At 42.3% G+C, this 72,089-nt stretch overlaps 1 protein-coding gene and 1 long non-coding RNA gene across 2 annotated transcripts; one reads left to right on the top strand and one right to left on the bottom strand.

Moving 5' to 3' along the window:
- Positions 1 to 13,049: 13,049 nt before the first annotated feature.
- Positions 13,050 to 27,366, bottom strand: LOC122226588. Its single transcript, XR_006205688.1, has 3 exons — positions 27,121 to 27,366; positions 13,919 to 14,111; positions 13,050 to 13,215 (listed from the first exon to the last, which is right to left on the bottom strand). It is a non-coding gene; the product is annotated as an uncharacterized LOC122226588 (long non-coding RNA).
- A 370-nt stretch (positions 27,367 to 27,736) lies between these two features.
- SNX18 (sorting nexin 18) lies at positions 27,737 to 57,342 on the top strand. Its single transcript, XM_042949971.1, has 2 exons — positions 27,737 to 29,429; positions 54,618 to 57,342. Exons 1-2 carry the CDS (start codon positions 27,809 to 27,811, stop codon positions 54,869 to 54,871), a joined length of 1,875 nt encoding a protein of 624 aa, XP_042805905.1. The 5' UTR covers positions 27,737 to 27,808; the 3' UTR covers positions 54,872 to 57,342.
- Positions 57,343 to 72,089: the final 14,747 nt, after the last annotated feature.

The following is a 72,089-nucleotide window of genomic DNA, read 5'->3' as shown; positions in this document are numbered from 1 at the left end:
TATTCGGTGTTGCAGATACAACAATGGAAGCACTAGAATTATTGACCTCAAGGCACTTACACAAAGGTTTTTTAAAAGTCACATACATATGAACAAAGAGCTTTAATAAGGGTTACAGATATTAGTGTAGAAGCATATTCAGGTTACAAGGTAGGTACAAAGAAGGGCATGGTCAGTTCTACCTGGGCTGAGGGGTGTGGCTGTGGTCACTTTACGATCTAGTCTACTAGCTCTGGAGGATAAGGATGAGGATTGTTTTATGACCTGTGTATCTCTAATGCCTTGCATATAGTAGGTGCTCAGTAAGTAGTTTTTAAATGAACAACAGATGGTGTTGCCATAGAGCATGGGGGGTGTGAAGCAGTGTAAGCAGTGTAGCCCAAGGGTTCGAGGTCCTACATGATTGGGCTCCTGCCTGCCTCTCCTGCTGTGTCTCCCATGCGCTGCTCCCCTTTTGTCTTGCTGAGGAGTTTGAGCTTTAGCCTGAAGGCAGTGGGGGCCCACAGGGGAGTCTTAAGCAGGGCTGTGACATAATTAGCCTGGTGTTTTAGAAAGAGAACTCTGGCTGCAGTGTGAAGGACGGATAAGAAAAGGATGACTTAAGCTGGGAAGATCATCATCAGTGGTAGTAGTTCACGTGGGACAATAGACAGGATAATCGCCTGGTAAATTTTCAGGGCCAACCCCAAACCATTTGAATCAGAATCTCTGGAGATGGGATCCAGATGTCAGAGGTTTCTAAATTGTCCTGGTGATTCCAATGAGAAACCAAGGTTCAGAATCACTAGCGGAAGTTTAGATAGTTGCAGAATGAAAAAAGGGGGGGCATAGATACACGGCTGTTAGATGTAGAGGAAGCATAATTAGTTAACAGAGCAGAAGCAATGAAGATAGAGAAGGAATTGAATTACTCACAGGTTGTGGTTGGAGTCATGGAAATTAGGAGATAGAGTGACCAAACTTTCCCATTTGCCAAGGAGTATCATGGTTTTATACTGAAACAGGTCCCTTATCCCTGGGGAACTGATCACCCTACAGGGAAACATCACCATCCAAGATAGGCAGTGAAGGATCAGAGTGTGGCTGGGGGGAAAGATGATTAATGTTAAACACGGGTAACAGCTGCTGAGTATTGGTGACTAACACAGACCTAAAGCTCACAGCTGAGGATCAAGTGGACTAAAGACCCCACATTCTAAATTGCTAGGAAGACAGCTGTTGAGCCTTCTATCCCTCAACAGGGCCTAAGAGGAACCAGGAAGCAGAACCAGCACCACCATCTCATACCCTACTATGAGGTCGAAAGGGAGAAGGCTGTTGCCTTTTGTGGAAGTGCACCACTCATGTAGAACTGTTTATTCCCCAAACAAGGGGAGGGGTGGGTCTGGGTTGCTTCTCCTCCTCGAAGTCAAGGGAGGGAGCTATCAACAGGACTGCTCATAGGTTTGGGGGTTTCAGTCCCTGTCTGGATAGTTATGGGGTGCTAGGCTCACTGTCCAGTTCCTGTGCTACCAGGGTAGAGGATAAGAGGATAAGGATATTGGAAGAGATGGCATAGAGGGGGGACTGCAGGGGCAAGACTGTCCCCACTCAAAGCCCAAGAGATTTGGAAGATGGATCATACATAATCCTGAAGACCCAGGGGTTGGCTGGGGTGAGTAGATCATATTTAGAGCTCTGGTTTTATTTGGGAAAGCACAGTATTGGGTGAAAAGGGGTACATATCAGAGGAATAGGACACCGGGCTGCCAGCTCGGGAGCTGGGCCTGAAAGTGAGAATGAATCCCTTTCATAAGGGGCCCCTAGTACCTTGAGATGCTTCTTGGGAGCAAATCACTTGTCAGATGACATTGTCAGTCTCCATCTGTCCACACTGAGCACAAGGACAATGAGCTGGGTCCCACAGGGCACTACTCCCTTTCTTATCCCTCCTCCCTAGCCATTATCTGTAAGGTATGTGATGGAATAACACTGGTAGGTGTGTGTGAGCTGGACCACATCCACACCCCCATTTTGCTGTAGGGATTAGGACAGGAGGTGAGACAGAAGACAGCCATTAACTGCATATGAAAGTAGAGGTTTGAAACAAATCACTGGATCTTGAAGATAGAAAGTCATTGTTTTAACAGCCATCAGTAACTCTTCTAAAAACTGAGAGTGACTGAAAAGTTATAGCATTGGGCTAAAATCATTAAGGAAGTCCACATTCTACGGAAGAGGGGATTTTGACACAGCTGTTATTGCCATGGCATGAACAACCTTATGGAACAGCTTAGGTAGTGAGAAACTGAAGCCTTCTGCCAACAGCGAAGTGGATGCTCCAGGCACCTCAGAGGACCATGGCCCTAGTGGATAGCTTGCCTACGACCTCATGGGAAATCCTGACAGATCCTGGAACTTCCAGTCACCTGATCTGCTATGACCTGGATCTTGCTTCTGCCAAACATGACTTCTGTTGCCTTGAATAAGAAAGGATAAATCTCAGGCCCAAGAGAGAGGCCCAAGGCCTTGGAAAGTTGGGAAACAAAACAGACTATAGTTGGGTCTGTCTCCTGTGCGTGCCTGAGTCTACTTCTTCCACCAATACTGTGATACCCCTGCATGGCAGGCTGTGCTTCTACAGACAGATTTAAAAATCCTTAGATGCTGTCACTCTCTTTCAGAGGCTTTTAGTTAATGGAATTAACTAGCTTATTTATCACTGGAATAGGGGGTAATTTAAAAAACAAACCTACATTAACTCATTTGGGGAGGACAGCTGCTCCAAGATTCCAGAGGAGAAGGGGAATTAAAAATCTGATGCAAGTCTAAGATATTTCTTTGCTGAAAGTTGCCCGATGTCTAACTCAATTGAAATGAGTGTTTGGAATATATGTGAAATTAATATAAAGTTTCCAAGTTTCCTTGTATTTTTTTTTTCTAGATTTTTTTTAGCTCTATGACTTTCCATTGAACAAACTTAATATAGAAAGGCTTGGTAGGCTAAGGTTACAGAACAAACATAAGTCTTAGTCCTGTATCTCACAGATAGATAGTATGTGCTCTTTATTCATATCCTTGAAGATTAAGGTTTAAGTAGTTTCATCTTGGGGATGTGTTTCATACAGGATGAATCTGGATGCCTTTTTCTATATATAATTGGTACCATCAGGACTGAAATTTTCCATTTCCTCATATGAAAATAATAGAAGCTGCTTATTAAACAGATCCTAGACCAGGAAATGTACGGGTATTATAATGAATAATTCTAAGCTCATTATGATCTTAATTAACAGGTGAAGACTCAGGACAATACTGGAACTGATATTAACCCTGATAGCATAGAGTGCAGGCCTGATCGATTTCTATGGAGTCATTATTTAGCATATGGGATAAATTTAATGCAAATCACTGCTAAATATAGCCATGTTTGTGGAAAAATGAATTATAGCACAATTTCATACCAGAAATAATACTATCAAGATCCATCGATGTTACATGTAAAAATGGCCCCTTTCCTAGGCATAAACACTTATGTCAGGATCACCCAAAAAAATTAGTTGATGACAGTCACCCACAGGCCTAAGGTATAAATATAGTTCCTTTATGAACTAAACCATCTTGTTATATCTGGCCCTTAAATTATTACACCACATTTAAGCAAACAGGGTGGGGACTAATCAGATTAAGTGGAATTTAAAAAAAGCAATCTAGCTAGCTGTTTTGTTGGACTCTATTTAGCTGTAAATGACATTCAGAGTTGTTGCTGGTATTTATCCTACACTCCTTATAATGTCCCATCATCAAACTGAACTGCCAAATGCTCTATTAGATGGAATAACTTCTTTGGGCCTCTGGTCAGGATATCAGTTACTGGCATTATGGAAATTTTCTTTATTTTATTTAATCCTAGTCTGGGTTCACAGCTTAAATTAAGTCCTTGTTGTGCAACTGTGTGACCATGGGGAAGGTATATGACTTTCCTGATCTCCAATTACCTCACCTGTGAAATAAGGCTAATGCTGTGTAACTCACAGGTAATATACCTAAAGCACCTGGCACAGAATGGTGCCTGTAGTAGGCACTGAAGGAACAGTGGTCACCATCAAATAAAGCATGTCAGCAGGTTTGATTTGAAATTTATTTCTACTTTAGATGACTTCACGATAATAAACCTGCAACAGAATGTTAGTTCCTTTCACGCCTCGCCTCCTTAAACACACAGGAAACAAAGCAAAACACTTAGGGATACAAGACTAGATAGTGTCCTCTAGTGGTACACAGGCAAAATACATGAAGGCTATTTTCTATCCTTTCTTCCTTTCTTTATTTCTCTTCTTTCTTTCTTTCTTTCTTTCTTTCTTTCTTTCTTTCTTTCTTTCTTTCGATTCAGACTGCAATTGATCATGGAAATACAATGTAAAGCTATAAGGTGAAATATAATTAATATTTGGAAAGGATTTTAACTTTCACATCGTCCTGTACCACAATAAAGAAAAACCTCCTTGTCTATTAAAATACAAATTATAGTTTAATCATATGAGCAATAAAGTCATAGAGCCAGAAACTATTTCTTTTTCAATCAAGTGTGAGCCTCTTTGATTCATTTTTGCACTCCTGATCAAGTATTACATAAGAAATTATGTCAGTAGTTCAGTGGAATGAATTCACAGTGTTCCTTCCAATTTCATGTAGTAGTACATAATTTGGTTATTTCACAGGATTTCTGATAGTTTAGAAAAAAGTAAATGTGCCATAGAACCTTCTCCAGTGATTCTAAGTATTAGATGTCAGTCACCATCCCTTAACTTGCTATTATCAGAGCTGTTCCCAACCAGCTCTGATCTCTCACAATCCCCATTTCTACCAACACTATTGCCCTTGAAATTCAATCACAGCAGTATCAGATAGTGATTAAAAGCATGAATTCTGAAGCCCAACTGGTCTAAATTCCAGATTTACCACTTATTGGCACTGTGAACTCTATGCCTCAGTTTCTTCATCTATGAAACATGAGTGTTAATACCAGCTACTTTGTAGGGTTGTTATAAGGACTGATTAAGCTCATATATGGAAAGTGATTAGAACACAGCCTGAACTTATTATTAGTGAATAGCTGTTATGTGCACATCTTTCTCAGTAGTACAGAGATTGCATGAGAGGCTTAAGATATAGGTCCTGCCCTCAAAGAGTTTAACAGCTTGCATCAAAAGTCCTTGCGGGATTGGTGGTAGGGGGTGTTTTATCCCACTTCTTGGTTTGTAGGAGGAGGACTTTTCCTTAAATATACCCCTGGCATTCACATGCTTGTTGTCTATGGTAGAGGTGGGCTGATTTCCCTGGAGTGGAGTAGCTTTGGGGGCAACTACATGAGGAAAAGATACATTTCCCTATGCAGTCAGAGGCCCACTGGACCATCACTCAATAGTATATCCTACAATTCAGCTCAGCCAAAAATAAAGGTGATAATGTGGGCTCTACCTGCAAACTTCTTGGTATAGTTCTTCATTTATTGAGAACTCAGTTTGAAAAGCAGAGACCTATTTATTGAGGGAACCCCTGGAAACCCCAACAGAACACACTGACTCACAAAAACAATTCACTGCTAATTTGTATGGTGTGGACCTACCATACAAATGTTTTCAGAAAGGAGAGTTTGGAGTAGGCTGGAGCAATGGGAGAGACTTTCACAGAAGTGGGACTCAGGCTGGTTCTCAGAGTATGGGACTGAATTTGGATGAGGGGAGGGAGGTAAAGGAATCCTGTAAACAGAGCAGTTCTTTTCTCAGACTTAACAGGAGTCTGTACTTCTGTGCAATTGGAATAAGACATAAAATATTGGGTAAAATCGGAAAGTCGTATTTCTGCTTGATAACTACATGGTGACACAGCCAAGCTATGGCAAAGAATAGGTGGCAAAGAAGTTCCTCGCCACCTAGTTTTCCAATCACATGTGACCAGTCAGGAATGTTCTAAGTACACGTGTTAGGACGCTTACTCTTTACAACAACCCTATGATAGAGATAGTATTATTTCTCCCAGCTGAGGATACCAAAGCATAGAGAGGGGCAATTTGTCCAAGGTCTGTAAGAGCTAGAACAGGGGTTTGAAACCAGGCAGTCTGATCCTGGACTTCATGCTGTCACATCATTCTGCTTTGTGATTTCTCAGTCCAAGAGACAGGGTTGTGGTGGTCCTTCCTTGTGAAGGGGCTCAGAGAAGAGACCAGCCTGATCAGAGTGAAGGTTGGGATTTTGGAGGCTGTAAGTTGAGCTTAGAGGTAGGTGGGGCTGGTAAATGGGGGTTTTGAAAAGCCAGGCACAGAGGTTTGGAGGTGGAGACTGAAAGAAAAGATTAATCCTATCATCCTCCTGCTCAAGGACAATTCTATATTGCTCATTGTATGAAGTGCAAAGATTTCAAGGGTTTCAGTTTGGGGGAATGGACACTGTGTGAATATGAGGAGATGGGAGAATGAAAAAAACAGCTTGATCCTTTATGCCTTGGCTGGGCCACGGATGGGCAGGTCACGGCAACACGTGTTCTCATCCTTTCTTTCCAAGGGCCTGCCTAGAAAACATTCAAGGCTGGAGGTATGAATCTGAGATTTTATACATATACCTAAGAGCTGAAACCATGAGATGTGAAGCTTCCTGACAAAAAGATGACAAGTACGTAAAAGAAATATTGATGGAAGAGGGAACGTGGGCAACACAGTGCTGTGAATGGTAACACAATTAAAGAAGTTCTGGTCAGCTGGTTCAAAGAGGTGGTACAAAGCCAGGAAATTTAACAGTGAGCTTGAAAACAATGAAGAGAGGAAATGAAGCTTGGCTTCTTCCCTTACAACACTGTTGCATCAGGTAAAGAGAAGGATGTCTGGTTAATGTTAGCCCATGTTATCATATGTGTATACTCTTTCCTATATGAAGGGCATGGTTATATTATTGAGAAGATATTTGATCAGTCCAGTCCTCCCCAGGAAAGCAGAAACCATGATGACCACTTGAAACAGGTGATTTAATGCGTGCAATATTTAATGCAGATGATGGAGGAGAGGAGGACAAACAGGGGCCAGTGAGGCAACCCAGAGATTAGGCAGGCGAGAATTCTACCACTGAACCACCAAGGCTGCAACCCAGAGATTAGGAAGCCACTTCTATTCCAAGTCTAGAGGGTCAAGAGGAAGAGGCAGTGTTGCTAGAAGTCAGAGACCAGTTTTACCCACAGACCTTGGTAATGGTGGGCTTGTTGGGGGGGAGAGCTGGATGATGAGGAGCAGCAGGTGAACAGAGATGGGGAGATACTCTGGTTTTTCTCTTCTTCCCACTTAACAGTCTTCCTCCGCCACATCCAGTGGCCAAGCCCCGTTGGACATTAGCTGACTGGGGAGCCAGGAAAATGCAGCCATCAGAGGTCAGGCCCCAGGATACAGAGCAAAGCAGGGAGCCTGGCAAGAGGGCACATGAGGACAAACATGTCCCGGACCTGCATCGTGCTCTTGTAATGTTTGGTCTGACATGGGGATGATCTCCTCATACAGAGGAGCTAACGCCCACCTGGGTGAAGTCACTGTTCCTCTGGACAGTCACCAGAGTCCTGTCACCCGTCTTCCCCTACCAGAATCCAATTAGACTCATTCTTCAGCCTCAGTTATAGAACAGTCAAGTTGTGCAATGGTGGTTCTCATGGTAGGCACATAGTTTCTTCTGCATGTTAAGAGGCCTCTAGAGCTAGAGTGAAGGGTGATGGAGAAAAGCCCATGAGAACCTCCCATCCCCTGCCTTCAGAAGCTGTGAGGGAGTTGCTCTGCTCTGAGACAGGCAGGAGAATGGCACCCAACCTGGGGTGCTGGAGGCTTAAGAGTTATGGTAGGAACAGGGACCTGCACCTCGCAAGCTGAAGGGTTTGTTTCATTTGCCTTCTCTTGTGTTTTCTTTCAGTATTGTGGTAAAGTAAAAAGACACTTGGACCTCCTCATGTGGTGCTGGTGTTAAGGAGATTCATGATGAGTGGGGTGGGTGGTGGATTTCCATCCAAACTTGTGCCATAGCTCTAGAGAGGCAGTAGGTGCCTGGGGCCAGTGTTGGTGGGAGGACTGACATGACAGAAGCCCAAGAATGAAATGACATCCAGAAGAGAAGCTCCCTCTGGAAGTAGCTGGTTATGTGCCCTCACTATATAACCCTAACACTAAAGCTTAGTGGTTTGTGGGTTTCATAGCTAGTAGTTACTGAGCACTGTCCAACGCCATGTACCATTATAAACACTTTGCCTGTATTAATAACTTTAATCCTAATAACAACCCTCTGAGGTAGGTGCACATGACAGATATGGAAAGGAGGCTTAAAGGTTCAGCAACTTACCCTAGAGAAACTATAGAGCCAGGATTTGAATTCAGGCAGGGTTTCTCCAGAGCCTGCATAATTAACCAATACAGGGGAATCTGAGTACCTTAGAAAGCAGAAGAGAAGATGTCTGAGGGAAAAGAGACAGAGAAGCTTCTGGAAAGGGTAGAACGAAAGGGGGAAGTTTTAGGAGAAGATGGGAATGACTGGAGGGGAGAGAACAAGTGACTGATTAGGGGAAAGTTTATGTGCCATTCCAGATTACATCAGCCAAGCATGGAAATCTGTGCGAGGATATGGAAACCATCATCATACAGGCTGTGTCTAATGATTCCAACCCATAGATTCCTTGTCTACTGTTGTTTAGTGCTTCTGTTGGTTCTTATTCATGGTCTTGTCTCCTCATATTTCTGGCTATCATTGGATGTTGGGGTTGTACTTGAAAATAGTTTATAGAAATATTTTGAAGCTGAGACTTCTATGAATCATCCTCAGAAATGTTTGCTTCTGAGCGGTGCTGGGTATCTGGGATCAGCATAACTTAAGTTCAAGCCTTGAGGTTTTGTGAACCACCAGATGATGATAAGCCAAGCCTTGTATGAGCTGGTTTATTTCTGATTTACACTTTCTCCTATGGCTGTGGGAGGCCTTTTGGGTCTCAGGCTAAAGCAAAGGATTACTTACCATGGAGAAAGTGTTATAAAAATAATGAGAGAGCAATTAACGGATTGCTATGAATTCCTGAGTTGATTCTGTATTTCCTCTCTCAGATCTCTCTCTGCTCCTATCAGTAATGGTGATTCTGGGCTACTGATTGATGCCGGTGGCATGGCAAAAGGTCAGGGTGGGGAGCACAGTCAGTAAACTGGAGAGACAGGAGTATAGAAATGGTTGAATGGAGGGGCACCTGGGTGGCTCAGTCGGTTAAGCGTCTGACTTTGCCTCAAGTCATGATCTCATGGTTCGGTGTGTGAGTTCAAGCCCTGCGTTGGGCTCTGTGCTGACAGCTCAGAGTCTGGAGCCTGCTTCAGATTCTGTGTCCCCCCCCCCCCCCTTTCTGCCCCTCCTCTGCTTGCACTCTGTCTCTGTCTCTCTCAAAAATAAACAAACATTAAAAAAAGGGACACCTGTGTGGCTCAGTTGGTTAAGTGTCCGACTTCAGCTCAGGTCATGATCTCGCAGTCCATGGGTTCGAGTCCCACATCGGGCTCTGTGCTGACAGCTCAGAGCCTGGAGCTTGCTTCAGATTCTGTGTCTCCCTCACTCTCTGTCCCTCCCCCACTCATGCTCTGTCTCTGTCTCTCAAAAATGAATAAATGTTAAAAAAAAAAAATGGTTGAGTGGAAATTCAGTGGTGAGCTTTTAGAAAGGCCCTGAACAGTAAGTTAGTAAGTTAGTAAGTCTAGCCTTACTCTCTCAGCTTACAAAAACAAAATTCATAATGACAGTGTCATAAACTATGATGTTCTCTCATATCATGAAGAAACAATGAGGATGAAGAGAAGGCTTCAGGGGGGCCCCACTCGGGCACAAAAGGGCCTGGGCCAGTGGGCTCCCTGGCCTTGTTTTTCTTGATATATCTATCTCTTGGCTGCTAACGGGTCTCCCAGAAGCTGATAAGGGCAAACTGAATACCATGACTCAACAGTGTCAGGGGCAGAGATGTTCAGGATCTAGGATATGACTTCATCTTATTTCTAAGCTAATAAATTAGCCTGTTACTGTTTCATGAATGCTGGCAGAAGACATCTACTTATACTTCAGAGAGAAAAGACTTTAATACTCAGGGCACAGCAAACAGCATCACCACCAGCACATTTGCATTGGTTCCTCTTGTTCCCCACCTCCACCAAATCCCACAGGGGCAATCCAGCAGGGCCCAGATGGCCACCTGCACGTGCAGTGAACTGCATTACAGCAGAGGACACTGAGCTTGGGTAACCCATTGTTTTATAGCCAGCAGTAAACAGCCTCCCCTTTGTCCCAGAGGGAGACCTTACCTCATGCCTCAATGTTGCTCTCTGCAAACACATCCTGACAAATGGCCTAGATAAAGTGTGGCCAGGGCCTTAGGGCCTTGGTTTCTTGACATACCAAGCAAGTATGTGCAGGGATGTCCAGGGATCACGGTAGATTACCTTTCCAACAGAGCTGGTGGAGAGGGATTACCTAAAATGTGCATAATCTAGAAAAAACTATTATTTTCTGTTGTATTCTCTAAATTTGGGTCACCCAGACTGGGTCAAAGCCCCAACTGTTTGGATTCTGCTATGTGGTCCCAGTCTGTCTATCTAGCTCACTTACTCTACTATTCTCTCCTGAAGCTTTTCTCTTCATTTTAATAAGTTGTGCTTGTTTTCAATTATGTTCTTTCATATGCTCTGCTTATTTAGAAAGCAGCACACACAGTGGAATGATTGCTGATTTTAGCATTAACAAATCTGTATTTAGGTCCAAAGTTTACCACTTGTCAAGAGACCAACACACCCATCAGGCCACTCAGGTAGTAAAGGTGGGATACCATAGTACCTCCCGTTTGTTTAGTGAGTTACACTTCAAGATTGCCATTTTGAAAGTCAAATTTCTCCTTATCCCTCTGCTCTCTTTATCTCACTTATAGACACTGTCTATCCATCCAGATTCTCCATCTTCATGCCTCGGTGTCACCAAGGCTTGTCAGTTTTATCTACTAAGTATTATTCTCTTCACCCTTTTCTCTCCCTGCATTGTTTACATTAATCATGTTTCACGTGGAATCATTCAATAGTTTCCTCAGGCTTGCCACTTTCAATGGATCTGTCTTACATTGACTGATCCTTTCATGTCCCTCATTGCAAACGACTCCCATCCTCATACAGCACGGTTTCCTTATAGCATGCGTTTCCCTTCACTCCTTCTACACCTCACCTTGTATTATTTTACATACAACATTCCTGATTTCCTGTATTTCTCAGCACTCACCATGGTGTTTTATATCTTTGTGCTTCTGATGTTTTCTCTGCCTCAAATACTAATCCTCTCTTTGACTAAGCCCTTTTCCTTTAAAAGCTCAGGTCTTGTAATAGACAAGGACATGATACAAGAAAAGGAAATCAGAAGTATAATATTGGAAAGGATATTGTCATCCAGGAAAACCCAAAAGAAACAACAGAAAAATTACTACCAGTAGTACGACAGTTCCATAAGGTAGCATGGTCAAGATTGTACCCAGGAACGTCTATCAAATGGGGAATGGGACATTTCAATAAATTATGGTACATCCATATAATGTGATGTTATGGTGCTGTAAGAAAGAATGAGGATACTAAACTCTGACACGGAAGTAGTTCTAAGATACATCATTAAATTTAAAAAACAAGGGACAGAGCAATGTGTATAGTGTGCCTATCTGTGTAATGAAGGAGGAGGGATAAACATGTTTGTGTAAGGGAACTCTTGAATAACAGCAAGGTACTACAAAAGTTTTTGTTTTTGGATAGGGATAGTGAAGAGGGTTCGGAGTAGAGACTATGGGAGAGTCGGTATGGGAGCAAGACATACTGTATACTCTATGTTGTTCAGTTTTGAGTCCTGTGAATTTGATACCTATGCAAAAGACATACACCAAAAACAAAAGAAAAAACAAAACCTCAGCCATCACCTCTACTCTTCTGTCTCCTTCAGATGAGAGGAAGCCCAGAGTGGTGGCCAGAAACCGAGACTTGGCACCAGGCCGACCTGCACTTACCAGCTTTTTGACCTTGGGAAAATCATTCTCCTCCTTTATAATTTGGGAATGACAATTCTCAAAACAACCTTTCTGAGTGAATATTAAGTATGATAATGTTTGTAATATAACTAACACAGTGACTTACATAAAATCAGCACCTGGTATTTTATATGTATACACACACACACACACACACATATAAGTATACACATATATATTTGTCTAGATTAACATATGCACTTGCATATATATCTACACATATGTGCATTTGACTAACACACTGTACTGAAATGATCAAATGATCTGTTTGTGTCTATTTCTCTCCACATCAACTCTCCTTGTCCCCATCCCCATAGGCTTCTATGATTTATTAATATTTTTATCTCTGGTACAGGCACATTTAAGTGATCAAGAAATATTTGTTAAATTGTTGGTGAACTAAGCGTGGCCAGTTCTTAAGACTCTCTGAACACAGGGAAAAAAATCAACAGAAATATCCTGAAAATTTTCAGTCAAGTCATACTAACCGCTAAGGTTGGTATTATTGCAACTTTCTTCTCTCCCTATACCTTGCCCCTCCATGAAGACCAGAAAAGTATTTATAGACCAGTCGGAGCCAGAGATGGAGATTCTTTTCTATCATAGGTTCTCATTAGAACCAGTTGAGGGTTGAATGAAGGACAAATGCTGTGCCTGAGTTGCCCTTCTCAGTGCTCCCCCCAGCAAGCAGCTCCTTACACTTAAAAAACTTCAGATCCAGACCACACTTCAATTCGCTGATCCCCTTGGCTTAAAATTTATAGAAGCCCAGATTCCACTAAACAGCACAAACAGGCAATGCACAAACAGGAATTCTTTGGATTCCTCTAAAAGAAAAACTGCAGTTTAGTTAGGCAGGTCTGTGCCCCCCCTTTCCTCCCAGTAGGAGTTTGGCTTACCATTGAAGCTGGGTCCCCTGAGAGTCCGCTGGGGTCCAGGAAAGCCTGACTAGCTCACTGGGGCTAGTCTCTTGCTCCTGAGAGTTCAGCTTTAACAGTCCACCTGGCAGTGCAAATATCCTTTCCTTCTAGACACAGAAATGACATGGTATTATGTCTTCTGCCGGCTCCCAACCCGTCCTGCCTCGTTGCATCAAGGCATGAAGCTTAAGCCTCTTATGTGCTTCCCAGGATAACAATGCTGTTTAAAAAAATATTTCAGGTTGGTAATTTTTCTGCATGTCTGATTTAGCCACCAGACTCATCTCCAGATATTTAATATAGAAACATGAATTTATAGAATTTGTATAAATTTATATATGAATATAAATTTATAAAGACCCTCTACATATCCTATTTCATATATTAAAAAGGACTCTTTCCTATAGAATTCATTCACAAGATTTCCTAAAAAGAGAACTGTCCTTGTTCACTTAAAATATTTTATTTACCTGAATCTTATTTTTTTTTTATTTATCCGCTATAAAACCAGTATCTTTGAAGTAAGTGTACGTGTGTAGTACCCTAGATTAAATGAATCTAATATATGCTTTTTCCTTTTAAAATTCTTCTCTAGGTGTAGTTCTGAGTCAGGTTAGACATAATGGCATTTAGTGGCTCTATAGATCTTTAAGCAAATTTGTTGATGTCAATATTGTCTCTGCCACTGAAAAGGCATCTGATCCATTCTGCTACACCCCCCCCCCCAATTTTTATAAACATGTTCTCTCAGCTGGGTCAATATGCATAGAATGGGATGGGGAAAATGTTTAGTGCTAAGCAGTCTGCCTTCTCTTATTATGACAGGGGACATTTAAATGACATTTGTCATTTTAAGGGAGCAGAGTTTTTCTCCAAAGGAGGAGCTGGTCCAAAGCTTCTCTGGGGAAAATCAATTATACTACCTTGAATGGAAATGGGCATTTCTCCTCCAGATGTCTGTTGTGCTGTGGTCTGACCTCCTTGAAGATCTTAAAGCATTTCCAGGAGAAATAAGTTCATGCAACGCAGCATCGCTTCTCAGGGCTCAGTTGTTTTCTCCAGCAAGGATTAAGGCAGGTAAGAAGTAACTTGGACTTTCAAAATCAGCGTTGCAAACTGGAAGCCAATAGTGCAAATGTTGCCTTCAGACACATGTCATTTGACTCACACAATATTTTAAAAATCAGGACATTTTTACATACAAATGAAGATTAGTTGTTTCTTAGAAAAATCAAGCCATATGGCAATATAGGGCCTGTATTCTGGCATGTCACCAAGGGGCAGGGGCCCAGTCTTTGTCCTCTTTAGATGAGGTGCACTCTCCTCAGGTCACTACAGGCCCCTGACTCCCCACCCCTCTGGACCCCTCCACTAGGCCTGTTTACATGACTTGCCTGTCCCATGCAGGCATTTGAATTGATGACTTCTTACTTAAAATGTTATCTATAGCTCATATTAAAGCATCCATTTCTTATGTTTACTTTTTTAATGTTTATTTATTTTTGAGAGAGTGTGTACAAGTGGGGTGGGGGTAGAGGGAGAGAGGGAGAGAGAGAATCCCAAGCAGGCTCCATGCTGTCAGTTCAGAGCCCCACACAGGTCTTGAGCTCACGAACCAAACAGTTAGATCATGACCTGATAGGAAATTAAGAGTTGGACATCTGGGGTACCTGGGTGGCTTAGTCGGTTGGGCATCCACCTTCGGCTTGGGTCATGGTCTCACGGTTCGTGGGTTTGAGCCCCGCATTGGGCTCTGTTCTGACAGCTCAGAGCCTGGAGCCTGCTACAGATTCTGTGCCACCCTCTCTCTCTGCTCCTCTCCCATATTCTCTCTCTCTCAAAAAATAAATAAACATTAAAAAATTAAAAAAAAAAAAAAAGAATTGGACACCTAACCCACTGAGTCACCCAGGTACCCCTCTCTCATGTTTAAATAATAGGTCTGCTTTCTACCCAGCTCATGTAGATTAGATTGCTAGATTATCCTTACAGAAATCTAATTTGTAATTAGCAATACTCTCCTAAATTGCTATGTTGATTAAGTTCTTAGTGTGATAAATGTTCTATTATGTACATATTGTTTCTCTTCCAAGTCACTCCCTGTCTTAGACACTAGTATGTTTTGATAAGTGTCTTTGAGGAGTTGTCACTATATTGTGAAAATCAGTATTTAGTAAAATTTCACTTAGGTTTTTTTTGTTATTCTTTTAGGTTTGCTTGTTGATTTACTTCTTTGAATTTTATTTTATTTTTAATGACTTATTTTTAAAATATTTTTATTCATTTTTGAGAGAGAGGGAAGGGGAGGGGCAGAGAGTGAGGGAAACACAGAATCAGAAACAGGCTCCAGGCTCTGAAAGCTTTCGGCACAGAGCCCAACGCGGGGCTTGAGAACCTTGAGATCATGACCGGAGCCTACGTTAGAGGCTTAACTGATGGAGCCACCCAGGTGCCCCCACTTCTTTGAATTTTAGATTCTGCTGTAATCTCTGACCTCCAGGCATGGTGAATGAATGGAGTTCTGATATGTTAATGAGATAAAGGTCTCATTAGAATTAATCAGAAAAAGACAGGCACAGAGAGAGACAGGCTGCAGAGAGAGCCAGCATTATCAGCAATAAGGGAAGCAAGGGTTCTCTCAGAGCACTAGGTTCTTTCCCTGGAGTAACAGAATGCTTCCCTTCCCGCCCCTCTTCCTAATCTCCTACATTTTAACTTTACAAATGACTTTTTTTTTTTTAACTAAAGGAAAAAAAACCCAGCAGATTCTTTCCACTGCCACATCTAGGAACTAAAAATTACCATGTTTATCTGGAAACACATCCTTCAATTCTTCTCCTAAAGTTGGCTACTGTTCATGTTTATATTTCCTACAGCTACTACACATCTTATTACTTCCAACATGAAATATTTGAGTATCTCCTGTATTCCTGCCATTAGGACAGCCACAGGGAAATAGTTATGAACCCAGGATAATGCCAGTCTGTGAAAACCACCACCTCAAACTCTTGGAGTGCTCACCCTGAAACTCATGTAAATGGGGCAGATGGACAGATTGGTAATGAATAAGTAACACACTGGTACAGATGCCACAAAACAGGTATGAACAGAATGCTCTGTGAACTCAAGGGAAGGGATAAGTTATTCTGCCAGGAGAAGCTTCTTGGGAGAAGAGGAACAGGAGTTTGAAGGATGACTAGTTTTGCCCAAACAGGAAGAAAAGTGGGTACTCCAGGCAGAGGAAAGAGCCTATGTGAAAGGCCCAAATCTCGATGCACATGTAGCCTGTTGAGGAAATGATGGGAAAGCTAGTATGGCTAAAGTGAATAGTAATACCAGAGCATTTCAGAGGACGTTTGCAACAATCCATTACAGTAAGAAATGCAGCTGAAACTTGGGTGGTAGTAGAATGGATGAAGGGGGGCTAAATTCAGGGTACAGGTGGAAGATGAAGGAATGGTAGCAGTCAGGGGCAACTGAAGTTTCCTCTGTGGGAGCATCTCTGCACGTTAACAATATTAGAGGGAAAAACACAAGAGGCAGCACATCTGGGGTCAGCCAGCAGGGCTGGGACACTGGGAGTCTGATGAATGATCTCTTTGGTGAAATCCAAATGGATGGTCTTCATTTTTTTTTCTGATATGACTTTTTCCCTCTCTTCCTTGAAATGCTTTTCTCTTATTTTCTAATACATCGCCTTCCTACATTCCTTTTTACCTATGTGATCCTTCCTTCTCAGGCTTGCAGAGGAAAAGGAATGACTGAGGGAGGCTATCTGTTGTCAGCTCACTGTTCGTATCTCATGTCTATGCTCTTTCACTCTGGTAATTTTCTATTTCACAGCCCCTCAATTACCACCTATGGACTAACTTCTAACTCCATGTCTGCCTCAATCTTTCTCTGGGTTCCAGACTTTTGTGCAACTGCCTAGGACATTTCCATCAGGGCACAGGCACTTCAAACTCAACATCCAAAACTGCTCTCATCTTCCCTGGCTCTCACGGATGTCTCATCTCAGCCAATGGCCCTCCATCTACTTGGTTTCTGACTCCTCTCAAGTCTAAGTTCCATGCGACCATTTCAGTCTTGGTTACCACTAACACAGTGAGTGGCTCACACATAGCACTCAAATATTGGTACAGTAAATGAATGAGGCAGAATGGGCTCTTATGTGTCTGGTTTCTGTCAACCCTCCTGGGAAAAAATGTCATCCTCTACCTTTCTCCCATCCCACTTTAGCTTCAGTTAATCAAATTAGTTTCCATTTGCTTCAGAAAGCCTTCCCTGACTACTACCCCACCTCCCTGGTCTGCTAAGTTCCATAATTTCCTGTATACATCCTAATCATAGCACACAGCATGTAGTTTCCATGAGCGCCAATTTCACCAACCAGCTCCATGAGGAATAAAGCGGGATCTTCTTTATACCCTGGTGCCTATTTGCTTGATGGAAGGAAGCTAGCAAAGAAGGAAGAACAGACTGGCAGATATTCTGTAGGAAATGTCCAGAACATATTTGGAAATGAGTATGGAGCTTACAAGAGGGCTATGGCAGACAGAGATCTGAATTATCCATGGTGATGCCACTGGGGTGATCATTCTCACTCTGGAAAATGTGTGAGGGACAAACTCTTCTAGGTGTATAGGGGCTGAGATGGGAGACAGTCCTGGGTATGAGACAGCAAAGAGAGTGGGGACTGTGATGAATTAGCAACAACAGCCGTGTCGAAAGGGGATAAGGTATAGCTGCTATGCAGAAGTACTGGCCCACTGTAGCCAGATCTTCTGACTTTTTTCTCCAAAAGGAGCCAGAAATCCCTATTTTTTAATGAGTGAGAAGTCTCCCACATTTTAAACTAAACACTGGGCCACATTCAGGCAGTGGCTTGGCAATTTGTGACTCCTGGTATAAAACATTAAGAAAAGCAGACTTACAAACTATGACACTGCATATATATTGATGATGGGAAGAAAAACAGGCCACAATTCAAAAGGGGGACAGAAAAGATCTACAAGAACATGCTCATTAGTCACTAGCTGAGTTAATCTAGGAAACATATTTGAGGAAAGAGGACAATTTATAAAGAAGGCTGTCAAGTAATGAATATTGGATCAGGTCCTTAGTCTGATTTTGGAGTAGGAATGAGCTCTGTGAAAGAGGTCCAGTATTGAAAAATGAGGAATTTCTTTAATAGTAGTAGATAAATTTTTAGAGACTTGGGGTACAGTCTCAGCTATACATATCACTACAGAAATGAACATCATAAAATCCAAGTGTGAAAATATGTCCAAGTCACCTCAACAATGAATCACACCATTTAATAAATTAATTTTAATCATTAGACAATACTTTAAATTATATTAAAATTAATTTTATACCATGAGCATTGTGTGAATTTATGAACATAATATGGACTTATTTCATTAAATCCAGTTAAGATCACATGAAGTGATTTTTTTTACTCCCATTTTTCAGACTAAGAAACTAAGGTTGAGAAAGGTTCATTTGTTCATTCATTTATTCACTCAGTTGACAAATATTTATTGGATTTAAAACATTTTTTAATGTTTACTTTGGGAGAGAGAGGGAGAGAGAGAGAGGGCACGAGCCTGAGTGGAGGAGGGGTAGAGAGCAAGGGAGAGAGAGAGAATGCCAACCAGGCTCTGTGCTGCCAGCACAGGACCCAACTCCGGGATCGATCTCATGGACCATGAGATCGTGACCTGAGCGAAAATCAAGAGTCAGACCCTTAACCAACTGAGCCACCCAGGTGCCCCTAACATTTATTTGATTTACTATGCTGGGCATACAGTACTGCACAAAGAAGACAAAATCCCTGTCCTCAAAGAATTTTAATCCTTGTGAAACCAAGTAGACACAGAAGTACAGTAAGTAGCCTTCCTTTCAGACATGGCGCTTTCTTTGAATCCAGGCCTTCTATTAATTCTCAGCTACAAAGCTTCCAGCAAGCAGCCAATACTCTTTAATAATAACAGTTTTACAGAGCCAGCAGGGGGCAGACCTATGACTCAGACAATGAAAGTTCTGAGGACAGCTAAGTAGTCACTGGCCTGCTTCCCAGCCACGTGATCTCAGCTGAGCTCCCTCTGCAGTTGGATTTCCTGCCCTGTGGTCCTGCCCTGTGACACTAGAGATGATAATACCTGATCTGTCCATGGAAGAGTTGCAGTGAAAATACAGCAGGAAATAAGATTTTAAGAGGTGAAAGTTCTTATGAAATCCTATGTATATATTTGTATAATGCTGGGTATATTATACAAAAAACTTTCAAGTAAATATAAATACAGTGCAATTTGTAATACTATACAAATAGCCAAATGCAAACATAAATCAACCAATGGTGAAATTCCCAGCAATTTCAGAAAATCTGGAGTATTGTTCTGGATTGTTGAGTTAGCTTTAAGATTGCTAATGTAACGAGAAGTGTCATTTAATTGCCTTAGAAGCATTTCCTTATAGCTGGACACAGAGGGGCAGAGGCAAACAGACCCAGATACATGAAGAGTTACTGAGAAGAGCTGACCTCCAGGGAGGAAAGTCACTGAAGAAGTATTTAATTGCCTACCATGTCTGTTTTATTCATTGCCGTGTTGTCAGTGCCTGGGACAAACTTCCTGCTCTGAAAATGTTTGCATTCCAACAAGGGAGACAATTACTATATAGATGTGTTTATGGTAGGTAGTGCTACACAGAAAAGAAGCACTGAATGATGGTGGGGGGGTGGAAGGGAGAGAGCAAGTATTAGTTAGGATAATTAAAGCCAGCTGCATCAATAAACAGATCATGCAATCTCAGTGGCTGAACCAACAAAGGTTTCTCATAAAGTCTGATTGGTGTCGGTGACTCAGGGACCTAGGCCGTCTCCACCTTACTTCTGGGTTCTCCAAGGCAGAAGAAGAAAGGAGGGATAGAGGAGCTACACTGATTCTGAATAAAGTGAAAATGCAGCGTGGTGGATCTCAGGGGGAAGAAGATTCCAGACAGAAAAAGCAAGCAAACAAACAAAAAACATCAAGGACAAAACCTGAGGCAAGTTCTGGTGTCTGGTCTGACATGTAAGAAGCTTAGAAGTTGTTACTCCATTCTCAGGAGGAGTAAAAAGACGAACAAACTGAAAAAAATCAAATATTCTTAGATTCATAAGAGAAATGAAGTTGCAGCACAAACCACTACATCCATATTGGAGAGACCAACAGATGAATATAGAGAATCACACCTTGGCAGAGCAGAAGCCTCTGTAGGAAACAGTGTTGGGGTGGGAACATCTGAATTGTAATTGATGAATTGCTGGAGGACCCGTGCGGACAACTCAGAGTTAAAAACTCCGGGGAGACCCAGCCATTAGAGAGTCCCCACATTTTTGTGAGTTTTACCTCCTGGATCTCTACCAGGTCCTCACAGTGAATACTGGAGAAAAATCCTCTACTGCTTTTGGCAGGGGAAGGGGAAAAGAAACCATTTTTAAACATGCTAGAGCATTGTGTTCTTCTAACAAGGTGCGACCTCAGGAGAAACTATTTAACCTGAGCCTAACCTGCTGGGATTTTAGTAGGGCCTAACTGATCTAGAGGAAAGGAAATCTCCAACTCCAGCACACTCTAACCACCCTGTCCCACTTAATGGAAGAGGAAAGAAAAAAAAAAAAAGCCCTGAAAAGTACACGTGAAGTTCACAGGCCAGAGGCAGAGGCTCACTAAAGGCCCAACAATCACCATAAAATGCTTCCCTGCCCACTGTACCTTACCATACATAATAAAAGGCCTATTTCCAAAATTCCTCTTACCTAGCAAAATATGCCTGGCTATGAGGAAAATATTACAAGGCATACTAAAAGGCCAAAAAATAAAGTCAAACAAACAACAACAAAACAAACCAACCAACCAACCCCAAAGACACAGTTGGAAGAGAGAGCAAGTATCACAACCAGATTCATATATGCCAAGGATGTTGGAATTACCAGATCAGGAATTTAAAGCAACTGTGATTAATATGCTAAGGGCTCTAATGAATAAAGTAGACAACATGCAAGAATAAATGCAATGTAAACAGAGAGGTGGAAATTCTAAGACCCAAAAAGAAATGCTAGAGATCACTGTAACAGAAATGAAGCATGTTTCGATGGGCTTGTAGTAGATGGACATGACTGAGGAAAGAATCTCTGAGATTGAGGATATATCAATAGAAACCTCCAAAACTGAAAAGTATACGGAAAAAAAAAAGGCTAAAAAAAGATAACCAGCATAGAATATCCAAGAACTTTGGGACAACTACAAAAAATGTAACATACATGTAATAGGAATAACAGGAGAGTAGAAAGAAGAAAACAGAAGAATTATTTAAAACAACAAATGAGAATTTCTTCAAATTAATGTCAGATACCAAACTATATATCCAGGAAGTTCAAAGAACACCAGACAAGACAAATACCAAAAAAAAAAACCAAAAAAAACAAAAAAACAAAACCCTACGCCTAGGCACATAATTTTAAACTACAGAAAATGAAAGAGTAAGAAAAAAATCCTAAAAGAAATCAAAGGAAAAAATATCTTACCTATAGAAGAGCAAAAATCAGAACTATATCTCACTTCTCCTCAGAAACGATGCAACCAAGAGGAGAGTGGAGTCAAATATGTAAAGTGTTGAGAAAAAGAGCTACCAATTTAGAATTCTGTGCCATGAGAAATTAAGACTTTCTTAGACAAATAAAAATGGAAAGAATTTGTTGCCAGTAGATTTGCTTTGCAAGAAATGTTAGGAGTTCTTCAGGGAGAGGGAAAATGGTTAATAGATTAGAAACTCAGATCTACTTAAAGAAAGGGAGAACACTGGAGAAGGAATAAGTAAAGGTAAAATAAAATCTCCTATTTTTCTTAATTGATCTAACAAATAACTGCTCAAAATAGTAACAGCAGTGCTTTATTCAACTATGTATGTTTATGAGTGTGTATATATGTGTGTGTGTGTATATGTATATATGTATATATATACACACACACTTATGTGTGCTTATACATACATAAAATAAATGATATAAATAAATATGTACATATGTATATATACATATATATACACACACACACTTATGTGCGCTTATACATACATAAAATAAATGATATAAATAAATATGTATACACACACACACTTATGTGTGCTTATACATATTTTATACATAAAATAAATGATATCAATGCAACAAGGGGCCAGAAGAATTTGTATTATTTTGTCATCAGAGGGTACTCACACTACCTGTGAAGCAGTATAGTGTTAACTGAAAGCAGACTTGGATTACTTGTAATGCGTATTGCAAACTCTAGGCCAACTACTAAAAAAGAAGTTTAACTGATATGTAAGAAAGCAGAGAAAATGGAATCAATGCTTTTCTTTTTAAAAAAATTTTTTTTAACGTTTTATTTATTTTTGAGACAGGGAGAGACAGAGCATGAACAGGGGAGGGTCAGAGAGAGGGAGACACAGAATCTGAAACAGGCTCCAGGCTCTGAGCTGTCAGCACAGAGCCCGACGCAGGGCTCGAACTCACGGGACGCGAGATCGTGACCTGAGCTGAAGTCGGCCGCTCAACCGACTGAGCCACCCAGACACCCCGAATCAATGCTTTTCGACATTATATTGGAAGTCCTAGCTAATGCAATAAAGAAAACCAAGAAAAAAAAGGCATACACATTGGGAAGAAATAAAACTCTCTTTGTGTGCAGATGACATGATTGGCTATGTAGAAATCCCCAAGAGAATCAACTAAACCCTCCTCCCACCCCTAGAGCTCAAAAGTGATTACAGCAAGGTTGCAGGATGCACAGTTAATATACAGAAGCCAATTGTTTTCCTACACATACTAGCAATGAACAAGTGGAATTAAAAGCACAATACCACTCACCTTAGCACCCTCTGAAAATGAAACACTTCGGTATAAATCTGACAAAATATGTAAAAGATCTATATGAGGAGAAATCAAAACTCTGACGAAAGAAATCAAAGCACTAAGTAAAAGGAGAGATATTCCAAGTATTGGATAGGAAGATTCAAGATGTCAGCTCCTTCCAACTTGATCTGTAGATTCAATGTGATCCCAATCAAAATCCCAGCATTATTTTGTAGCTATCAACAAACTGATTATAAAGTTTACCTGGAGAGGCAAGAGACTCAGAATGGCCAAGACAATACTGAAGTAGAAGAACAAAGAGGGCTGACACTACTCAATTTTAAGTTTTACTCTATAATTTTTAAAAAATTTATTCATTCTGAGACAGACAGAGAGAGTGAGCAGGGGAGGGACAGAAAGAGAGGGAGAGAGAGAATCCCAAGCAGTCTCCACACTGTCAGCTCGGAGCCTGATATGGGGCTTGAACTTCCAAAATGTGAGATCATGATCTGAGCCAAAACCAAGAGTCGGACGCTTAACCGACTGAGCCACCCAGGCACCTGTAAGTCTTAACTCTAATGCTGAAGTAATCAAGACAGTGTGGTACCGGTGGAAAAATAGAGGGATCAATGGGACAGAATATAGAGCCCAGAAATAGATTCACACAAATATAGTCAACTGATCTTTGACAAAGGAGGAAAGGCAACACAAAGAGGCACAGATAGTCTTTTTGACAAATGGTGCTGGAGCAGCTGGGCATCTGCATGCAAAAATCAATCAGTCTAGACACAGACCTTATACCTTCCACAAAAATTAACTCAAAATGGATCAGAGACTTCAATATGAAATGCAAAACTATAAAACTCCTAGAAGATAACAAGAAAACCTAAATGATGTTGGGTATGGCAATGACTTTTTAGTTATAATTCCAAAGCACTATCCATGAAATAAATAATTGATAAGCTGGACTACATTAAAATTAAAAACTTCTGCTTTGTAAAAGACAACATCAAGAGAATGAGAAGACAAGTCACAGACTGACAGCAATATTTACAAAAGACATCTGATAAAGGATTATTTTCCAAAATGTACACAATTTCTTTTTTTTCCAAAATGTACAAAATATTCTTAAAAGTCAATAATAAGGAAGCAAACAACTCAATTTAAAAATGGGCCAAAAATCTTAACAGACTACCTCACTGAGGAAGACATACAGGGACACCTGGGTGGCTCAGTCAGTTTAGTGACTGACTCTTGATTTTAGCTCAGGTCGTGATCTCATGGTAGGGAGATCAAGCCCCGCATCTGGTTCCGTGCTGAACGTGGAACCTGTTTAAGATTCTCTCTCTCTCTCTCTCTCTCTCTCTCTCTCTCTCTCTCTCCCTCTGCTCCCCTCCCCCATTCACACACACACACTCTCTCTAAAATTAAAAAAATTAATCATAAAAAAGATATACGGATGGCAAATAAGATGTCCTACATCATATGTCATCAGGGAAATGCAAATTAAAATGAGGTGCCACTACCCGCTTATCAGAATAGCCAAAATCCAGAACACTGACAATACTGATCCATTGCTGGTGGTAATGCAAAATGGTACAGTCACTTTGGAAGTTGGCAGTTTCTTACAAAACTAAACATACTCTTACCATGCAATCCAGTAATTGTATTCCTTGACATTTACCCAAAGGAGTTTAAAACTTATATCCACACAAAAACCTGCACTGGAGTGTTTATAGCAGCTTATTCATAATTGCCCCATTCTAGGAACAACCAAGATATTGTTCAGTTAGACAAATAATAAATAAACTGTGATACATACAGACAATGGAATATTATTAGGACTAAGAATAAATGAGCTATCAAGCTATGAAAATACATGGAGGAGGCTTAAATGCATATTACCAAGTGAAAGAAGCCCATCTACAAAGGCTGCATACTGTATAATTCCAACTATATAACACCCTGGAAAAGGCAAAACCATGGAGACATTAAAAGGATCAGTGTTTGCCAGGGGTTAGGGAGGGAAGCAGAGATGAACAGGCAGAGCACAGAGGATTTTTAGGGCAGTGAAACTACTCTGCACGCTACTACAATCATAGATGTAGATACATGTCATTATACATTTGTCCAAGCCCATAAAATATACAACACCGAGAGTGAATCCTAATGTAAACTATGGGCCTTGAGGGATAAAGGTGTGGTAGTGTGGGTTTATCGATGGAAACCAATGCACCTCTCTGATTGGCGATGTTGACAGTGAGGAGGGGCTATGTGGAAAATCTCTTGTGCCTTCTGCTCAATTTTGCTATGAACCTAAAACTGCTCTAAAGAAATAAATCTGAGGCACAAATGTGCTTGGCTTGTTCCAGAAATAGCAAAGAAACCGCTGTGGTTTCACTCTAGTTGAAGAGAGGAATGGAAAGAGAAGCAAAGGCCAGGCCACCACATAAGGCCTCACAGGCCAAAGGAAGAAGTGTGAAGATACGGTCGTGTGGACCTATTTAGTGTCCCGGAATGATGTGTTTCTACAAACGCATAAGGAAATAGAAATAGTTGATGGTTATAAAAATGATTGTGTCAACTAAATTATGAATAGTCTCCATTTTCCAGAGAACTCTTTTAAAAATGTGTTGCTGTATCTACTTCCCTGAGTGCAGAGTTATAATTTTCTAACACTTGAGCACATTTTCTAAATATCCAAGACCCTAAGGAACTTTTCCTGTCACCCAGGAGCCACAGAGCCAGGCACCATGGATAGCCCGTTTCTCTCCTTCACCAAGCCTGATGCCTGGCCTCCCATCGGACTCCTGCCAACGGAATGCTTGTTTGTTCTGGAACTGCAAACAACCTCTGACATCCAGTAGTTCCTCAACTACTGTTTCTAAGGAGCAGCCCAACCAGTCTTTAAAAGCCATCACCTCGAAGTCCTGGAATTTTCACACCTGACATAGATTTTTAGTCTCTCTGTCTCAAAACCTGAAGCATTGCAAGTTTCGTGTTACTTTAGCGAACGCTTTAACCTAAAAAAGTAACTACCAGATGAATGGTAAGGGTGAAATTACACATACTTATCCTAAATATGGTAGGTTAGCTTCTCACAGTTAACAAAATCAATTGTATTGTAGATGTTCCGTAAATGTCGACTTCATGTTTCTGACCACATACATTGTTGACGATGAAATTCAATGACCTCTCTTGCTTACTGCAAGAAGGATCCTAACTCAGAGTTTTCAACTAAAAATGTCGTAATTCAGAATTTGCTTACAGAATTGAATAAAGGTTTTTGCATTAGGGATAAACACTGTGGGAGTACTTCTGGTATACTGGGTTGGTGGTTTTGCGCAAGATGCTTAGAATACCACAGCCCTTCCTCACAATACTTGTAAACTCTTCTGGCCCGTTTCCCAGATTTGCTTGAAAAGGGTCAGAGGACAGGCTGAAATTAATGACATATGAATGCTGAATCCCAGTTAGAGGTGTCTTTAAAGGAATCATTAGGCTAGACTTAATAAAAGGGGACTATGAGAAGAAAAAACTTGGGGCAAATTATACACTGAAGGAAAAGAAGATGTGAAACAAGGCAACTTCGGAGATGGGAGCTGATTAGTATCTCGGGAAGTGAGTTTTCTTTTTTGAATCTACGTATCTTAAAGATAATATAAATACAGTGAGACAGAGATGAATGGACACAGATGGTCACTGATCTCAGATTAGGAGTAGGGGTGTGAACATGAGGGTCCTTTCTGGTGCTATGCCCTGGGATTATGGTTTTAGGACCCCATTCTCTTTATGAAGGAGAACGGGGCTTTTGCTTTCCCAAACAGCAGTTAACATTAGCAACAGCAGCAACAAACACCTGACTGTGCTCCCCATGTATAGTACTCGCCATATATTAATCCCTCTGTTTCATGTTCCCCATCTGTAAAGTAGGGATTACATGATTATCGAATCCCCACAACAACTTAGGAGGGAGGGAGGTTCAGTGAGTGACTTGCTCAAGGTCATAAGCTAGGTAGTGTCAGAAAGCGAATTCGAACCCAGTAGCCTGACTCGGAAGTGTAAACTCTCATTCCTCACTACGTGAGGCTCAGGGAGCAGAAGGGACATATGCAAAATGCCAGCTCTCCCTGCAGACGTATTTTACTGGAAACTCTCCCGCCCTGATGCCTCTCTTCCCACACCACCCTTAGCCTCTTCATTTGTCAGGCACAACACCTTCCTTACTTTGCTCTTGTCATTCTTCTCCCCTTCTTGCCAGAAGGTTCCAGCGGGTGGAAGACGAAAGGGAGCGGACAGCCCCCGGCACAGGCATCTTGTTTTCCTCTTAGTGCCGTCGCTAATATTCACTGAAACTCCTTTATTAGATGTGTGGTTCAGTTATTCTAGAAGCATTCACTGAGCGCTCAGAGTGGGAACGTTCGTCAGGAACGCAAATATTAATTTACTTTCTAGGATACGGTTTGTTGGTTTTTTTTTACCTAAGAGCCTAAACATCTCAGACAATTCACTTCTTTCTGAGTGGAAATCTTCGCCCTGCGCCTCACGGCTCAGGGCCCGCCTGAAGGGGGCAGTGGCGGCCGCCGAGTGGGCTCCGCCGGCAGGCGCGGCGGCTCGGCTATCGCTTGCTCTCGCCTGGCGCGCGGCTCTCGGCCGTGGATTAGCGCAGCTGGGGACGTGGGAGGCCGCGGGCCCCGCCCCCGGCCGGCGGCGGCGGCGGCGGCCCAGCGCGGCAGTCGGCGCTGCGAGCCGAGCGACGCGGAGGGCGCGACCGGCGGGCCGGGGCGCGGAGCGGCGCGCTATCTTTTGGCCTCCACTTCGCGCGCCGGGGCGCGGGCGACACCGCGGGTCCCTTCGGCCGGCCCCGGGCTCGCGGCGCCGGGAGTCGGCGGCCGCCCGCCGGGACGCCGGGACCATGGCGCTGCGCGCCCGGGCGCTGTATGACTTTAGGTCGGAGAACCCAGGCGAGATCTCGCTGCGGGAACACGAGGTGCTGAGCCTGTGCAGCGAACAGGACATCGAGGGCTGGCTCGAGGGGGTCAACAGCCGCGGCGACCGTGGCCTCTTCCCGGCCTCGTACGTGCAGGTGATCCGCGCCCCTGAGCCCGGCCCGGCGGGCGACGGGGGTCCGGGAGCTCCAGCTCGCTACGCCAACGTGCCGCCCGGCGGCTTCGAGCCCCTGCCCGCCGCGCCGCCCGCCTCCTTCAAGCCGCCGCCCGACGCCTTCCAGCCGCTGCTGCAACCGCAGCAGGCGCCACCGCCGAGCACCTTCCAGCCGCCGGCTGCGGGCTTCCCGTACGGCGGGGGCGCCCTGCAGCCGTCGCCTCAGCAGCTCTACGGCGGCGGCTACCAGGCCAGCCAGGGCAGCGACGATGACTGGGACGACGAGTGGGACGACAGCTCCACGGTGGCCGACGAGCCCGGCGCGCTGGGCAGCGGCGCGTACCCGGACCTCGACGGCTCGTCGTCCGCGGGCGGCGCGGCCGGCCGCTACCGCCTGTCTACGCGCTCCGACCTGTCACTGGGCTCCCGCGGCGGCCCGGCACCTCCGCAGCACCACGCGTCGGGGGCCAAGAGCTCGGCTACTGTAAGCCGCAACCTCAACCGCTTTTCCACGTTCGTCAAGTCGGGCGGTGAGGCCTTCGTGCTGGGCGAAGCATCGGGCTTCGTGAAGGACGGGGACAAGCTGTGCGTGGTGCTGGGGCCCTACGGCCCAGAGTGGCAGGAGAACCCTTACCCCTTCCAGTGCACCATCGACGACCCCACCAAACAGACCAAGTTCAAGGGCATGAAGAGCTACATCTCCTACAAGCTGGTGCCCACGCACACGCAGGTGCCGGTGCACCGGCGCTACAAGCACTTCGACTGGCTGTACGCGCGTCTGGCGGAGAAGTTCCCTGTCATCTCGGTGCCCCACCTGCCTGAGAAGCAGGCCACGGGCCGCTTTGAGGAGGACTTCATCTCCAAGCGCAGGAAGGGCCTGATCTGGTGGATGAACCACATGGCCAGCCACCCGGTGCTGGCGCAGTGCGACGTCTTCCAGCACTTCCTGACGTGCCCCAGCAGCACGGATGAGAAGGCCTGGAAACAGGGCAAGAGGAAGGCCGAGAAGGATGAGATGGTGGGCGCCAACTTCTTCCTGACCCTGAGCACGCCCCCCGCCGCCGCCCTCGACCTGCAGGAGGTGGAGAGCAAGATTGATGGCTTCAAGTGCTTCACCAAGAAGATGGACGACAGCGCGCTGCAGCTCAACCACACGGCCAACGAGTTCGCCCGCAAGCAGGTGACGGGCTTCAAGAAGGAGTATCAGAAGGTGGGCCAGTCCTTCCGCGGCCTCAGCCAGGCCTTTGAGCTGGACCAGCAGGCCTTCTCCGCTGGCCTGAACCAGGCCATCGCCTTCACCGGAGATGCCTACGACGCCATTGGCGAGCTCTTTGCCGAGCAGCCCAGGCAGGACCTGGACCCCGTCATGGACCTGTTAGCGCTGTATCAGGGGCACCTGGCCAACTTCCCCGACATCATCCACGTTCAGAAAGGTAAAGCCTGGCCGTTAGAGCACATGGTCTGGAATGTGTTGTTGAGGCTGAAAGGGCCTCTGATTTGGACAGAAACACCAGTCTCTGTTTCAGACTGGTGTTCTATGGGTTGGGAATCAAGAAGAGATGTGGACAGCTGGCCTGTTTTTCTGAGTGTATGATGGATTGTGGGCAGGTAGCTGCCTCCTTAAAGAAATTCCAGACGGGGAGTGGGTACTCTTCAGAGAAAGTTCTGAGAGTACTTTTTATGACAGTGCTATCATTTTCGAGTTGAATGGTTGGGTAATGAGCTTCTGGGATCTGTAATCTTGTACCTAGGGTAGAATTAGAAGAGGACCCAAACCATGTTAGGCATCCATTTGAACACTGCAGGGTCACTTACTTAGTGATGGGTTTCAGGAAGCATGGAGATAATGGGGGAAGAACGGATATCTGCAAATAAAGTAAGCCCCGTATCTTCCTTCCACACCTCTCAATCCCTAGTTTGGCGGAGGAATTATAATCAATTCTCTGAGGGTTCTAGCTGGGGCAGTTTAAGAATGTCTTGCCTAGGCTTCTTGCAACCTTTGTAGAATGAGGTTTAAAACAAAGGCTCACTCTAATTTCAGGAAGTTTTTTCTCTTTAACATTTAGTCATTTTTGAGAGCCAGAGTGTGAGTGGGGGAGGGGCACAGAGAGCCCAGAGCCAGAGACACAGAATCCGAAGCAGGCTCCAGGCTCTGAGCTGTCAACACAGAGCCCGATGTGGGGCTCGAACCCATGAAACCATGAGATCATGACTTGAGCCAAAGTCGGACATTTAACCTCCTGAGCCACCCAGGTGCCCCTAATTTCAGGAAGTTTTACGAAAATCTCTTTAAGCTCAGTCATTTTGAATTCGGAGTCTATTAACCGACTGAAGGTAAAAGAGTATCATCTAGGAAAACTATGTAGGGAAACTACAAAGAATGCACAGCATCTGAGTATCACGTCTGAGGGCGGTGTTCCTGGTTTCCGAGTGAGTTAGCTGCCCAACTCTCAGAGCTTGTTTCATTATTGTAAGTTGTTAGTGTCCCTAATTTTTGTTAAAGCACTAACCTTTGCAGATTATTTTCTTAGCAAATAAATTAGAACCGTCAAGCTTGGAGAAAATGGGGAGGTGTTGGAGTTAGGGAGGTGGTCTTGCTGGTAAATATCTTCTGTTCAGTGTGGCATTTGTGGTGGGGAGGGAGTTACCTAATCTGACTTCCTGTGATGTTGGAAACGTCCTTGGGTCGTGAGGTCTGGCCTTCAGTAAGGAGGTGCTTACCGCCTTTCTAGGTGCACCAGTCCAATTATGAACAGCCCTGATCTTTGACATATTCTTCCTTATATTGAACTAAAATTTGCCTCTCTTGTTTGTCTTTGTGTTCCCTAGACCCACAGAAGGTTGTTCTATTCCTCAACATATTGGCCCTTTACACTTTTGGAGACAGAAGTCTTGCTTCCTTCCCTTCCCTGTGCTGTTCTTCCCTCCGCCGCCTTCCAAGTGTGTGACTAGTCTTCTCACCCACCAAGGAGGGGATCCTTCCAAATCCTTGAATTTGTCCTTGGTCCTGCTAAAATGCAGTATTCTGAAACATCTGCAGTACTGATTTTGGTAGAGAATAGTAGCTTTCTTGGCAATTTACATTTTGTAAATGCAATCTAAGATTGAGGTAGCTATTTGAACAACCATATTGGACCTGCATCTGTATTCCTTATGCCTTTTTTTGTGTGTAAATTGCTGTGAATCCTTGACTTTCTGGCTGGTGCTGGTGGGACTGACTCTTTGAGCCTTTCGTGCAAGACCTTATATTTAAATACCATTGTGTTATATCAACCTGGACCCATGCTGCCTTTTTACATATTTTGTGAGTTTATGCAAATTGTTGGTAAATAGTTGAAAGGGTGGAGGCAGGTACAGTCATCTGCAGGCGGACGCAGGTGACTGGCTGCTACAGGGTGGCATTCACTGGCTTTACTGTCCTTCAGACCACACACAGCCTTGTCAAACGCCCTGCTGTTGAAACTATTAGAAAAGGTATGGTATTTGTTCTGAGGTCTATTATGAGTTTACAGCAGTAGTTTTTGTAGTTTATCAAACTATAGTTTACTTTTTTCAAATCCTAGAATTAAAACTGTAATCTATTTCTGGGGATTTGAGAAACTTTTTTCATTAAAACCAGTACCATTTTATGTTGTCTAAACAGATTCAAGGGCACTAAACATAATCCTTAGGAAGTTCAGAAAGAAAATCAGTTGATATTAGTAAGTATAGTTTGTTTCTGCTGTAGCCTTCGTGTGTAACGTACAGGGAATGTGTGTCCCTAGGTGGCAGGTCTTTAGAATGTACTGCTATTTAAAGCTATAGTGTGCGATGCAGGAGGCTAAAAAGCATTTGCTTACGACCAGTTTTTATCAAGGATGCTTGTGTATCAAGGATGCTAGTGTTGGCAATTTTTAGGAATACAGATGAGACAAATTTTGTAAGTCATGTTAAAGCTTTTTGAACATGTTCTGGATGTTCAGAACTTGTGGCTGTAAAAAGCAGCTCAACCCTCTCCTCCACCGCCCCCCCCCCCCCCCTTAACTACACAGTTGCTGTTGGAATGAGTCTTTTTTAGTCTGAGCACTTGGGGACTTTGTTTACAGGTTGGTTTTCTTTTTTCCCCCTCTAAGGTCTCAGAGTATAATCACATCAAAGATTTTACTGTAACTTTTGAGAGGAGAACCAAAAGAAGAAAAAAAATGATAAAAATCTTTAAGCAGTTTAAATAGTCTTTTGTTTTAAGTATGTGGTTCTAAGTTCATAGTTCAACCTAGGGAGAACCTTAAAAATTCAAAATAATTATTTCAACACTTAAGCCCTCATTGTTTACAGGAAGAGAAAAGCAGTTTCAGTTCTTCTACATTTTACACGTTCTAATCATATTAGGTCCACATTCAGATGAGACAGAAATGATTAGAAAGTGCTTTTTTAATTACTAACACAGTTAAGAAGGGGAGTTAAGTTTTTTCCCCCTTAATTCCTGGGGGGAAAGGACAGGAACATTAGTCTCCTCTGAGCTTTTTTCTTATCCGGGAGACTGCTGTGGTCAGCTTTTCCAGTGTTCCAAACCTGTGGTATTCGATGCTGGGTCTGTGAGCCACATATGGCTATTTAAATTTAATGAAAATAAAATAAAATAGTATAATTCAGTTCCTTAATCACACTAGCTCTGGTTCATGTGCTTTGTAGCTAGTGGCCTGCACATTAGACAACAGATACAGAACAGGCCATTTTCATCACTGCTGAAGGTTCTATTAGACAGTGTTGTGCTAAACAGTGGGCCGTGGTTTAACTGCCAGTCCTTTTAAATTTCTCCAGTAAGCTGATGATCTTTGCACATACTCTTCAGATAGTTTTCTTTTTACTTGGCATCCCGTCCTTTCCATGTTAAGTAATAAAAACTGGGAGGGGAAGCAGGCCCTGCTAGACCCCTCTCTACGGAACTTCCCAGGCACTCAGTCAGTGAGTAATATTTCTGTGGTGTGAGGATGTTCATCTGCTCTGCATCCTGCCTTCATCTCCCATTCAGAAAATATAACTGGTATCAGAGTGGATGTCTGAGACTAGGGAGGAACCAGCTCCAGAACGAGGGTGGAAAACTCAGATACTCTTAAATGTGGTGGACTGGCATTTTTCTGACTATACTTAGTACTGAAACCATTGCTTAAACTTAATAATGGTTTTAGTGTAAGCACTTCCTGCAAAAGCGAAGAAAGCCATATGGTTTCTTTAGCTAAAAGAGAATTCTAGAATTCTAATGTTTTTTCATCAACTAATGGAGTCTTAGGTAAACAGACAATTTTGGTTAATGGAGTCAAGCATAGGAAGAAGGCAGTTTGCTGTAGTCTGAAGTACAGTAGATGGGAATTCAGAATATGTTTGAATGTTGCTCATATTTTGCTCTGTCTTAACAGGAGTCCCTTAAATTCTTTGTTCATAGGCCGCTCATTGATTCCTGGCTAGTCACATGTCTGTCACTGCCCAGCTTTGTAACCCTGTGGTCTGATTTTCTTTTTTTGAAATGGTAGCATTTTATCTCCTCTTTATCCTCCCTGCCATAGTATGCTTTTATAATGCTGATGTTGGTGAGTTGGGTGGTACAGAGAGTCTCTTCACTGTCAGTTTCTTAGCTTATTCTGTTCTGTTTCCAAAGATATGATTAATCCCTAATGTTTAATAAAGCTTTCTCTGGATGGCAGTGAGTTGCTGTGGTTTTAAAAGCTTTAGGCTTATCTCCTGGGGAATACTGTGAAAGGGAGAGTGTGGTGAAAAGTGTGGGCTTCATCTTTATTTATGAATATGGACTAGGTACTGGGAGGGAAGCACTTGAAGAGAAATTTCTTGATTCCTGAGAAAAGATATGTCACATAAAAGTGATTTGTTGGTAAAATGTCGTGTGAGTCTGCGAAGCAGGGTGGCTGAGCTAGGTAACAAACAGGCAGGCAGTCCTGTTTTCTGTACTCTCAAATTAAATATGCAGGGTCCACATTGCTCTCTGTAAATGTTCCAGATGGCGCCTTCTTTTCAACAAAAAATAGCCCCAGGACCTCAGGAATGGTACACCAGTAGTGGGCCTTATCAGTCTTGTGGGGTAGAGTTTCACCATTGTGCTTCCTTTCACCACACGTAGGGTCCGTCTTATGTCCCTCAGACATTAATTAAAGATAGCTAGAGTCCTGGCAGGGCACCCAAGGTAAGGCTGGGCCACAGTTAGCCCTTCCCTGTCTGCTCCCCATTCTCCTGTGGCTAAAAATAGAACTGAGAGGGTGGTGCCAGGAATATAGAGAAAAGGTCTAATAAGCGGGCTGTTTACAAATGCATCCTTGTTTTGAAACTTCTGGGCTGGAAATTGAGGTCATTCATTTTGTTTTGTTTTGTTTTGTTTTAGCCTCGTCTTCTTAATTGAACCCATTTCTCCTCTCCCCTACTTACACCTCCAGCTATTTTTTTAAGGAGCCTTCAGTTCTAGCCATAACCTTTGTCCCTGTCTGTATTTTCTTAATAAAAATGAGGTTGGTTACCTTTGGGGCTTTTGAAATAGATGCCTGAGTTCTTTGGTTAAAATGACAACGTGACTGGCCACAGATGGTCTTGGTCATGAAGCTAGATAGGGATACTGCTCAGATCACCCTGTCATTGGTTTCTCAGACTTCTTTTTGAGGCATGAATCCTTGAAATTACACTGGGGAATCCCAGTCTGTTAAGGCTGATGACGGCAGAATCAAAAAGAGGCAGGAACTTGCACTCCCACTCATGTTCCTCGGATAACTCTTGAAGTTCGTTGGACTTCCCTCTTAATTAGGAAATGTCATCCGCACAGTTTCCTGTCTGGTCATCTTAGGGTTTCCAAACATGAAGATCAGAACCCAAACTAGGAAGAAGTTCTGGGAGAAGGTGTCAATTCCCTTATGAACATGACACTTCTTTTAAATGATGATCTTTTTCTTCAGGCTGAATAAAAATTTCCTGCCATATTGTCCCAAAGCATTTTAAAACCAAAGTTTAATACCAAGTTAGATTTAATTTGCCATCTATTTCTGAAACTTTGTGATACCACCAACTAAATGATTGTCACAAATAAAATGGCACAGTAATGCTTAGCTCTTGTTTAGAGAGACTGTACTCCAAGGACCTGTACCATTTGTCACTATTTATAGAGCACAGACTAGAGTCACATCTGCAGGAAGGACAGATGGGACTTAGATCCTCACTGCGTTCTTTGACTGGTGGCAGAGAGGTAATGTGCTGGGTTACCGAGAGCCCTCCAAGGCAATGCAGAAGAGACGGGGCTGGCCCGAGTCTGTCAGGGGAGCTTAGCCCCACAAACAAAGGGTGCCCATGTCAAGGCAAGAGCCCATGTTCGGAGTCTCCTCACTGTGGGCCAGTATGGAATCTGGGGGGCTAGCGTGTGGATGTGAGGGGAGCTTTGGACAATGATTTTTACCTCTATGTCTCAGTTTTCTCATTGGTAAACTGGGAACGCTCCCTCCTAAGGTCATAAGGATGAAATGTTATGGTTCTCAGTAGTTATTACTAAATGCTTAATTTGAAAAATAGAAAGGACTTTTCAAATGGGAAACACTCTTCTTTAAAATATAGTTCCAGTAATCTTCTCTTCCCTCTGGTAGCCTCCTGCCCCCAGAATTGCAGGCAAAAGTATAAAAACTATAAAAAGTCATTGGTATAGCAGTTAAGTATTGCATTTTAACATGGCTGTCCTGCATTGCACCCTAGAAGAAATGGTAACAGAAATGAAGGCCAGTGTTACTTGGAGTCAGTGGTTTGTGGTTCACTTTAAAGAGTTTGTGTAAATCGTTTCCTATCAGTAGCCACTCCCTTCTTCTAAATTACTTGTGTCCTTGCACAGATCACTTTGACGTTTCTGAGCTTCTGTTCCCTCATCTGTCAGTATGAGATTCATGATCTCCTAGGTGTTGCTTAATTGACTTAAAAAAAAAGTAACATCCGTACACTGAAAAGAAGATATTTAGAAAATATATGATGAACATGTAGGCATTGTTTCAGACGAGTTTCAATAGCATTCTATCTGCTTATGTTACTTTGTAACCTGCGAGCATGAAAATTCTTTATCAGCTGATGTGAAAGAAAATTTGTGCACTTCTAGTTCAGATCAACAAGCATAGATCGAGAGGGCTTAGCCTACCAGGTGCTGGGAATGTGAAAGTGATAAATACCTGGTCTACCTGCTGGCGAGAGCTCCCAGGTGTTTGGAGGCTGAGGTGTCATGGACAGCTGGAGAACAAGGGATGGAATTAGTAGGGCCACCAGAGAGAGAAATTGTGGTGGGTTTTTCCTGCTGTAAAATGTGCTTCACTTTGAGTTCAAAATACTATCTCCTCTCCAAAAGTGGAAACAATCTTGTATTGTTGGTCTTGTATTTGTGGCTTGATTAAACTTTAGCGTGAATGAGTGTTAGTTCATTTGTCATTTCTACTCCTTTCCGTAGAATTTTTTTATCTGTCACTGTGATTGGACTTTCCTCTCCTGACAAGGAAATTTTATGTGTTATTTGCCAGGTAGCGAGATAGCAGTTAGGGAGGGGAGCCAAGATCTTAGATTTATTCAGAGTATCCTCTCAGAGATAAACCTGATTTTATTCAACAAATGTGCAAGTGCCCATCATAGGTCAGGCACTATTAAAGATGCTAGAATTGCCTCATTGGCCAAAACAAAGATCACCACCCTTGTGGAGCTTACATTCTAATTCTGGCAGGGTGGAGACACAGTGAAAAACCAGCACAGTAAGTACATTATAATGTATGTGGTAGGGGAAAACATAAAAGTGGAGCAGAGCGAGTATGCAAGGGGGGCAGAATGAAGTATAAATGAAAAAGGATGAATGAATGAAGAAGGATGATCAAAGTAGGCCTCACTGAGAAGGTGAGGTTTATTTTTTTTATTTTTTATTTTTTTGCTTTTATTTATTTATTTATTTAAAATATGAAATTTGTTGTCAGATTGGTTTCCATACAACACCCAGTGCTCATCCCAAGAGAAGGTGAGGTTTAAATGGAAGCCTGGAGGAGGTGAGGGAGTTAGCCAAACAGGTATCTGGGGGGAGAGCCTTTCAGGCAAAGGGTACGGCTAGAGCAAAGGGTACATCTAGAGCAGAGGTGTTAGGGTGGGTATGTGCCATCAGGCAGTAGGAGGCCAGGCGATGGAGCTAAGAGGATCTGGGTAGGAAATGAAGTCTTGCAACGTTCAATTAGTAGGGCTTTGTACGTCATTGTCAGGGCTTGGAGTAAAAGCCCTAGTGAGATAGGAGCCATTGCAGGACTCTGAGCCAAGGAATGACATCCACCTGGACCTGTTAACAGACTTATTCCAGTTGCTGGTTGACAGTAGAATGGAGAGAAGGTAGGGTGTCAAAGGTAGGAGCAGAGAGCCAGTAGGAAACCACTCCAGTAATCCAGGTGAGAGACAATGGACGTGGGGACCAGGGTGCAGACAATGGAGATGGCGAGGAGATATATACCACGTTGGATATAATTTGAAATTAGAACCAACAGGTTTTCCTAAGGGATCAGAAGGGGCATGTGAGAGCGAAAGGAATCATCGAGGGTAACTGCAGTTTTTGGTCTGACCAACAATAGAATGGAGTTTCCAGCCACTGAAATGAAGAAGGCTATGAGTGGAACAGGGGTGAGGATGGGAATCAGGACTAGAATTTAACCCTTTTAGGTTGATGGGCTCCTACATTCTGTTGACATCTCCCCACTCCAATACATGCATGGACAGGCAAGCCTTAAATCTAGTTTCCTCCTTGGAGTTTCCTACTTGGAGCCCAGTCCTTTCTGAGTAGGCGTGGCTGGGAGAATGCTAACTGGTATGCCAAAGACTATACATTACTTAGTTGTGGGGTAGTGTGTTGGGGTCATGTTTTTATGTTCCTCTAGTATGTAGCTCCACTATTTTTTACATGCATAATAATAAGTGCTTATTAAATGCTTGTTTAATTAAAAAAGTAGGCACCCAGGGTGCCTGAGGTGCTCAGTCGGTTGGGCATCCAACTCGATTTTGGCTCAGGTCATGAACTCACAGTCCTGAGATCAAGCTCTGTGTCAGCGCAGAGCCTGCTTGGGATTCTCTCTCCCTCTCTCTCAGCCCCTCCCACATGCTCACTCTTTTTCTCTCTCTCTCTCTCTGAAAAATAAATAAATGAAGAAGACAAAAAGTCTTCAACTTTAGTATCTATGAAGTAACTTTCCTAAACTTATTGAGAAGAGAGGAAGTTTTAAAATGCTTTATTTTATGTGCCAGAAAAATTAATATTATGTACCTCATGATTTCACTTTGTATTGATTCTTGATGTTTAAACTTATATGTATACACTTTTTCCTCTTTGGTAAGCTTTCATTTTAACACATTTATCGGGGTCCCTTTTTTGCATAGTTCCAAGCACAAGATCTAGAGCATACATTCATCTCGTTGAATGACTTGGATTCACAAAGCACTGAACTTAGATGTTGAGCAGTAGGTGCCTGCCCTCATGGAAGGTGCAGTTCCCTAATGGAAACAGGATGTGTGTGCAGAGAACTGGGAGACAGGAGGTCGACTTAACTTAGTGCCTATCGTAAGAGTGCACAGGAGTCCCGAGGATGAATCATTGTCAACTGTGTTAGGAGCTTAGGTGGGTAGCATTTGGTTTCATCCTCTGAAAGATGGTGGGATATATATATGTATGTATATAATATATATACATGTATTTTTAAAATATAATTTATTGTCAAATTGGCTAACATACAGTGTGTAAAGTATGCTCTTGGTTTTGGGGGTAGATTACCATGGTTCATTGCTTACATACAACACCCAGTGCTCATCCCAACAAGGGCCCTCCTCAGTGCCCATCAAGGTGGTATATATTTTTTTAACGTTTGTTTATTTTTGAGAGAGAACACATGCGAGTGGGGGAGGGGCGGAGAGAAAGAATCCCAAGCAGGCTCCACGCTGTCAGCACAGAGCCCAACTTGAGGCTTGATCTCATGACCATGAGATAATGACCTAAGTGGAAATCAAAAAGAGTCAGAAAGTTAACTGACTGAGCCACCCGTACGCTTCAGTAGATGGTCATATTTTGACTTGCAGAGGAAAATAGTCAGAAAGTTCATTCTTGATCTTGGACATGCTTTAGGATAAGCATATAATAGCTGATACGCTGCATGCCCAGTGCTCAGGTCAGTGAGGCCAGCTGACAGGTTGAGTAGCTGTCACCATACAGTATGACGCATGTGCAGTCGTGGGCATGTGCCATGGTGTGAAATAGGACAGAGGATGGTGTAATCAACTATGGGGAGAGGATAGAGTTCAGGGGTGGCTTTTTCCAGTCTCACTGTAAGAAGTTTTTTGAAAATAAATTGGAAGTTTGCCTAGCAGTCAGAGGCAGGAAGGCATTCTGGGCAGAGGGAATCAATCATGTACAAAAATCAGGGACTAGATCCTGGCTGCCTCTCAGATTCTGCCCTGAGTGATTACAGCTGCCCCACCCTGGATCTAATGAATCAGAATGTTAGGGACCTGTGGCCTAGACAGTGGTGGTGTTCTTTAAAGAGCTCCCCGTGGGATTTTAATGTGCCACTCGGTTTACAGCTCATGCTGGAGGGGATAGAGGGGAGAGTCATGGAAAGATCAAATAGGGTATTGACACGCTCAGGCCTGCACTTTAGATGGACAGGTCCTAGTGACAGGTGTAAAGGGTGGCATGTGGGTGAGGTGAGATGGGAGGCTCTTAGTGATTTAGGCAAAACATGATGAAATCCTCAACTGGGGCCGTGTGTGTGGGGTTGGGGAGGAGGAGAGAGAAGGGGCTGTGTGCCTGCAGGAGTGAGGGTAAGGGACAGGGAGGGGTATAAAATGACCTGCAGACAAGGGACTGGAGCTACCAACAGAGATACTTGGAGCAGGGGTCTGCACTACAGCCTGTGGGCACACCTACCCATGTACCCTGTTTACAGCACTTCAGCTAAGGGTGGTGTTTACATTTCTAAATGATTCCATTTTTAATGGGTATAAAAGCCTCGGTTTTGCCTTAACATACAAAACTTCAAATATTTACTATCTGACCCTTAAGGAAAATGTTTGTTTACCCTTAACTGGGAGGTCAGGCAGGTTAGGGAGCTGGGGTATGAGTAGTAATAGTAGTTGCTACCATCTTTTGAGTACTTACTGTGGGAGTAGCAGTATTCTGGGCAGTTACATACACTGTGTCTAATTCCATGTAGGAGCGGGTCTGACTGCGTGCATCCTGCAAACAGGTGGAGTTGAGTTCCCACCAGCTTCACTGTGTAACTGGTTGCAGTTTCCTCGTGTATAACATGGAGTCATCATTTTGCATGCCAAATACTTCTATGCGTGAATTACTAGCTATTGTATTAGATTCCTAGGGCTGCTGTAACATGGCTAAAAAGACAACCTTCCAAACGAAGGTGTTGGCATGGCCACGTGCCCTGTAAAGGCTCTGGGGGAAATCCTACGCCATCGTTGCTGTTCTTTGGCCTTTGTACCCACCACTCCAGTTTCCACCTCCGTCTTTACCTGATGTTCTCCCTGTGTGCCTGTCTCTTTGTCTCCTCTCCTTTTAAGGACACTAGTCACACTGGATTTAGGGCCTACCCTAATCCAGGATGACCTCACCTAAACTAATTATATGTGCAAAGGCGATTTCCAGGTAAGGTCACAGGCCGTAGGTGGATGTGCATTTGGGTGGTGGTGATGGGATACTGTTCAACCCAGTACAGCTATTATCTTCCCCAAAGGGGTGTTATCCCCATGTGAGACCTTTGAAAACTAAGGCTCCGGAAAGTTAAGTGAATTTCAGGATTGCACAGCTAATAGCAGAGCCAGAATTTGAGTTCATTTTTTGCCTTGATTGAAAACTAGTGTTCTTTATGCTGCAGTAACTAGCATGCCTGCTAGAACATTTTGTATTCTGTAGACAGGCAACGGCCACTAAAGGTTTGAAACTGAAAAATGAAGTCTGAATCATGATAAAAAATTAAAAAAAGAAAAAGAAAAAGAAAACATATTTTGAGGGCTTACCATGTGCCAGGCATTATGCTTCATGTTTATGTCCGTTGTATCCATATAAACCTCATAGGAGATCTTGAGGTAAATACCCTCATTATCCCCATTTTGCAGACAGGAGATGAGCCACAAAATTTAACTGTTAGCTCTTAGAAGTGTCCCTCACCGCTGTGCAGCCTGGCCCCAGGCCAGGCCGTCCGGAAGATCCTCCTGTTGGCTGAGTGCGGAGATGAGAGAGGGCTGTTGGAGTAGTCGAGGCAGACCAGGCATGCGGGTGGTTTTGGAAAGTAGCAGGTGAGTTTGAGATACCTGCCAAGTAGAGTGGCCAGACTTGGTGAGGAGTGGCTTTCCTGAGGAATGTACTCTTACCTTCCACGTTTTAAGTTTGGTGATAGACAGGAGTGATGCCAGGAAGAGAAATAGGCAGATGAAGAAGATGAGCAGGATTACAAGGAAAGAGAAGGAACAGGGCTGAAGGGAGTCTTAAATCCTATTTTCTGGGCCTTTATTGTATTTAGGTATATTGACATTTGTGAAAATCACAAAAGCTACCTGTTGTCTGCAGTGAGATATCTTTAAATACATGGGTGTCAGCATGGGTCCTCTGTAAGTTTTCATATTTTATGACTTGTGTTTCAGGTCTTTTTAAAAATGATGTATTTCTGAGTGCTTTGTTTTGTCTTCAGATGGTTATTTATGGTCTAGTTCAAGGGAGCCCAGGTACAGACCAAGTGAAGACTTGTCACCCCTGGAAACCTGATCCCTGCCAGCATGAGGAAGCAGGAAAACTCCAGGGTCAGAGGTGTTTTTAAGTTTGAAACAGCTGATTTAGGAATTGGTCCCCAAAGCTCAGTGATCATAAAGCGATGTGAACTGCTAGATGTCAGCTGAAGAAAGAGGCTGAGCTGAAATAAAAACAAAAGTATTTGTTTGGGGTCCCAGAATTACAGTTCCATGAACACAGATTTGGGCAGCAACCCGAACAGTGCCTCCCAGAGAACAAAATCAAGGGTTTTTAAATCAAAAAGGAATGCTTATAAATGTGGCTTACAAAGAATTTCTATTGGTGTTGGTGGCAGAAAACTAAATCTGGGTTGAATATAATTGGTTGCTAAGGCTGTCACCCAGCAGAGCCTCACTGGAGCATGCCACAGGTGTTTGGGCTGAGTCCTTGGAACGCAAGCCCTTTGGCCCAGTTCGCAAGTTCATGGCTCCACCCAGTGAGGGCGGGAGGACGTGCAGAAGGCCCTTCTCCTTAATGGCTTCCTGGCTCCACCTTAAAACCCCTTGACATAAGTGACCCCATTTCACACAGTCATAGTGGCCACAGTGGATGGCACTAAGGACCTCACCAGTTAGTGCCACCATAGCTAAGTGGCAGTTTGTAACACTGTGGCTTACAGTTAGAATTCTAAAGTTAAAAACGAGACGTTATTTGGGAAGAATACTTGAAAGCAAGAAATCAGTTCTTTAGAATTACCCTTCCAAGTACAGTGTTAACTGTGGCACTCTCAGAGGCACTCATCCGGTCGAGGACCTGGCTTTGGGTTTGGAGCTCACGCTTCCTCAGTGTCTGTAAAGAGCTGATGCCATTTCACCGCCGTTCTGCCCTGTGCGGAGCAGCTTGTCTGTTTAGGAGCTTCCCTTAGATATTTTAGCTTATGTCTCCCTTTATCTTCCTAGAAAAAAAACACAACTATTAAAGGTAGTTTCCAGAGTTCACTCTCCCTGGTTCAGGTATGTTTTATCATAGGTCAAAGGCCATCTAAACCCAAAGTGCTGGCAGCTTGCAAACATACCTAATGCTGCCCTATTTATACATCCATGTATGTGTATCAGGTAACAAAAGAATTAGGAAATTAGGGATTATGAGCTGCAGCCCGTAGGCATCGATTGTGTTCTCTGAATTTAAACCATCATATGGATTTTGTTTTACAAAATCGGTTGTTTTAAAAAGTTTTATTGTATGCTCATAATTATCAAGCCTGCCCTTTCTATCTGTGAGGATTCTATGGGTATAAAATCTTTAAAAAAAAGAAACGATACATGCTTTTCTTTTCCTATTCTCACATTTTAAAGTCTTTATTTATATTTGCATGGCTAGAGGCAAGTCAGCATTTTCACTGTTGTATGCAGACTCTTCTGAAGTAAAAACATACCATGTTTACAGAATTCTCTTGAATCTACAACCCTGGTAACTTTGTCACATATTTGATATTCTATATAAGCTGAAACACAAGAAGCTTTATATAAAATTTTCTCGCAAAGAGCCATCTGTCCTGTCAAGTAAGCCACAAGAGGTATAATCGTGTGGTTCCCCTCTTCAGTTTTGGAGCAGGGTGCACGGCAGGGGTATGTGCTTAGTAGCAGTCCTCGGATGTAAGGTACACTCAAGTGAGTGCTCCCATTGCTCCTGCCATATTCCTGCCCTCCCACGTTTGCTGACTGCTGCATGGAGCTGAGCTGAAAGGGCCTCTTCGTCGGCATGGCACAAGGCTTTTCCCTAGAACAAACTATCTCAGGACCAGACCAAACTCAGAGGCCTAGATTCTTTAAATGATTGATTTTTATATCATCTGGCAGCCAGGTTTGTTTTTTTTTTTTTCTTTTTGCAGTTCATTACCCTTGTGTCTGACTCTCTTCGAAGCCTCATTTTTAAAATTACTGAAAAGTTCTCTTTGCCATTTATTATATTTATGAATTGAAAGTGAATTTTATATTAACTTTACCTTTGGATTTTGATAGTTCTCAGCTGTAGGGACCTTTAGTCCCTTCAAAAAATTGCTTTCACTGACTTAAGTTCAGTGTTACTATTGGCACCCCCTGGAGGTTATTATTGTCCTCTAAACCAGGAGCCCACTGGGGATGATTTGACTCAGGAATCGAGTTTTGAGAACCCAGAGATGGTTCGTGGGTTGCTTATCCCTGAGATGTGGCTTCTGAGGGGCCTGTCGCTGAGCTACCCTTGTGCATTGTGTTGGGGCTCCTCTGAGGGTCTTTGAGGTCATGGGTGGGACAGTCTCAGTTGGGAACTAACTACTTGAGTTGAGAAGCTGGGCAGACCCAGGTCACATGCAGCCCGATACTTTCAGTAAAGTTATTTACTTTTCCTGAATTTCACTTTCCACCTCTGAAAATGGGAGTGATAATTGCTTTTCTTTCGGGGTTAAATAGAAGGAAAAGAGATATGCAATATGCAAAGTGCAGAGCACAGATTTGCACAGTGGTATGATTCACAGACTATTTTGCCTGGATGGACAGCCATTCTGCCTCTCTCTGTTAAGTGCATATTGGCCTTTATTTTTTGAGATGTTTTATTAAAAAAAATACCAAAAAGTAAATATTGGAGCAGAAAGGGGAGAGAGTAATCAACCAGTGGGTGGGTGGAGACCGAAAGGGAGGAAGGAAGGGGGTGGGGCAGAAGCTAATGGGGAGTTAGCAGGGATGAGAGGGTGTGGGGACCAGTGATGAGAGAATAAGAGCAAATTGGCCACGTTGACCAAATTAGCATTTTCTTTCAAAGTTTTATGTGTTGGAGGGAATGAAGAAAAACAGGCCTAGTCCAGTCTTGGGCAACTTCTACTTTGCTGTGTTGCCTTTCAGCCCGCCTCCTGTTCTGTCCCCCACACCGTGGCTTTGGTTTTCTGGGGCAAGGCCCTGGGAAGACAGAAAATCTAGTTAATGTTTTTGCCACATTCATGATTTCAAAATTAAATAAAGTGCTGGCTTCTTTTTTCCTCCTCCTCTTGTTTTTTTAAAAGGGAGAAAATGTAGCCTTTGGATCCCTGTTGCTTAGTGACTAGGCCTTTTGTATAATTGGTCTTAGGAGGGACAAAACATACTGAGTGTAAGAGATTTGGTTGAGGAAAGGAAGGCAAAGTTCAGGTGCTGACACTGGCCCCAGCTGGAGGTGGGGGGCAGCTGGGGCAGCCAGCAAGCTCCGAAGGGCCCAGGAGGTGGAAGAGAGGGACACAGAGAGGGAAGCTGAAAGGAGGCCACACAACTTCTACCACTGAGTTGAGGGCTCTCCCAGGTTAAAATGCCTGAAGCAGGAAAGTGTTTGAGAGGCTCCCCACCCCACACGCCCATCTCACTTTGCTGGGTCAGAAGTTGCCGGGAAAGTGATGTCTCTCTGGAAATCAGAAGGAAATAATACAGTGTAGTGTACTATGACTGACTACATTTGCTGGTGGCTTAGTTCAGCCTGCAGTGGGCCCTTGATTCGTGCTCATTGGCTGGATGACACCAGACCTTCACTGCTCTTTTACAAACACCAAAATGACACAGAAATGCTCCTTAAGCAGTTTTTGCTGATGGAAATAATTTAATGCTATGTAAATAATATGATGCTTTTGAAAATAGTGCTGACTTCCTGGATCATAATTAATCTATAAAATGAAATTAGTTTGAGTTGGAGTCCTTTAGAGTTATAATATTAATGAGCCCTGTCATATGATTAAGTTCTTTAGTTGTAATTATTTTGTATTCTTTAGAAACATGCATAATGTAATCCCTTGGAAATTGAGTACATATGGATTATGAACCAGGATGTAGTTATTTCATGCTTCGCTCTTTCCAGCCTGAGCGTGCCTTAAAACTGTGCAAGATGGCTCAGACTGGTAAGATTCAAAGAAAATGGTCAGAGAGGGGTGGGATTGAATTTAGGACCTGAGTTCTGCAGAACTTTGGCGATGGGGAAGGGGGCAGAGTGCCTCTCTTTGAGCCTGGGCAATTGCAGTTAAGTATAAGCATGAATCTGTTGGGAATTTTGCATGTGCAGAGGCAGATAACAAGCCAAAGAAGTCCAGGAGATTTTGTTAATAACAGGTCCCGAAGCAAAGTGAAAAAATACTGGTTTAGTTTTCCTTTTATCACTCCCAGTGTGGAAAGGGAGGGACCCTCTTCACTGGAGTGCAGCAGAGGCCCTGCAGGGAATGTTAAATGCAAAGTGGCAGGACTGGCTGGCAGGTAGGGGTTGGGGATTCTTTGTCATGAGCTAGCTGTGGTACTTTGGACAAACCACTTAGCCACTTACTGGTAAGACTGAGAGAAATTGTACCAAAGACTCTTCTAAGGTCCTTTCAGCTCTTCAACAACAACAATAAAAACAAAGCCAGCCCCCCCCCCCCCCCCCACACACACACACACTCACAAACTCTGGGGACCGGCTCTGCCCTTGTCACCTCAGACTCAGCCCTACTGACTTCTCCAGTGGGTATCTTGTCAGGGGTGGAGTGAGGAGAAGGAAGTCCTCAGGGTTCCTGCTCCCCCTTTTGTAATCAAGTCTTAGGGTTATTGGTTCCTCAGTGAACTTTCTGTTTTGTGGAGAAATTCTAATACTTCACCCAGCTAATTTAATAATTGAGTGCTCAATTGAAAGTTCATTCTTAACCTGTAAGCCTTTTGGGGAGGAGGCTTCTCTGCTTTCCTTTCTGCCTCCTTCCACAGCACTCCCTGAGGTAGAGAAACAACTGTGTTAGACCCAGCCCCTGTCCTGGAGCGCAGCTGGCTTACCCTTGCCTATTTGGGAGCATAGTAATGGGGAATGGTTGAAATATGTTGCCTTGCTTTCAGTAATAACTTTTTCCTATCCTAAAAATACGTTTGAAGAACATACACTGTTTCATGTGTTACCTTCTCACAAGTTTATTTCCTTCTATGTTACCGTTCTACTGGCTATTTATTTTCTGGGAAGAATGTACTCACATTGCTCCGTATGGTCAGCCCCTTCTTATTTAATCTCAGAATTTAATACTTGCCTATGTTCTCTTCATAATAAAATCTTACTCAGTTCATAGCATATTCCAGACGCAACTACCTATGTCTGTTAGCCCAAGAAACAATTTCATAATGATGTACTTATATTCCCCAGTTTAAAATGTGTTTCCCTCTGATCACTCCTATTTAAATTTTCTTTTGTTTTAAAACTGTTGTCCTGACCATGAATATTACCAGGTCTCCTGTTTAATCCAGCAGTGACCACTTTGTACACTTTATTGTGTAATGTCTCTGCTGTATTCTTTCATTTCCTTTTTCTGTTTTGAAAGCAGTGTGGCGGTGTGATGTTTATGAGGGAGGGGGCTGGCAGGAGGCAGATTCCTCCTAAATCAGCCACTTAAAAGGTAGAGATTTTGAAAACCTTTGCCTGTTTTTATATTTATTCTATGATAAAAATGTGTGTTCGCTTTGTTCTTTAGATTCTGGGCAACGCTTTTGGCTTTTATTTACGCTCCTCTTGGGTTTGGTAAAAACCAGTACAGCTGAGAGGATGCTTACATGATGCAGTAATGCCTCGTTACAGCTCGCAGCTGGTTACAGCGAACCTCTGCTTTTGCTCCTTAAGCAGGGACAAACCAATTTTTAAAGCGATCCTAAAAGTAGCAAGTGTGTACTGATCTAACTCTGTCCCGATATTTTTTTCTCTCCAAACTTTCACTCCTTAGGGGCTACACCTGATTCAAAATTTGTCTATCTCTGCCTTTCTTGTGATATTTAAAATTCTCAATATGAAAATATGTGAAGTGTAGAAATACGTACAGATAATTCCCAGTTTGAGAATTGTCAAATCAACTGTGGAAACATAACTACTTATGACAAAACCCAAATTCTAGTTCTATTAATACTATTTCATTCACCTCCAACCAGTATTTGTAATATCAGTTCTATTGGAAAAATATGTTCCTGTGTTCATCTTGACAGGACCCAGGGTTTACAAGCACAGTGGGTAGAGATAGGGTAGAGGGAAGCTTCTGGGGTCTTCAGAAAGCAGTTCTGTTTGTCAGTCCCCAAGAATTTAAACACCCTTGCAATTTGTTCACATGGACAGCTTGAGCTGTTTAAGATGTTACTTTTTTTTTTTCTCCTGTTTATTCTCAGGCAATAAACTCGTCAGTTAACTTATACAATTAGCTTACTGAGTAATTTGACTTTATCTTTCTTGTAAGAAAGAAATCACACTAAACCCTTCCTGTGTGTTAAATGTCTATGGAAAAACTAGCTGGAGGGTTGTGAGATGAATATTTAAGACCAAAATGGTTTTCTTCTTAAAAGAAATAATATATTTTTTAAACTTTGCAAAATATTTTACAAAAGGTAACTTTATTATTATTTTTAAAATTGGTTTAGGATGTTGTTTTCATCCTGAACTTTAACAGCCAGCTGCTATATACTCAGAGGAGGAACTAGGCTGCTGTCACTTCAACTCAGGATATATTCAGGAACTCTTAATGATTTTTTAAAAAGTATATTGCTGTCAACCTGTTTTACTGTTAATCTTCTTTCTTCTGAAGGCAGATCTGGGAGTAAGTCAGCTACATTTCAATTAAAAGAGGTTGTTTTAAAATTTGTTCTAGAGGCGCCTGGTCAGTGAGTTAAGTGGCCGACTTGGGCTTAGGTCATGATCCCGCTGCTCAGTGAGTTCAAGCCCCGTGTCTGTTGGGCTCTGTGCTGAAGGCTCAGAACTTGGAGCTGCTTTGGATTCTGTGTCTCCCTCCCTCCCTCCCTCCCTCCCTCCCTCCCTCTCTCCCTCTCTCTCTCTCTCTCTCTCTCTCTGCCCCTCCCCAGCTTGTGCTCGCTCTCTCTCAAAAATAAATAAACATTAAAAATATTTTTTAAAATAAATTTGCTGTAAATTTATGGTACAATTTTGTGGAGACTAATCTTCCTTGCTTATACATGGCACTCACTATGTATAGTGAGTGTACAAACCAGTTCCTGTTTGTACTTCTGTGAAGTTAATATATGCCATTTTGTATAGGTCCTTCATTGTTTTAGGCACATAAGCCACCTTAAAAAATAATTTGAGCTCCCTAAAACAGGAACTATGTCTCTTTTTTAAAAAAAGTCACTTATATCTCCTGTCATCTTGCTGCTGTAATCCTGATACATTATGCTAATGGATTTGAATTGCATTAAGTGGGTTAAACCAGAATTCCAAGTGGAATTGGCCTTTGGGTACTTACTCTCCTCAATGATTTGTTCTGTCTTTCCTAGTTTGCCAAATAAATATTTTTTTCTGGGATGACTAACTACATCAGAGCAAAGAAGCAAAGCCTATATATCCTTAAAGGGATTGTATGTTACTATTTTTGGTTGTAGTTCTTAATTTATGTAATCTTTCTATACGATCTAGGCAGATAGTGAGAACAAGAGAGAGAAAGAGATGCCTTCCCCCCCACCCCCGCCCATGTATATTTGGGCTTAGATTTTTCAAAATCATGAAATATGTGCTGCTTTTTCAATGTTTTGTGGCACCTAAGTGTTGTTACCAAGACAAGAAGATCAGACATCTTATAAATATTAAATTGCTTTACAGGCACAATTAGTGAATTGAATGTGGTTAAATAAGATTCCAGAAGGAAATTTTCAAAACCTATATGGTTCTTTTACATATTCACAAGGCCTTCTGAATTGTATATCAAAACAGAAGCCAGGGACTTCATAAGGGAGGTGGCTTATGGTGCAGGAACCTCAGCCACGGGTGGGGGGATGGGGAGTGGGTGGAGAGAAGAAGGAGAAATACCTGATCCTCACCTGCCCAGCTTTTATCCCCCAGCACCCTGCTCACCTAGGTCCACCTGGCTTTTTTGCCCATTCAGGCTTTAATTTCTTTTCTAAATATTTCTAAATAGTGTTTACTTTGAAGTCAATCGTGCATTCACATCCCATCTCCATATCTTACCTGGTTACCTGGCAAATTTGATGCTCAAAGAGGTGGAGTAGCTTCTTCAGTTTCCTTGTGAAAATAAGAGTAATGTCTGTTGTAAAATTGCAGTAGGGTTAGTGATAGTATATGAGAAGTGCCTAGGGGAAGAGGGGCAGAGGGAGAGAGAGAGAATCCCAAGCAGGCTTCATGCTCAGTGCAGAGCCCCACAGGGAGCTCGATCCCGCGACCTGAGATTATGACCTGAGCCGAAATTAATAGTTGCTCAACCAGTTGAGCCACTCAGATGCCCTATATATATTTTTTATACAAATAAAATTAATATACAGTGTTACATTAGTGTCAGGTGTACAACGTAGAGATTCAGAATTCTGTAGTGCTCATCACTACAATTACTGAGTGCTCATCAAGATAAGTGTACTCTTGATCCCCTTCACCTGTTCCACCATCCTCACCATCCACCTCCCCTCTGGTAACCACCAGTTTGTTCTTTGTATTTGAGAGGCTGTTTTGTTTGTCTCTTTTTTCCCTTTGTTTTGTTTCTTAAATTCCATGTATGAGTGAAGGCATACGGTATTTGTGTCTCTCTGACTTATTTCACTTAGCATTATACCTTCTTCATCCATATTATTGCAGATGGCAAGATTTCATTTTTTTTTTTATGGCTGAGTAATATTCCTCTGTGTGTGTGTGTGTGTGAGAGAGAGAGAGAGAGAGAGAGAGAGAGAGACAGACAGACATCTTTTTAATCCATTCTTCTCTTGAGGGCACTTGGGTTGCTTCCATATCTTGGCCATTGTAAATAATACTGCAGTAAACATAAGGGTGCATATATCTTTTCAAATTAGTGTATTCATTTTCTTTGGGCAAATACCCAGTAGTAGAATTACTGGCTCATATGGTAATTCTATTTTTAATTTTTTGAGGGACCTCCATACTATTTTCAACAGTAGCTACACCAATTTGCATTACACCAAGGTTCCTACCTTGCATTCCTACCAAGAAAAGGGTTCCCTTTTCATCACATCCTTCCCAATACTTGTTTTTTCTTGTGTTTTTGGTTTTAGCCATTCTGACAGATAAAGTGATATTTCATTGTGATTTTAATTTGCATTTCCCCTGATGATTAGTGATGTTGAGCATCTTTTCATGTGTCTGTTGGACATCTACATGTCTTCTTTGGGAAAATGTTTAGGTCCTCTGCCCATTTTTAATTGGATTATTTAATTTTTTGGTGTTGAGTTGTAGAAGTTCTTTATATATTTTGGATATTAACCCCTTATCAGATATATCATTTGCAAGTATTTTATCTCATTCAGGAGGTTGTTTTTTTGTGTTGATGGTTTCCTTTGCTGTGCAAAAACTTTTTATTTTGGTATAGTCACAGTTTAACTTTGCTTTTGTTTCCCTTGCTAGAGAAGACATATCTAGAAAATTTTTCGACAGATGTCAAAGAAATTACTGCCTGTGTTTTTTTTTTCCCTAGGAATTTTATGGTTTCATGTCTCACATTTAGGTCTTTAATCCATTTTGAGTTTATTTTTGTTTATGCTGTAAGAAAGTGGTCCAGTTTCATTGTTTTGGTGTCTAGTTTTCCCAACACTATTGTCTTTTTTCCATTGTAAATTCTTGCCTCCTTTGTGATAGATTAATTAGCCATAAAAATGTGAGTTTATTTCTGGACTCTATTCTGTTCTTTTGACCTATGTGAATATTTTTATGCCAGTACCAGACTCTTTTGATTACTACAGCTTTAGTATGTCTTGAAATCTGGGATTGTGATATATCCAGCTTTGTTCTTCTTTTTCAAGATTGCTTTGGCTATTTGGAGTCTTTTGTGGTTCCATACAAATTTTAGAATAATGCTTAGCATATATTATTTACTGGTTTGGGAAGCTACTATTTATTGTTTTTATATACCTGTTTTCCTGCCAACTTCCCACACCCAACCTTGTCCTCAGCACAGTGCCTGGCATGTAGTAGGCCCTCTGAGCATTTTCCCTCGTGACACGATTTCACATGTTATCTTGAGAAAGACATATTTAACTCCCACGCAGAATTACATACTTTGTGGTCCTGTTTCGCTTCATGTCCTGGTTGTGTGCCTGTCCTCCGTGGGCTTTGCCAGGTGGCTTCCTTGAGAAGGAAGGGAGGGAGGGCAGGGACTTGATGCTGAAATGTTTGAATCTCTCTGTTTTAGCAATGTGCTCTGTAGACATCAGGTCCTTCATAAACATTTGTTAAATCAAATCCTTGCCCCAGGGCTGAGCCTTTTGGGACTTGAAGGTAGGAACATTTGTGTGACTTACTAAACTGATAATTGGGAGAAAAATTAGTCTTAAATTCCCGTTGGCTCTTTCAGGATGTACACTTAAAACACTTAAAGGTGTTAAATGGCAAAAGGTCCTTAGGCCTCAGCAAGATTTAATACTTGCTGTTGGGTCCAGGAATTTTGAAAATGTATGCCCATGTGATAAATTGCAAACACCTGAGACTCATTCCCTTTTAAGTTGGTTTTTAGAGATGCATGATGTGCAGTGCCGTATCATGGGGGTAGTTTCTAAGAATATGGTTGTCATTTAGAGTTGGACATTCACCCAGCTCTGGGCCAGGCTTCGGAGCCCCCGTATGCAGGGCTGTACTCTACAGGCTCTGATGACTAGAACGAGTGATCCTTGGAGTATATTACCAGTGTGGCAGCATGTGCACAGACATGTCACAGAGGCACAGGGTAGGATGCTGCATGTCCTTGGTGTGTGCCCAGTGGGCTTGGGCACCTGCGAGTGGAATCATCATAAAATAGTCAAATTACCTGAGACTTTTCTCTTAACTTCCTGTTTTTTCTCTCTCTCTCTCTTTGCCATTTTAAACATGCATTTTATAATTTCATATTCTCAGTCGTCTTGTTAAAAAATGTTTCCTTTAATTCTGTCTCATTATGCTTTACTGGTCTTTTCAACTTCAGTTTTTGTATGTAACTTGTGAGAGATGGACACATACAAGAAAGATAAATTTGCTATGAAAAATGATTTCTTTCTCTTTTATGGGGAGGAGGTCTTTCTCTTTGATATAAATGACAAGCAGGCGGATTTTATGGCTTTGCTCCCCTGCCAGGGGGCAACGGCAGAAGAGTGAAAAGTGCCACACTTTAAAGGGACGGCTTCCTGGTGGAATTGTTCAGGTGGAATTGAAGCCGTGTTAATGCCCATGACTTCTCTCTACAGAGGAGACCCCTCGTCTCTGCCATGGGGTTAAGTGGGGTCTCTACTGCTTTTCACTTAAAGACCTTGTGTAAAATAAATAAATGAAAATGTATACACATACCTGCATATGTATGTGTGACACTTGTTGGTGGGTTTTAATTTCTCAGGTCTTTGAGCTGTGTCAAAAAATTCCCCCCAAAACAAACACACTATTTACCTTCCAAGGGTTTTATGTAATGCTAGGTTTAACTCTGTATTATTTAGGAGATTTGAAGAAGTTTAGAAACAGGGCTCTTCCCCTTGTGTATTTCATCCTTAGCTAAAACTGAATATTTCTGAAACGGAATTCCTCAGCTTTCCCACCTCCTCCTAAACAGGCTCCCTTCTTTTGTCCCCTTGGTGTCATCATGGTGAAGACTGCCCAGCCAGGTGTGCTAGAGGTTTCTCTCTCATCCTTCGTCATGGTTTAGTAGAATAAGTGCTAGATGGAGCCAGGAAGGCTGAATTCCTGAGGTGGCCATGAGCAAATGATTTGAACTTGATCATCATTCTTTCCCAAGAACCCATGAAAGTCCTTTGTTTCCTACCCCTAAATATCCTTGGCTTTTTGTGTCTTCACATGGCACCTGCCAGAGTGATCATCCCCTTCCTTCTCCCTTGTACATACTCTGGTGACATTTCCTTTTTTTTTTTTTTTTTTTTTTTTAATTTTAATTTTTTTAATGTTTATTTTTGAGAGAGAGAGAGAGCACAAGTGGCAGAGGGACAGAGAGAGAGGGAGACACAGAATCTGAAGCAGGCTCCAGGCTCTGAGCTGTCAGCACAGAGCCCAGTACAGGGCTTGAACTCACTAACGGTGAGATCATGACCTGAGCCAAAGTCAGATGCTCAACTGACTGAGCCACCCACGTGCTCCTCTGGTGACATTTCTTGACAAGAGGCTATGACACCTCTGGCTTCATTCCCAGATCATCATTAGGGCAGACTCAAAACTCATTGGTCCTTACAGTCCTGAAGAAAAGGTGGCAAATTCTTACTTCACAGGCCTTATGCTCCAGGTGTGGGTCTCCTGATAGAACACCGAATGGCCCCCTCATTGCCAATGAGACACAGGTTTGGCCAGCCCCAGTGAGGGTGGCCTCCAGTTGTACACTGTCCGCATTTCCAAGTCCCCTTCATGACATGAATAATTTCTAAAATACAACCCAAGTTGGCACTAACAAGTTTCAGAGTGTGGTTCTAGGGTCTTATACGGTATCTCTTCAGTGAGACTTTCTGAGGAAGCAGATTTGCATCTTCTGTGGGGCATTGTGTTTATAGATAGCTTTCTTAATATATTTGTGTGCAATGGTGTCACACCCTTTCTCTTAAATGAAAATCGCAGTTTCTTGGTTTGTATTTTTAGAGACCATTACTTGCAGTTTATTATCTGTTCCGTATAGTATCTCTCCCTGGAAGAGATGAAACCTGTTATAGGTACTTGGTCAATGGCAGGTGCTAGTTTTGAGAAGTGAAATTGCAGCAACGGTGGTGTTTTCAGTAACCCTATCGGGTTCCTTTGTTTTTAATAAGTAATAACACTCATCCCTTTAAGTTCCAAAAGGCTTGAAATAGTGTAGGCGAGTATTTATAACGCAGGAGTCTGTTTGCTATGTAGCTATGTTGTTAGGATATGTGTATGTGTGTATATATATATATATTTAATTAATTTTTTTTTTTTTTTTTAACTACAGGAGCTCTTACCAAAGTAAAGGAGAGTAGGCGACACGTGGAAGAAGGGAAGATGGAGGTCCAGAAGGCTGATGGCATTCAAGATCGCTGTAACACTATTTCTTTTGCCACTTTGGCTGAAATTCACCACTTCCATCAAATTCGAGTAAGAGACTTTAAATCACAGATGCAGCATTTCTTACAACAGCAAATAATATTTTTCCAAAAAGTGACACAGAAGTTGGAAGAAGCTCTTCACAAATATGATAGTGTTTAATGACTGGACATTGGGTTGTGGACTTTTTTCAGTTCAAGGATATTTCTACAGCAGAATAAAAACTGCTATCAAAGAGCTATTGCCAACTATCAGTGGTGGTACAAGGATGGTTTTGTGTTCAACTGAAGCTCTGCTGAATATATAATTACGTAGGAAAGAAACAGTTAATATGGTTATATAATAGAAACAGTACCACACATTGTAACTAAATTATACTATGTATGCCTACACTACCATTGTAACTTTTGGAATAATGATTATACTATTTGCCTTATTGCTTTTTGAAGTATGGGTATTTTAGTGCATACTTTGTAGACCTCAAAACCCATGAAGGGTCTCAAAGAAGCTGGCTGGATACAAGCCTGCTGCGGATGCCTTTTTACTCTCATAGATTGGGATTACCTAAATTCAACCTATTCTCTGTTTACAAACTCCAACTAGAGCAGCTATGCGACTTTGTGCCTTTAAACTCTTGGTTTTTCATTTCTCCACCCCCTCCCTTTTTTTTTTTTTTTTTTTTTTTTTTTTGGTAAGTAACCACAACTTTTCTTGATTGAAAGAGTGAAAGGCCAGTGCATACAATGACAAACCTGTTGGTAACCTCATATTGGCGCTGGGGGCGGGGTGGGTGGTCAGCTGTCATCAGTTTGCCTGGCAAGTTTTGTCTCCCGACACACGCTGGTGAGGGCAACCGAGGGAGACCTGATGCTCATCTTGGAATATGAAGTCTATTAGGGAATAAAATGGTGCCACTCTGTTCCTTAGATGCTGTAGTAGCATAGCCTCTTCACGCAAGTGTCCTAGAAACTTGGCGTGGAGATCAAAACCAACATGTCTTATAACACAGAGAAGGAGGAGTCTAATCAGTTGGGGACACAAGCACAGAATCAGTGATGACACATACCTGGTTTAATTCTTAAGAGGGTTTTCTTTTCTTTTTCTTTCTTTTTTTTTTTTTTTATCTTGAAGATTTTAATACTCAGTGTGTGTGTGTGTGTGTGTTATTATTTTTTTTAATGATCTACACTGTTAACTGATTGAGACTCCACTGTGATTCACTCGTTTACTTAATCAAAAACTTTTCAGGGATGTCTGTAAAATTCAGTGTTATACGTGATTGAAAGTAGTGTTGGTTGATCTAAGGAGGGACCAGAAATAATTACTACTATTCCAAATGCTGAAGGAAAAAAAAAATTGTTTTTTTTTTTTTCATATTGTAAGCCCCCAGGACATTTAACCTTAAAAATTATTTTAAATATATTCTTCTATTATTATAAGGGAAATATGAATGGCTGATAAATACCAAAAAGATTCAAAAGCAGCTTAATTTAAAAAGCACAAAGAGATTCTGGCTTCAAATGCCAAAATCTCCATGTTTTTATAGTTGCTGAGCTATAAATAATGTGATTCTTGAGTTTACAGATTGAAAAAGTGTCACTGAAAGGTCAAAGTATCTACTGTTTTTATGAAGTCAAACTTATGCTGCCTCACAAATCCCTGGATATTGAAATGGTAACACAGAAGTAAAGAGGTCAATTTGAAATATTGGTGAGTCACACTGATTAAAAAAGACAGGGTCAGTTTTCAGACACTCAAAAAAGAAACGGTTATTGAAATAATTACTCAAAGCACATTTATTCTAAAAAAAAATCTCATATGGGTTGAATTTTTAAGATCAGAGTGTTGTAATTTTGATCAAATTTTTATACCTTAGGTAACTTAGAGCCAGATTTAACATCATGTGGCTTTGTTTCTATTACAGATACGTGGAATTGTGGAATTGTAACCAAATATATCGTTCTCTAAAAAGTAACTTTATCTTGTTGATTGCAAAATATAGTTCTATAAAAAAAAACCCATATATCTATGTTAATTTTATTGCAGAAGTTTGGAGATTATAATTATAGCATTTAATTTAAATTTGAGTCTGTATCGGACAGATAAGCACTATGCTTTTCAAATTATTTGAAAATCAGTTTTATTTGCCTCTTTATTTTGATGGTGGTTTGATTTTTTTTTTTTTTTTTTTTTTTTTTTTTTTTTTTTAAGTAAAATCACTAAAGATGTGCAGTGGTAGCATGGAAATTATCTGAGGTGTCTTGTTATGATTGTGCTTTAGCCAGGGTGGACATAGCTTAAATTATAAAAACTAAAAATCAAAGTACAAGGAGGTATAAGTTCATGCTGCCTGCTTAGAAGAGAACTTTTGTTCTTCATAACTACATAACATTATAATGCCACTGATTCATAAGGGGTTTAAATGAATTCTGTGGGGTAGGACATCAGAGTTATTAGTGTTCATTTTCATCTAAGATCTTTATTTCTCTAACGTTCTTGGTCCTATTGAAACATTTCAGTATACAAAAATACTGCAATGTTAATACCCAAGAGAAAAGCCATCATAATGTGTATGCTGGTCATTATGATCAGTGTGGTACAATTTTTTAAAAAATAAACTATCATGCCCTTCATGCCATTATTTGTCTTTATTTCTATAATTTATAATTTTGATACGTGATGTATTTATGACATGAGGGTGTCCGCCTGAGCTGGTTTTGCTATTCTAATTACAGACGGACTTGTTGATGTGCTGTAATTGTCATCCAGTGAGACTGGTTTTGCAGCCGTGCATTATATACAACCCCCATTATTCACCCAGTCTGTTGTACCTAAAGGTACAGTGTAAACCCAGAACGAGGGAACACGTTTGAAAGTGAAACAAGAGTCCGTGCCCTTTGGCTTAAATAGAGCAGTACAGTTAAACCTTGGTTTACGAGCAGGATTCATTCCAGAAATATGCTTGTAATCCAAAGCACTTGTATATCAAAGCAAATTTCAAGAACCATTGACTCAGTGGTGAGCATGTGTGTTCAGCATCACGGACTACTCATATTGCAAGACATCACTCGTTTATCAAGTTAAAGTTTATTAGGAATGTTTGCTTGTCTTGTGAAACACTCGTAGAATGAGTTACTCGCAATCTGAGGTTTTCCTGTCATTGAGAATAGATTCGTTTTTTGGGCTTCACTGACACAGATGTCCTACGTGTATTTGTAACAACACAGCAGATTCTTCAGTGCTGGTTTTTAATTGTCTTAAGTTTTGCTGCTGTTCTCATAATTAAGGACTTGAAAAATGTAGTCTGTCAAGTCAAGCATGTAAAATTTATGTGTCAACCTTTAAATGTCATTCTTTACCAAGCTCGTTGCTATAGGCATTTTTTTTTTTTTTCCACTTAGGTTTTCAGTTCCTCAGAAACAAATTACCATGTCTGGTACTTTTAAATCAATAAGCATTATCCAGTTTTCTCGTTTGCAGCCTTCTCTTTGGCTAACAGAAGAAGTAAAAATTAGGGTATTAGTTATTTATAGACTAAAAGTGTCGAACATTTTTTTTCCTTCAAAATGTTATGATTAGTACAGATCAGTCCTTATCTTTTAATGAAATAAACAAAGTTTGCTTTATTTCTCAGCTTCAGTGGAATATTATAATTATCTTTTCTCCAGTAGTTAAGGAGGCGTTTACTTAATGTGAAAGACTTACACAGAAAAATAGAAGAGTGTGTTCATGGTCTTAAGCTTCCATCTGTGCCCGTCATAGAAAATGTTTGTGAAAGTAGCTAGTTTGACTAGTTTAAAACCATAAGCCATCCCTGTCGTCCCACTGGGTCTGCTTCTGTTAGTATCTTATGTAACTATTAAGCACATAGCAGTAAACGGTGAGTGAATCATTTTGAAATAATAGTGACTGTGAGTCTGACACATACCTAATAAGTGCGTGAGTAAAGTAATTCACACAGTCTCTCCTGGGGTCTGTTGTGTTGGTTTCCAGAAAGAGGCCAGCTCAAACCATCCTAATTCAAGATATAAAGGATCATGGATGAGTACAGGGACCTGGTGAATCCCACATGAGGCCAAAGTCCCCTCTGGAACTAAGCTTGCATTCTATGCGGGGTTTGTAATCTGTCAACTTCTTTTCTTTATGAGTCTGTTTTATTCTTTTTTTCCCTTCCCGTGGCTTGGCTTTCTCAGTATCTTCCAGTATGTCTAAAATGGCCCAGACATCTATTTGGGTTCCTTAGGCCAGTGGGGGACACCTGACCCAAGCTGGACAAATCACCTGTGGGATTGGTGGTGGGATGGGTTCTCTGCAAGTGTGTGTGAGGGAAGAAAGGAAATGGTTGGGACCTCTCAATATGGACTTCATCTGGTAGTCCTCAGAATAAACCTGGAGATTCCATCTCCTGTTCATAGATTAATGAAAAGGATCAGAGATACCTCGTATCTTTTGCCCAAGATTACATCAACTGAGTGATGGAGCCGAGAGTCAGATGGGGATCTGGCTTAAGCCAATGCTAATTTAAACTGGATTACATTGGATGCCATTTCCCTGCTTTTCAGGAACCCCAACACTTTCCCAGGTCCCCACCCACTGCTGGACTGACAGGGATTCTGCTCTTTGTGCCCCGGGCTCGAAGGCGCAAAGGGAGGCTTAGAAAGTCTCCTTTTTTGCAGTCATTTCTGTTGGGAAAGATGAGAGTCTGTGGTCCTGTCACTGCGTCCCTGGCTGTCGATGCGCCGCTCTGCTCTGTCTCAATGGGGGAAGCAGGCAAGGTATTAATGTTTCCCTAGTGATATTAAGGGAGAGAAGAAAAGGAACCAAAACCCAATGGTTTCCCCTCTCTCTAACTCCACCTCTGTGCAAACATAAACAGGTTTCAGTTGCCATAAAAATGGCCTTGGCGGAACCATAGGAACTAATGTCAAACGTTTAGTTCCAGTTGGTCAGGGTCACAGTTAGCTGTGGCAAGTTCCGCTTGGTCACAAGTAGCAGCAGCAGAATGCTGCATGCAGGAAGGCCTGGGAAGTGATGGAATAGACTTCTGGGCAGAGTACAGAAGGATGCTACGCTAGGGACCTAGGAGCAGGAAACCTGGAGAAACCAGCCAAGTATCTACCTCTGTCCCAGGCGTCTGAGCTTGGGGGGGGGGGGCGGGGGGGAGGGGGAGGCAGTGAATCTGGGATTGGGTCATGTCTACAGCCTTTCTAGGGATCACAAGTTCCCCGCTTGGCTCTATTCCCAGAATGTCTCAATCCCATCATGCCTGTGGCAGAGATGGAGCTTCCAAAACTGCTATAGGGGCCTACGTGGGTTGAGAACAGTTTAACTTCCTCGGGTGAATTTGTACCAGAAGTCTGCCTAGGACAAGGCCAATTGTCCCGAGCTCCAATTGTGAAGCTCCCTTCAAAAGGACTTAGAAAACATGGTGTTCTGTTTCTGTGAGCCCCATAAGCCTATCTGGAAATGCTCTCTAACTTTGAGGGCCCAGATGCATCAGACCTTATTTGAATAGAGGTTTAACTTTTCAGTTGCTCCAGGAAATGTCTCTTAGGGCTTCATAACTGCTGAGTCAGTGGACTTATCTGCAAGCATAGTGGGGAAGTTGACCCAGCATTACAGTAAGAGAGGCGATGCCAGGGGTCACAGCCTAGCTTCTCCACTCTGAAAGACCTCAGCTTACCCAACTCGCCTCTGATCCTCAGTTTCCTCAAGGGTAGGATAGGCCTACTTAGACTTTATCAAATTATTGAGAGTATCAGATTAACAAGTATGTGAAGTCCTCAACCACTTCTCAGTACTCCCTTTTTAAATAACAAACATGGGAAGTGACAAAAATTCTACAAGTAGGTACTTAATGATGATAGCCACGTTCCCAGACACTGTGTGACCTTGAGCTAGTCACTTAATCTCTCTGTGACCGTTTTCTATCTGCAGTGGGATATAGTATCCCCTTCACAGAAATCTTGTGAGAATTGAGTGACAAATAAAAATCCCTGAGCCCAAGGCATGCCAAGTGTAAGAACAATAAAGATCCTCCGTGAGGATGTGAGAAGGGGTAAGATGGATTTTAGCCGTTAGAATTTTAGCCATTAGCCATATCAGCTCTGCTGTGGAGAACTGAGGAATCCACACGTGGCTCTCAGGTAGGAGATCCTGCCTTCGGCACAGCTCTTCCACCTTCTACCTGCTTTGGCTCGCTCTGCCCCATGCAGCCCGGCCCCAGGTCCAGACCCCTCTCCGGGTTCCTGCTCCCAGAACCCTCGTACAGCGTCCTGGCATATTCCGCCTAGAAGCCTACTTCACCAATTTCCAGACTCCTCAAATTCCTCCTGTTAGGGTGGTGAGGAGCTCAGCTCTCCAGAGGGAACCTCTTTTCAATACCGCTGTCCACTTGGTCCCAAAGAGCTAACTACCAGTAGGTTTAGAAAGTTGTCCTGTAGCTCTTACCAGAAATATCTGCCGAGGACAGCTCAGAATTCTGTTTTTGTTCACCAGATGAATTGCGATTATACTGACGCCTGCTGCTTTCACACCTTAAAAATACGAACTTTACGCCTAGGACTCTGAGGGCAGCATGCTCAGTGTTTAGTATCTCAGCCCTGACCTCATGCCCCTGACAGACATTTCTAAATGATGGTCAATGCATTCAGTCTGGGAAGTTGAATTTAATGCCTCTGGGTGGCTGTTGAAGTAACCATGCCCTGAATCAAATAAAATACTGGCCTAGACCCAGTTTGATCAGGCCACTTGGTTCTGCTTTTGTTCAACCTAGCAGTTTTAGAAAATACAATTTTTGTTTTTGATTCAGAATGGTTCCCTTGGGGAGAAAAATCTTGAAAAAAAAAAAAAAAAGAACAGGTTAGGATGTAGCAAATTAGATTCAGCCTAAAACCGATGGTGTTTCAGTGTAATATGTTGGCATCCCGAGTCTAGTTTTGATCATTCTTTATCACCTGGTCCCTTTGTGAACTGCTTTGTGAGCCAACTGGAGTTAGCAGGGGCCAGCCACATCTTCCCCCGGCTACACCTGGGGGACGCTGACAAGTCCACGGGCTTATGTTCTTCATCTGAACCAAAGTATTTACAGGGAGAATGAAACCTGTAATCCCAGAAATAGGGCTTTCTTGAAAAATGTTGCTTTTTAATGGCTCCTATTCTGAGATCCACGAAAAAGAAAATTTGGCCTTTTAGGTACTCATGCTGACAGGTGATTTCATGATAAATTGCATAGTTATCTGAAGGATTAAAAGCTGTAGGTGTCAGTTGTTTAAAAAAAAAAAAGACAAGAAGGCTCTTTATATACCAATATGGAATTTTTTCAAGAAAAAAAAGAGCAGAACAATATTTTATAGGCTATACCTTGAGTAAAAGAGAAAATAGGGGCTCCTGGATGGCTCAGTTGGTTGTGTCCAACTCTTGATTTGGGCTCAGGTCATGATCTCACAGTTTGTGAGTTTGAGCCCGGCTCTGTGCTGATGGTATGGAGCCTGCTTGGGATTCCCTCGTTCCCTCTCTCTCTGCCCCTCCCCTGCATGCACTCTTTCTCTCTCAAATAAATAAACTTAAAGAGAAAATAAATATATTTGTTTATGTACTCATAGATTGTTTCTGTCAGTAGATGGAAACAGTTGGTAACAAGGTAATGTTGTTTGCTTTGAGATCTGGGAACTAGATGGCTTGGGGGACAAAGGTAGGCAGAAGATTTTTCTTGTATACCTTCGTATCTTTTGAATTTGAATGAATGTATTTTCCATTTAAAAAATAAAAATTGGATTATAAATAACTAAAGATAAATTTTAAAATTGACAGAGGCATTAGCAAAAAAAAAAAAAAAAAAAAAAGTTGTAAACGCCTGCAGACCTGGAAGCAAATTGTACAAGCATAGAAGGATCAGTCTTGTACGGGCAGTGGACCCACAGTTACGGCCAAGTCAGTCTTCATTGTGTTATTCCCTGTTGAAATGCCGCAGCGTTAGGATGTGTGCTGTTCAGGAGAACGTGTAGACTGTACAGGGAGAGATAGTCTGGGAAACCATAGTCTGTTGTTGTCTGTGGGGCAGGCTGTTCTTTTCGAGATCAGAGCCCCTCATCTCACCCCGTGTCCTGCGAAGCCTTCCACCATGCTCCAACCCCAGTGTCTGATCCCCTGTCTACACCCCTGTCACTTTGGTGCTGGCACGTAGCAGCTAAGTACCCACAGGTCCTGGGCTGAGATCTACTTCTTCTTCCTACCGCTTAGACATTAAGTGTTCATCATGTGCCAGGTTTGGTTCTGTTACCTGCCATTACCTGCATTATTTGATCTAGGGAACTCTCTTGCAAAACCACTTTACCCACAAGGAGACAGGCTTATAGACATTACAGAATGGTCACACAGCCAGAGAGGGGCACAGCTGGGATTTGGACCCGGGCCTCCTGACTCCAGGGGCACCTGACTCCGCGACGTGTGTTATCAACCACTGTACAACCTACTTGAGAATACAGGGTGACGTGCTGGAGCACCAAGGAGGCGGTGTGGTAGTCCCCTTGAAGACAAGCCCTGTTCCTGACTTCCTCCTTCCTGGGAGGTGCTAGGCACAGGCCGCGAAGACCGAAAAACTGTGGTCTGGAGAACAGACGATCTTCTTGACTCACCAGGTTTTTGAATGACACCGACCACATCTTAAGAAGGAAACGAAATGCCAAAATGCTAACCCTCCGCGTTTGCACCATCAGCACCGGCGGTGGGCTGCTCATGAGGGCAGTTTTCCACAGACAGACCTCTGTTACACTTCCAGCGGCCAGAGGAGTCGGCCACAGGAGGAGACAACAGCCGGGCCACAGTGCCGGCTTTGTTCAGCTGTGGGCCTGCTTCGGTGCCCCAGCCTGCCGGACTCAAATCTGCGCCTCGGCGACGTGGCACGTGACCGCACATCACGCCCTGCCCAGCCAGTTGTGAAGGACTGTTGTTTTGAGTGTCAAATCCCTGTATGCCAGGTTACTGCTGATTGCTCTCCCTCAACACAACTGGGCGAGTTGAAAGAAAAGCGCGAGCTGAGCCCCACGAATCATGAGGAAGGCTGGCCTCTGAGCAGATGGCTGGGGCATCTCACAGGTTGAGACCGGGGATTCACCACCATCAAAGCTGTTTGTGGAGCCTGAAGCCCTGAGTGAGACGAAAAACTAATAAATTTCATGCTGGTTCTCTTACTCCTTCAGTGCAGAACCTTTGAGTGGGACCAGACCCCATGTCTTCTGACCAGCATATTTTCTCCTGCCTTACCTTATGGGAAAGTATCATCATTGAGAGGTTGCTGTGGAAAAGGTAGTTACCCAACATCAACTCACGTTTGAGTCATTTTGCTTCAAAAGCTTGATGAAGCCACCGGCACAGCAGAGATACCCCAGACACTTGGCTCGATTAACTTGTTCATTTGTCAACAAATATCGATTGAATTCCTAATTTCCAGGCATTGGTCTAGACACTAGGAATACAGCAGTGAACAAAACCAACCCAGATCCCTGCCTTCATGTATTTACATTCCAGTAAAGGAAATCCAATAATAATCAAAGTAGTGAAATATGTAATATATAGGTGGTGATAAGTGACATGGGAAAAAATAAAGTGGGGAGGGGAGGTGTGGGTAGTAAGCAGTGGGAGAATTTATTATTTTAAGTGGCCAGGATAGGCTTCTAACCTGAGGTAAAGACCAGAAGGACTCGAGAGTTGAGCCATGTGGATACCTAGGGGAAGAACATTCTGGAACACCAGCAGCAAGTGCAAAGGACCTGAGGCAGGAGAGCATAACTGGCATGTTAGAAGCCCATCAGGGAGGTACTGTGGAATGGGGGTAGAGGGGAGAGGTGGTGGTGGGTACAGGGCTGAGCAGGAAGAGATGAATCCCAGAGGTGGGGAGGATCCAGGTCATAGAAGGTTATATATGGAGGCTGTTGTGAGGACTCTGGCTTCTTTTCTGAGATGGGGAGCTCCTGGGGGGTTTTAGCAGAAAAAAACCATGATTTACCTCATGTGTGACAGGGTCACTTTGGATGATCTATGGAGGCAGCTAAGGCAGAAACAGGAAGACCAGTTAGGAGACTTCATGATAATCCAGACATGATGGGGGCCCACACTAAAGTGGAAGCAGTGGAGACTGAGGACAGTCGAATTGAGTGCCTTGACCAGGGAACCGTGTGCCCAGTGTAGAGCTTAGCAAGCCTAAGAACAGTGTCTTCTTTTGTTTTCTGTGCCTCCATGGCTGATGACTGCCCTTTTGGTGGAAAACTTCCTACTTTATAGTTTAATGATCTATCTTGCTCTGATTTAAGAGCCATTTGTTCTCCTTAGAGTGATTCTTCCGATTATTAAATATTAATTTTATAACTCGGCTCTAAGAATACTCTTAAGTTCTTAGGGGCCACCTCATCACTGCCTCCGAGGTATGGTAGCCTGACTAGAAAAGTCTGACACAGAAAATTGACTTCTACGGTTCTAGGGCCACATTACCCATATTTCAGCTGTAGATTGGCCATCCTGGTCAGGGTCTGAGGATCTTTTCTTTTCTCAGTGCAGTTATGTCTGCCTGGTTGCCATAGTGGCTCCTTCTGCCCAGCGCTGGTACCTCCAACACAGGGGTTGAGGGCCCAGTGGTTGCCTCTCTATCCACCCCGGGGACCTCATCACAACCTGGTCACGATGCTGCCACATGACATCTGCAGACTGAATGGGCAAACTTTAACAGACTTCCCAGTTCTTCTGGATTCCTTCTCACTCTCTTAATGTGCAAACATCTGGTCTATTGCTCTTTGTGGTTGGGCCTCCATTGTGCCTTGTGTTCTGCCTGCTGGCCAGGGTTCCTCTGCCTGTACCATTGTCTGTCCTCCATGAGACTTTTTATTGAAACTTCCTTTTGCTCATCTATTTTTTTCCCATTGTTTATCTCTTAACAAATACCTGCAAATGAGTTGATAAAACTTTAAAGGATTCCTTTGTCAGTCTCGCCTACATTCAGCTATGGTATTTTTCCGCCCTGGCTTCACATGAGCATCACCTGAGGAACTTCCAAAACTATTAAAGGTGTCTGGGCCACACTCTAAACCAACTGAATCAGAATCTAGAGAGTGGGGCACAGGCTTTAGTATATTTTAAAAGCCCTCCACTCTGCCACCCCCTATCTTGCACCCCCCCCCCCCCATTAATTCTGATGCACAATTTTGCTTTCTTTCTTAAAGGCAGTATAAACAGGGCCTAGCACTGGCAGGCTGCTTAGGCTTCTCATTCTCCAAGGCGCTCAAAGATTCTCTCTAAATGAGGTTTTATGGAGAGTCAGAGACAATCAGTGAAGGGATTGAAAGAAGAAAACATTCATTATATAAATTTAAATGTTCCATTACCAGAACACATGGCCTGCAATGAACTATGAATTAGTATAATTTTAGTCTGTCATCCATTTGAATAACACAATTTTATTTCATTGTATTTTGTATGTGTTAAGAGCAGTGATCTGTTAAATATAAATAATTAAAATATACCACAAAATGGCTTTCATTTTTTTATCCATTGAGGCTTTAGAGAACCGGAAATGGTTCCAGCCTGCCTGGGCAGAGGGACTTATCCTGGGAGCAGCCGTGGCCTGGAGGAAAGAGTGTGGGGCAGGGACCCCCACGAGCCAGCTCTTCCTATTCTGGCCCCGAGACTCTGGGCAGATCCCTGAATCCTTTCCTGCAAGGAAGGTTTTATGATTCCATTATGAAGTCGTGGAAACTGAGGTTCAGAGAATGCAAAACAGCTAATTCTGTAAACGTCTTTGTGTAGCGTTTTCGAGTTTACTGGTTTTCTCCTGTGCCACCCCACCCACACACCACACGGGACATCATGCCAGCTAGCCTTTTGTAAGCTGTTTCCACTGCCAGTAAGGCCTTCCAAGTCTTCTTTGTCTGGCTGACTCCCGCTCCCAGTCCAATGGGACTGGGTTCAGGCATTTCCTCCTCCTGGCAGCTCTCCCTGTCCCACCTACCACCCTGACTTAGTTAGGTACGCCTCCCTGTGCTCCCGAGGTGCCCATACTTTCCTCTGCCTTGGCATTTCTTGCATTTAATAGAATTCTCTTGCCTGCTTCTCCCCCTTCTCTACTCAGTCAGCTTCTTTTCTCTGTACTTTCCCATGGTTAGCACAGTGCTTGGCATATTTATAGATTTATTGTAAGGATGAGATAAGACTGCGTGACCCAAAGGTACTATCATCTCAGTGTTGTGTTATATTTGCTGTGCATTTACAAGCAGGGCCATTTATTAACTGAATTCTTTGCTCTATTTCCCCTCTCTTTTATTTTAAACTGATTAGCAAGCACTTGCCAAAACCAGGGAGAGAGGTTACCTCAAGTAGTTGTCTCTTTGCTAAAAGGCATCCACAGTAATGACACAATATTTTATTTGGATTTTATTGATGGGCTTTGGGTTGCTTACAAATTTTGTCACAATGATGTTACTCAGAAGATCTATAGTCATTGTATTGGTCATTGTTGCTGTAACAAATTATCGCAAACCTGGTGACTTAAAGCGACACAAATTTATAGCCTTCCAGTTCTGGAGGTCAGAAATCCAAAACTGATCTCACTGAGCTAAGATCAAGGTGTTAGCTGGGCTGCCTTTGTCTTTGGAGGCTCTTGGGGATAATCCTTTCTCTTGCCTTTTTTAGCTTCTAAAAGCTGCTACATCCCCTCTGGCCTCTGGCTCCCTTCCGTCTTAAAGACCAGCAAATGTTGGCTGAGTCTTTTCACACGAACATTGAATCACTCCTACGTGGACTCTTCTGCCTTCTTCATCCACATTTAAATACACATTTAAGTACTAGGACCGCCTGGTATAGTCCAGCAGCGCCTTATATTAAGGTCGGCTGATTAGCAACCTTAATTCTACCTGCAGTGTTTATTACCCCCTGTCATGAACATGACATATTCACAATTTCTCAGGTTCTGGGGATTAGGATGTAGCCATTTCTCGGGGACCATTATTCAGTTTACCGCAGTCATATATCTGTGAACATTTGTACGACCATCTCTGCGGAATAAACTAACTAGAAATTAACTTGCAGAGTTAAGGGGAGGGGAGGGAGTTACAAAAAGTTTTGAATTGCCCTCTTAAAGGCTTACATTTCTACTAGCACTGTATTTGAGCCCCTATTTCTTTTCACCCTGGCCAGTTCTGAATAGTTTAATGTTTTAAATCTTTGTGAGTCCTGCTGTTAAAAATCAATTAGTACTACAGAATTTGAAAACTAAACAAATCTGACATGTGTTGACATTAAGAAGCTGATGGGACACAGAAATGCCCATGATCCAAAAGTTGATCTCTTCTGGATTCTGTAAGTAACATCAGTTGTTGAGTAAAGATGTGGCACAGAATCAGTAGTAAAGGAAATACCCTATGATGGACATTTTCTTGCTAACAGTTCATAAAACTGGACCTGAATCCATTGATTTATTAATTTATTAGTCCATTATTACTCTTTTTTAAAATATTTATTTATTTTGAGAGACAGAGTACATGCTCATGCACTTGGGGGAGGTGCAGAGAGAGAGGGAGAGAGAGAGGGAATCTCAGGCTCCACACTGTCAGCAAAGAGTCCTAATGTGGGGCTCAAATTCATGAACCGTGAGTTCATGACCTGAGCTGAAATCAAGAGCCGGTCGCTCAACCAACTGAGCCTCCCCGGAGCCCCTACCATACTCTTAATACATGCCAGGCACCACCTGACCTCCAGAAATTTACAAAGCAGTTAAAGGGATAAGGCACAAGTGGTAGCAGGTGATTTGGGAATTGACCATACTAGTGTAAAATCCACCCATGCAACTTACATGGTCTAACTCATAATGGATCACCTTTATTTTTGAAAAGTCACGTGTTGCCTAAATAGTTGGATAATCGTGCAATATTGCAATATAACATGCAGCTGCCAAAACTTTTGTCTGAGCGTCAGTATTTGTCAGGTCAAAACAAGGGATCCAAAAAACTGATTATCTGAAATAAGCTGGTCACAAAAAGGCAAATTCCACTCGTATGTGGTACCTAGAGTAGTCAAATTCACAAAGGAAATAGAATGGTGGTTGCCAGGGGCTGGGGAGAGGGGGAAATGGGAGATGTTTAATGGGTATAGCGTTTCTGTTTTGCAAGATGAAAAGAGTTCTGGAGGTCGGTTGCGCAACAGTGGGAATGTACTTAATACTACTAAACTGCACACTTAGAAAGGAGCGAGATGGCAGATTTTATGTCATGTATATTTTTTTTACCACAATTTAAAGAAAAAAATCTAAAAAACCCTCACAAAAACCAATTGGTTATCTACTAAGCAGTCATGGGAGAAACTGCAAACATTATAGAGGTCCAGCTGTGCTGGGCATTTCCCAGCATCGTCTCATTTAATTCTCCCAACAACCCCGGGGAGGGGGGGGGGGTAGGTGTTAATGGACCTATGTTGCAGGTGGAGAAACTAAGTAACTTGCCCAGAGTCATGTAAACTGGGATTTGAGTCCGCTTGTCTTTCTCCTGCATCCTCATGCCTGGTAATTAATGGTGCAGGTGTGAGACGAATGTGATTTCCATCGAGCACCATCTCAAGTATTCTCTAAGGTTGAAATGCTCTTATTAAAAATGACACAAGGACACAGTTACTTAACTAGAATATAAAATTCCTAGGAACATTCACTGGCTTCTCCAGCTAAGGTTTATCTTACTAAACAATTAGGGCTTTAACTTCTTCCCCCCACCTTTCCTCTTTTCTCATTCTTGGTTTCTTTCATTATTAATGTCTACATTACAGTCCCACAGAGCAGAACAATCCATGTTGCGGTAACTTAATTAAATTTGGCCCTGCCTGTACCATTTCATTCAGAAAAGGCTGGGAAAGATCTGTAAGGGCCAAAGGATAGGCCCCGCCCATCACTGCTCTGACACGGGCCCTGGATGATGTCATATGAGAAGTCATTTCCTGCTTGGTCCTTATCTGTAATGCTGACCAAATTAATAGCTTTACTTCCTTTGTGTGTAATGGAATTTGGAAATAAAAGTAAAATCACTTCCTATTGGGGTTTATACTTAAGTCCTTTAAAGTTCATGTACTTGGATGCTTCTTCGTCTCTGGAGACCATGAGGTTGTTTGAGGTAGGAAAAGGACAAGCCATAAAATACGCCATGCTGAAATTCAGTGAGAGTCATGGTTTACCTACTGTCTATGTTCTGCTGAATGTATTTCCAACTCACAAACGTGCTGAGGATTTGGAAGGAGTAAAACCTGACTCATACGAGCATGGAAGTTTTAACATTAATTAAAAGGCATGGCTGTTATAAACTAAATCATCTCCTGTGGCTCTTTGATGATATCCTCTGCAGCAGAGGACAATGCTAAGAGCACCGGATTTATATTCTCATTTTGGCAGGAGAATCTGGAGCTGATTAACCCAAGGCAGACAGACCATGGCACCAAGTGACAAAGGATGTATGTGAAAATGTAAACTGTCAAACATATTCCTTCAGGATCCCTGTCCCATAAGGAGAGATAGTGGTGCCTGAATCTGGGGACCAGACTGGGTGGCCTCTGAGTTTACATTTAATCAGTTATAAATGTCCATATTTAGATGGCTGTATAATCAATGGTCAAAGTAGCAAATCAATCTTAACCGAAAACCAGTTATCTTCTTTATCCCTTTTTATTATCACAAATTCTTCCCTTTGTCCCGCAGAACGTATTCATTCATTGTCAAATGACAAAATAGGGTTCTTTTTATGCAAAAGATTGAGAGTGACATTTGCCATCCAGAATGAATAGCCTTGAGAATGAAAATAGACTATGGACTCTCTACTTTTAAATAGAACCTGTGTCTTTATTATTTCCCTTATCAACAGGAAGCAGATATACAGTGGACAGAAACTGATGCAAGGCAACAAGTTTTAAAATTTCTATTTTTAAAAAATAAATAAATAAATAAAATAAAATTTCTATTTTTTCCTTCAGACCATGATTATTTTTGGAAGTTTAACATCCAGCTTGGATTTTCCCAAAATGGGGTTTTTGTTTCTATGATGATAAAATTAATACGTGATAAATAATACCTGATAAGTATAGGAAAGTATTATAAAAATGATACCATTTACTATTTATTGAGCAGTTTTACCTTACTCTCTGCTGAGTGCTTGGCTCCCTAATATGGTTGGACCCTCAAGAAACCCTGTGGGGAAGGCACTGAAATCTTTCCCTTTACTGACAATGGTGCTCAGGCACCAAGAGTGAGGGTCATGTAGGCAAAGATCAAGCTGGATTTAAATCTGGGTCATCTAACTCCAGACCATGCATTCTTTTTTTTTTCTTTTATTTTTTAATATGATTTATTGTCAAATTGGCATCCATACAGTACCTAGTGCTCATCCCAACAAGTGCCCTCTTCAATGCCCATCACCCATTTTCCCCTCTCCCCACCCCCATCAACCCTCAGTTTGTTCTCAGTATTTAAGAGTCTCTTATGGTTTGCCTCCCTGCCTCTCTGTAACTTTTTTTCCCCCTTCCCCTCCCCCCCATGGTCTTCTGTTAAGTTTCTCCAGATCCACATATGAGTGAAAACAGATGGTATCTGTCTTTCTCTGCCTGACTTATTTCACTTACCATAATACCCTCCAGTTCCATCCACATTGCTGCAAATGGCCAGATTTCATTCTTTCTCATTGCTGAGTAGTATTCCATCATATGTATAAACGGCATCATCTTTATCCATTCATCAGTCAGAGCATGCATTCTTAACACCAATAGATTCTTTGGTATTTGTTTCTCGTTTATAAATATGGAGGCAGAAAAATGTGGGATTACACTTAAGCATTCTTTGTACCATATGAGTAGAATGCAGTGGTTATGAGAAAAGGAAGGGAAGAAAAGGGGCCATCTCTCCACTGCCTTTGGATGTGTGACCCCAGGCTAGGGCTCCATCTGGCACTCCCCTTGGTGATCTGGGTGGACCCCCATAGCTTGGCCGACCTCTCAAGAGGCTTCATGAGCCCCTCTCCTATGGTTTCCCCCATGATTTTGTATGGGTCTGATTTTTTTATGTCTCTCTTCAAAATGCCTTGAGTAATTTCTCTTTTCTGCAGCTGAACCCTGACTGAAGTGATGTATATATGAGTATATAATTTCTATAACTGGAACCAGATACAGGTTTATAAACTGCTTTTTCAACTTAATATGCTCTCATAAACATTTGAAAAATTTCAAAATCTCTTTCGTATAAATATGGCACCATTTACTTTCTATTTCTTTGTTAATGGACATTTAGATTCTCTCCAGATTTTTATTCTTATAAATGAGTATTTCTTTGACACAGTGTATTAGTTTTCCATTGCTGCTGTCACCGATTAGC

This window comes from Panthera leo, chromosome A1, assembly GCF_018350215.1.
Source record: "Panthera leo isolate Ple1 chromosome A1, P.leo_Ple1_pat1.1, whole genome shotgun sequence".
NCBI lineage: Eukaryota > Metazoa > Chordata > Mammalia > Carnivora > Felidae > Panthera > Panthera leo.
This window is presented reverse-complemented; position numbering and strand designations above follow the sequence as displayed.

Bases quoted from the DNA above. Each gene is read 5' to 3' on its own strand.
- SNX18 (XM_042949971.1), top strand. From the start codon at position 27,809: ATGGCGCTGCGCGCCCGGGCGCTGTATGACTTTAGGTCGGAGAACCCA. The intron at 29,430-54,617 runs GTAAAGCCTGGC...TTTTAACTACAG, and splicing joins CATCATCCACGTTCAGAAAG to GAGCTCTTACCAAAGTAAAG.